Consider the following 72089-nt stretch of genomic DNA (forward strand, 5'->3'; position numbering starts at 1 on the left):
GCCGCTGTAGCAATCCGAACCTTCCTATGCTGTAAAACGCCTAGCCCTCAGCAATCCCCCAATTCAAGTTTTGGAAAACTTCCTTCCCCAGCCCCTGGTAATCCTCAGTTTGTATATTTAAAAGTCCCCCCCACCCCCATTTATTTTAAAGTAGATATTGCCACATTCTTAAATTCATGCATTGCTGCATTGCTATTGCACATGGGTATAGAGGATTGCTTTCTCCCCTCTCATCCCGTTTGGCTTTCCTCTCCGGGCGGCCCTGCTCACTGGTTGTGCACGTCCTCCCTGCGGACGATCTTGTAGATAATCCAGTAGAAAATGTTGAAGATGAGGAAAGCCATGGGGAAGCCGATGCGCGAGATCTTGTCGATCTTCTTGGCTCGCTGGATGAAGAGCTTGCGCATCTCGTCGGGAGACCTGCAGGCGGCCGGGGCCGTGTTGGCCGTGTTGTTGTTGTTGGCTCCTTTGACCGAGATGCCGTCCTTGGCTTGCAGGCAGGCAGGGCCCATCCCATAGGCAGAGAAGTTGAATCTGCCTTCTCCGGCTTCGTCCTCCTGAAACAGATTCATCATAGGGCTCTACTTAAAATAAGATGGAGACAATGCACCCTTGCTATAAGGCTCTCCACTGATGGCCTTCAACTCCACTGGTGGACACAGCTTCCTTGATGTATTGGACAAGCCCTTTGTCTTAGGAGACCAGCCTTATAGAGGGGTGCTCTCTGTATTATGCACAGATGCAAATCAGGGGATCCAGCTGCAGTTGGAAAATGGGATTGACTTCTCTTTCCTTAAGGCTAGTCATTGGGTTTTTTGTGAGTTTTTTCCCCCAACACATCCCCTGTTTTGCTTCTGCCCTCCTCCCCCCATACCTTCTTTTTCGGCTTGCCCAGAAGGAGCGGGCTCCATGTAACTCGTATAGTAAGAGCCGCAACATGAGAATTCCTATGGAGTTACATGGACTTGGCAGTGTCAAGGGCCGTCCATGAAAAGATCTCTGCAGGTGTTCTGGAATTAGCAACGAGCCCACCTTCCATTTCTTTATCTGTTCCTCTAAGTCTCATTGTGGCCCTGATTCCCCTCTTTCTCGGGAAAGATGTCGACATGGTTTCATCTCCTCCCCATTTAAGGAAATAGTCATCCCACCTGCAATTCAGTAGTGTGCTGACATTTAGTGCTAGGCGACTTGCTCGCTCAAGAGTCTGCGCTGCACAATCCAATGCCTAAATAACAATACTGTGTCCTTAGGTGTCACTCCTTTTATCTGCACCGCAAAGTGCTTTACAAAGGAAGGTGTTGGCCCCATTTCCCAGATGGGGAAAGTGAGCCGTGCAGTGACTTGCCGAAGGTAATACAGCGAATCAGTTGCTGAGTCAGGAATAGAAATCAAGGTCTCTTGACTCCTGGTTATGTGTACTATCCACTAGGCCATGCTACTAATGATGCTCAAAATCCAACAGTCAGCCGGCAAGTCCATGTAACTTCTGCCCTAATCTCTGAAGAAATGCATCCTCTCCCGGTAGTGCTTTAAAGGGACTGAATCTATAAAAGTGCAGTGATGTGGCACCAGCCAATTCCAAGTCCTCCCTGATCTTTCTAAACATGTGCCCCCTCCCCTCCCCCGTCAGTCCTTCTTTGCAGAGTGTCTTTTATGGATGGCCCCTACCTTGGGCGTGTAGCTGCACGGCATGGGTGAATTACACACTCACAGCTGGGTAACTACAAAGTGGAGCCAAGAGCACGTCAGCACAGCTGAGCAAAAAATAAAATAAAGCCTTGCTTTTATTTTTTAGACAAGCTTAGCAAGCTGGGGAGGGGTCCGACTTACTGACATGATGTACCTAGTCCCCGTCCCTCACTGGGTTCCTTCTGTAGGCCCTCACCAACATCCCCTCCCCTCCCCTCCTCCTGGGGGTGTCTATTTGTATGGCTCCCCTTGCTATAGTATCTGAATGCCTACTTATCGCCTCCATTTTACAGATGGGGAACTGAGACACACAATAGCTTGCCCCAAGTTGGGAATTCAGCCCATCTCCACCAAGTCCCAGGCTAGCACTCTAATCACAGGCCCATCCTTCCTCTTTTGTCTCAGGGCTGGGTTCTCTGCAGCCGCATTCCCTTCCTCGATACTCCACTTCCTGCCATACCAGTGAGCCCCTCTCCATCACTGTACTGCTTTCTGCAGTGGTCCTAGATATCTCCTATAGGGCCCAAAGCTCCTGAATGTCCAGCTCTGAGAGGAGATGAGAAACCTCCTCGGTACCATGCACGTTGTTCCCAGACGGAAGTAATCCGAGATGAAGGAAACTTTCCCATTGCCTGCCCCCTGATGTCGATTCCAAGGAGCCTCCACCCACATGGCTCTGTGCTGGGGTCAGGAAGATGAGCAGAGGGCAAGGCACCTTGAATCAGAGAAATGTCAGGCTGGAAGGGCTCGAGAGGTCATCTAGTCCAGCCTCTGGCACTGAGGCAGGACCCAGTAAACCTAGAGCATCTCTGACAGGTGTTTCTCCAACCAATGATGGGGATTCCACAACCTCCCTTGGACGCCTGCTTTAACTCTTAAGTTTTTCCTCACATCTAACCCATATCGCCCTTGCTGCAGATTAAGCCCTGGTCAGTTGATGCTGAAATCCATCGGAGTTAGGGTTGCCAACCCTCCAGGATTGTCCTGGAGTCTCCAGGAATGAAAGATTAATCTTTAATGAAAGATTGTCATGTGATGAATCCTCCAGGAGTACGTCCAACCCAAATTGGCAACTATAGTGGGAGTGAACAGGCCTGCGTGATAGGGGCCTAGCAATGCAGGTTTTCAGGGCCAAATCCTTCTGTTTCCAGTGGGGTAAACTTCTTCCTGAAGTCAATGGGAGTAACAAGGGACTGAATAAGGATCGACCTTAATGAGAATCAACTCAGGTATGCTGAGGCCAAATGCTCTGTTCTAAATCAGCCTTTGATTTCAGTTGGGAGGGTTTGCTGAAGTGCTGGGAGTTTTGCCAGTGTAAAGGCCGAATTCTCCTCTCACTTACCCTGGTGTATATCAGGAGGAGCCCCACCGGAGTGGGTGGCGGTACACTAGTGCGACACTGCGGTGGGATCTGAATTGGGCATTGAGTCAGAACATCAGGGTCTGGCTCACCGTCATTTATATTAAAGCCTAGAGGCCCCAGCTGATATCAGGGCTGCGTTATGCTAGTTGCTGTATGTACACCTTGCGAGATACTCTGCCCGAAGCACAAGCATTCTCCATGTTTGCTTTGGGAAGTTCTGTTGATACTTTTGAAGACCGGGATTCCTGAATCGTGGTGGTGCCTCCCCTTGTCCCTATCTGTCCCTCCATCAGGCAGGGGGAGAGACGGAGGGAGGAAGTGAAGAGCTGAGCCAACATCACACACAAACCAGGAACACGCGGAATGAGTGAATCTGGGAGACAGTGAGCAGCAGAAACCCGCCCGAGGCTGAGCTTGTCGCAGGGATAACCCTTCATGAAACACATCCCGACTCTCTGCAGAGCCCATTAAAATCTCTGTGTGCCACCCCCTTGGGCATTTCTGTGCCTGGGTAACATTGGCCTTAATTAGAACCAAGAGAAAAGGAAGTGACTAGTTCATAGAATTATTATTTCTACCATTTTAGTACCCCCCCCCCCCCAATCCAATTTGTTTACTAGGCAGATTTAAATTATGGAGACCCTGGGAAACGTGGTTTATCAGCCAGCAAGTGGATTTTGCTATTTTAATCTACGTGGTAGATGAGGCATCAGCAATTAGCATTGAGTAGAAACTGGAGCGACTGATTTCTGAAGTGTGGGGGCCACTTTTAACCTCCACATGACCCGGTGCCTCTCTCAAGTCATGGAGCTTCTCTGAGCCAGCACCGTCATGTTCTCCTTTGCAGCAGATAGGCGACTACTTCCTACTGTTGCCAGCAGGTGGCAGGGAACCAAAGCAAGAAACCCATGGCTGCCAGTTAGCACAGCTAGGGATGTGCTCCAAGAGCAGGTGAGGCAGCTATCAAGCCGGGACGGCTTTAGGAACTGCGGGGCCTGATTCGAATACCCGGCGGTGGTCCGGGTCTTCGGTGGCACTTCGGCAGGGGGGGGGGGGTCCTTCACTCACTTATTGAAGGACCCCCCCGCTGCCGAAATGCCGCCGAAGACCTGGAGCGAGTGAAGGACCCCCCGCCGCCGAAGTGCTGCCGAAGACCCGGAGTGCCACCGGGTGAGTAAAAAAAATTAGAAAGGCACCTAAGGCACGGGGCCCTCTTAGGCGCGGGGCCCGATTCCAGGAAATCGGGGGAATTGGCCTAAAGCCGGCCCTGATATCAAGTACCTGATGAGCCACAGGTGCAGGCCTACACCTACATCATCTCAATGAAGACTGAAGTAGAAATCTCAATGCAACTAGCATGCAGTACAAACACCATATGCCTGATTTTCAGAGGTGCTGAGAAACCAGACCCCTCCTCTAATAATCAGGTGCACGGTGCAAGACACATCTCAGTCTTAACTTTGGAGTCCTGACTACCATCTCCACTACAGGTGTGTCAGGCAGGGACACACACACACAAACACACACATATATCAAATAATTGTGAATAATATTCACTGCAAATTTAGCCCTTTTTGTTCTTTATGAATCATTCATGGGCCAGTCTTGATTTTCTGCGAATTTATTCTTTATTGGGGAGCGCCATGTCTCCAGGGCCAAATCAGCCAATCGGGCCTTTTAATGAACTAAAATGACTTTAACTGAATGAGGATGGCAGCAACAAGAATAAAACCCACAAAGGGATCAAGCTGGCATTACCCTGTTCAGTCTCCAACTCCAGCAAATGATGAAAAGTCAATAGTGCTCTGTGAGACCAGAATGTTCTAGACCTTGAAGGGGCAGTAACCGCATTGTCACCACAGTTTTTAAAGCTGCACACACCATAGTACGTAGTTGCCAAAGGGGGCTTGGACAGTCAGTCTATGGCAGTGGTCCCCAAATTTTCAGGGTCGTGCCCCCCCTTACCCCTGTCTGCCCCCCATCCCCCTAGGGCTGGGAGCAGGGACAGGGGTAAGGGGCCCAAGGCTGGGGCCGCAGCTGGAGTGGGTCTGGGTCTGGGAATGGAGTTGCAGCCAGGGGCTGACGACGGGGCTGGGAGCAGGGCCAGGTGCACAGCTGGGCCATGGTCGGGGGCTGAGGCTCGGGGCAGAGCTGGGAGCACAGTGGGGCTGGCTGGCGCTCCCTGCTGCGCCCCCCAAAACATTCCTCCATGTCCCCCTAGTGGGGTGTGCCCCCCAGTTTGGGGACCTCTGGTGTATGGGGTGTTCACAACTTGTTGCCTTTGGCTGTTTGCTGTTCATTATTTGTGGTGTGTAACTGGTCATATGATATTGCTTCTGCTCCCTGATTGGCCAGCTTTCTCTCTCTCTCTCTCTCTCTTACACACACACGCTCGCTGAATTTCACAAAGTGCCTCCCTATATAAATTGTGAAATTGCAAATAGTAATGGAATGAAAATGTCCCTCTTACATTGATTGAGCCAACTTCTCTATCTGCTGCTGGCCTTGATTTACACTTGTGGAAATGCATAGCCAAGTTTTTACACCATTAGAAATGTGCCTCCATCCGAGTTGCACGTGCTCTTTGGGTAGTGGGGAGCTCAGCAACCTGACTGGCATGCAGAGATGCTTTTTCGCAGGTACAAAACATGACTGAAAACGTGGCTCGTTTAATCACTAACTGCATATTTTATGGGCTAGATATTCGACCCTTTGTGAGGTCAGTTGTACCTTCTAGTTCCTATGGAAGGACTCTAACATGGAAGGTATCGGGGGGTATAAGTCTGCAGGCAGCTTTACAGGATAGTTGAGTCTCTCACACTTGTGCGTGCTGGGGGGAGGGGGTTATGAATTTAGGAGCACAACGTGGTGAAAGTAACTTAAAGGACTTACTGGTACGCAGAGCGGCCAGGCTCCTGGGCAAGGGGGGGACTCTGGGCCCCCAGAAGGGGCGGGGCCTTGGAGGAAAGGGGCAGGGCTGGGGCCAGACTCCCCCTGTCAGCCCTTCAGCGCTGCCTGGCCCACGCCGCCTGGGGCTCCGGCAGTGATTTAAAGGGCCCGGGGCTCCCAGCCACTGCCGGGAGCCTCGGGCCCTTTTAAATCGCCAGGCCCTGGGGCAACTGCCCCTTTTGCTCCCCACCCCCTGTCAGCGGCCCTGCTGGTACGTGGCAGCGCTTTAATGTCAGCTATGTACCACCCTGTACCGGTGGCCACTTTCTTACCAGTACACCGTACTGGCCCATACTGGCTAACTTTCACCTCTGGATTACAATTGAAATCCGGAAAGAAATTTTTTGTGGGCAAGTGCCATTGCAGACAGGGAAGTCTAGCCCACTTACATCGGCCACTAAGTAAAATGAAAATCAAAATGAATAGAATATAGCCGGTGAGTCTAGATTCACCTATGAGAATACATCACTGAAGCACCTTGGAGCATGTTGGTCACATGATATGAAGGGGAGGCAAGGGGGCTAGCCAGGGCCGTCCCTACCCATACGCAAAGTACGCAGCTGCGTAGGGCACCAAGGAATTTGGGGCACCACATTTCCTGGTGCCCTGCCCAGCTGCGTGCTGCTCCAGCCCCTGCACCGCCTCTTCCCCATGGCCCCGCCCCTGCTCCGGCCAAGCCCCGCCCCCACTCCAACCCTTCCCCAAAGCCCCTGCCCCACCCCAGCCCCAGCCCCACTCCCCTGAGGACTGCAGCAGGGCTGGGCCTGCACTCACCGGTGGGAAGTGCAGCGACCCGGCACCAGCTGCGCTGCCGGTGAGTGCTGGGGGGCAGTTCCCCCCTGCCCTGCAAGCCAGCCCCCCGCCCCCCCCCCCACAGAAGCCTGGGGCCAGCCCCTCCCTGTGTGGAGGCCTGCCCACCCTCCCTCACCCCCCCCCCCCCCCGAGTAGCTAGGGACGGCCCTGGGGCTAGGAAGTTTTGACCTGTACAGCCATAGTGGGCTGAAGTCCCCGTCAGCCAATCTGATCGCTCCTTCAGTGCTGCCCATTTTAATACATTATTTCATTCAGTGTGACATGTCAGTGCGTAGAAGAAAGAGATCAGAACCTGTCAGGGCACCGGGATAGAGCCATCAGGTTCTCCAGCAGCTGTACAATGTGCTTTGAATATACGCAATCAACCGCAAGTTTTGATGAGCGTGCAACCCTCGCTTACTGGGGATGTTTTTATTTATGCTTTGTTCCCATTAAAATTACTCTGAGATTAGGCAGGGATTGTAATAGCAGCCTTGCGTTTGGTTGAATACCTCTGGCCAACAGATCTTTTGAAATGACCTAACTAGAGTTTTTATTATTATTTTGTCAACAGTACGGCAGAGCGAGCTGCATGCAGCAGCGCGGCTCAGTAAAAGGGATGCTTGAATCTGCACTAGGAGATAAAAGCACAATGAGGCACCCGTGCTGGATGGCTGCAGCTCAGACTGCTTTAAGCAGGCAGTTCTCACTCCCTCAGAACCAGGATGTGCTAGTTTTGTCTAAATGACATGGCTTGATTGTGCACAACTGAAGTTAATGGGAGCTTTGCTGTTGGTTCCCATGGCCCATCGAGCACTTGTCTTTGTGCATTTATATGACATTCTTCATCCAGAGCTCTGAAAATGCTTTACAAAAGTGAGCAAGCATTATCACCCATTTCGCAGATGGGGAAACCAAAGCACAGGGCGGGAAGTTGGTTGTCTAGATGTTAGAGAGCTGTGAACAAAACCCAGGTCTCCTGGCATCTTATCCACTAGACTATGCTGCCTCCTGAAATTGTGACAATTTCTCCGGCATGTGCGGAACCATTGTGCAGCTAGAAGTCCAGTTTCTCCGTGGTTTGACCTATTTTTCTAGAGTTCTGGGGTGATTCTTCATAACAAATTAACTCTTGCTATAGGCCAGTGATTTAGGTATGGTGCTGAAAATCCACTGCTTCTTAGTTGATTGTCCTAGTTAATTAAGTTTGCAGTTGTAGCCATGTTGGTCCCAGGATATAAGAGATACAAGGTGTGAGGTAGTATCTTTTATTGGACCAACTTCTGTTGGTGAGAGAGACAAGCTTTGCAGAGCCAGACCCGAGGAAGAGTTCCGTGTAGCTCAAAAGCTTGTCCCTCTCACCAACAGAAGTTGGTCTAATAAAAGCTATTACCTCGCCCACCTTGTCTCTCTAGTTAATTGAGGGCACTTTTACAAGGGCATCTTAGTCCTCTGCCGAGCTCTGCGCTGAAGTTGTGGCATTCCATTACATTCATGCCACTGCTCTTTGGAGCCCCCTACAGGACAGTGCCTGGCTCAGTGTAACGGGATGGGTCCTACATTCTTGTCTATGCCTTGTAAATGTTTACAATTCTTGGGAGAGTCCCATGGCACTTCGTCTAATAGGCTGTCTTCCTCTGCTGTAAGGGACGGGCGAGCTGGAGAGGGGGGTGTGCTGTAAGACAACCTCCTGGAGAGAACAGACTGGCAGAGGTGTGGTTCAGCCAAGTGCTAAATCTTCCGGTCTATGCATAGCAAGTCCCCTGGGCTAAAGCCAGGGATCCCTGAGCAAGGCTGGCACTCCCAGTCTGAAGCAGTGGTCAGCACCACTAGCAAGTCAGGCTGATAAAGCAGAAAACAAATAAATCCCATTCTTTAGAGGGTCAGATCCCTGGGCTCTGCGACTGCTCCCTTCCACTTTGCACAGTGGGAAAGCCGTAAGGGGCAGCTGGGAATTCCCCTTATAGAGGGGAATCCCTGGGTGATGTCAACCCGGCAGAGCCAGCTGCATGCTATGCTGTCCTCCTCCCTGCCTCAAGCTGTACAGTGAGTGCTGAGCGGGTGGGTGCAGAGAATGCTGCACGCTGCAGATCCTGGGCTGGCTGAGTGGCCCCTAGGGAACTTGTTCCAGGCAAAACAAATTAAAGCAGCCCTGAGCCAAATCATCCCCCAGCACTGGGGAGATGGAAGGCAGCTTTGCCTTACCCTTTCCTAGCAGGTATGCAGCTGTTCAAAATCCCAGCTGGTTATAGGCTAGGGATTAGTGCACATGCAATGTAATTGCTGTAATGCAGTTACAAACCCTTAGTAAGCTGCTGTACACTGACCCCTAGAGCAGTCCTGGGGCACTGAAACAGCCGCCCTTCCCAGAATGTTCATAGCAAAAATGGAAGGTGAACACGGTTGTGCTAACTGCTGGGGATGATGCGTGGAACTGGGATGAAGGTAAAGTGCCCTGATTTATTTCCTGAATGAGATGGTGCACCAATGGCAGAACGGCCTCTGTTCTTTTCTCGTACACTTATGAAGTTCACTGCCATGAAATCATACAGTTACACGAATACGCTGATCTGGACAGGTATTGGTGCTAACACAAATTGTGGAAGCTGGCTCCGATGGGCACTGCTTGCTTATTAATGACCATAGCGAGTCAACCAACCGTTTATCAGAGTCCATGCTGTTCCATTCTCTTTCAGTGGAGACTTCTGTTCTAGACACTGACATACACTTGGTTGAGTTACATAGGTGAGATCTGGTTTGATTTTGACTCTTCTGTTTGCACACCTGTAATCAAGGTGGGATCTCCTCCAGAAATAATTACTCACTTCCTCTCTAGGACCTTATCACCTACTGTTGAGTTGTTCTCTCTCAAGAGAGGCCAGGCACCTGCCATGGAGGAGATGACTTTTATCTGCTTATTAAGCTTAGCTTCTTTAGTATCTATTCATCTCTGCATTTAGAGCCAGCCTGAGACAACTATTCATATTTCTTTGCCTCTAATTGTATCTACTGTTCTATTTCTCTCTCTAGTTCATTCTGTGGCGTAGCATCTCTGCTGTGGGCACATTCCGAAAGGTTCCAAAGCTTCCAATGTGCAGGCTGTAGATTTCTACCTAACACAGGCATGTTCTGATTGATTTCAGTCATGGGGAACGTGCATGGAGCTTGGCTAAGGACATTTTAAAGGTTTTTTTTTTTTTTTTTAAAGAGTATTTTAGAGAGGAACATCACAGTAAATCCGAGCAGCAGATGCTTCTGAACGTAGCGCTATTCGGCAAGGTGGCAGATACAATGAATGTGTCACTTACCTTCACGCTATGGTAAGCTGCCTCACTAGGTTATGCCATTCCATGATAGACCCCTTCCCACTGCCCCCAAACATCAAAACAAGCAGCACTTCCAAATCAGTCCCTGTGGAAGTCACTCTTGGGAGAACTGTCTTTTTAGACATAAATCCCTGAACAGGCATCGTAAACAAAATAAAGGAGTTTGGTACACCCCGGGAGCAAGCTGAATATTGGAGGAGAAACCAGAAGCAGTAGAGCTGGCCATATGCTCTGATACTTGCCCCTCCTCACTATCTCACTGTATGTAAAGGACTTCCCTGAGCGCCACTTGCTAGATCCAGCTGGCCATGTGAGTGACCCTCTGAGGTTCTAGAGGGTGGGGACTCCTTGGGACCAGCTGTGCTCTGCATGACTTGTGTATTACCTTGTGGTGCCTCCTCTTCCTTCTGAATCTGAGCAGCTCTTTGTGCTGCCGGGACACAAAGTTGACCGCGGCATACTCCAGAAGAGCTGAGAACACGAACAGCAAGCACACCGCCATCCAGATGTCTATGGCCTTAACGTAGGACACCTGTGGGTTAGAGAGGGAGACTGAGACACCTTGTTCCAGCATCTGCCTTTCTTCTCGCTATTCCCCCAAGCTCTTTGGAAAGTGATAATGAAACAATTGAGGCACCCATGACATGCTCAGCAAGAGCTCATAGACATTAAAACCTGTCTTACCGAGCGAGAGAATGTTGTCCAGGACCCGATGTTAATCCTTGTTTCCCCTTAAAAACAATCCCACATCTGAAATTATCTAGTGTATAGATGCAATGGGTTGTGCAAGGGAAAAATAGTAGCACATGCAGAATAGGAAGAAACCCGAGTTTCAGTTATTCTTCATGTCCACTGAAGGCAGGACAAGAAGTAATGGGCTTAATTTTCAGCAAGGGAGATTTAGGTTAAATATTAGGAAAAACTTTCTAACTATACGGGTAGTTAGGCTCTGGAATGGGTTTCTAAGGGAGGTTGTGGAATCCCCATCACTGGAGGTTTTTTAAGAACAGGTTGGACAAACACCTGTCAGGGATGGTCTAGGTTTACTTGGTCCTGCCTCAGCGCTGGGGGCCAGACTTGATGACCTCTTAGGTCACTTCCAGCCCTACATTTCTGTGATTCTGTGATTGTATCTTAGTGGGCCAGATTCAGTATTAATATTGAATGTAGGAGATACACTGAGTATATGAACTAATATAATATGCATGTTAAGAGTTTGTAGGCACTTGGGGCATGGCCTGAGAGCGCAGTTCTCTGGCTTAGAATGCTGCCCCCTAGGGGGCAGTTACTGCTAGTGTAACTTAGCGCAGCTCAGCTTTAACTTACATTGAGGCTGGCCTGGCCACTGGTGGCCCACAAATTTGGGAGCATACGAAGGTAGTGGAAAGCCCATGCGCAAGTTTGTTGACTGGAATTCTGGACATATTTGAAGATCTGGCCCTAACTGTTCAATACATTGGTTTGAAGGAATTTCTTCCAAGTGTCAGAGGTGCTCCGTACCTTGGGCAATGATGCTCGGGAACCAGAGCTCTGGGTGGTCATAGTGAGCACAGTGGTGATGCCCAGGCCAACACGGGCAGGCGCAGCATCCATGTTGATCCAGAAGGAGATCCAAGACAGGATGACTATCAGAAGGCTGGGGATATACATCTGGATCAGGTAGTAGCCCATCTGTCGCTCCAGGTGGAAACGTGCTTCTATGCAGGTGAACTTGCCTGAGAATGACAGGAGTTAAATTAGAGGGTTTCTGGTAGGAGGCATGATAATCTCATGGCATCCAACCTCAGCAAAAAATGGCTGCCTGCAATTTTCACTCCCTGGCTAAGAAACAGCTCTAGTGAAAGGCGCCAGATTAACAGGCGTGTAGACTGAAGTTCCCCATTGAGTTTTAGAGCAGACACAGCATGAAGGTGAGCTTGGGGATAGGGTCCGAATGAAATACCCCGGCAGACGCAGAGACCTCTGATGGGCACAAGAAGGGTACATAGGAGACATAAGTTTTGGGTCTGTTAGCTTCTTACTGTCAATACATTTGTGTGAAGATTGTATCTTCAGCAAGTCTTTAGACAGGTTGTTCTCCAGGATATAATTGTTAGATAAATGCCACGAGCATGCAACAGATGATGTGTGGCAAATATACAGGGCCAAATTCTTACTGCAAGGAGCTTAGCGAGTAAAGGTAAATGGCCCGGAGGATGGGAGACGGGCGTTGATGCCCTGTTACTGACCTGTGTTGTAATGCTTGGTGCAGTATCGCAAATCTTTTTCTTCCTTCAGGATAAACTGAGGCAAGGTTAATCCATCAGCAACCTGCACAGCTCCTTTCTCTTGCCATTCAAATATCAGATCGTTCATTGTGTAGCCAACTGTTGAGAGTAGGGAACAAATAGGACACATGAGCAAGAAACCAAATGGTGGCGAAGACAGGTGCGAAGACAGGGATGGTATTGCGGAGAAGGAAGTCCGGCACGGATGCAGGGAGTTAGACATGATAGGATGGGTTTCGTGGTTCTCCATTGCGTCACACAACAGGTTTGCTGAGGCATACCTGGTGATGAAATCTTATATAAATGGTATAGGTGGGCAGTGGTGGTTATAGTGGTGCACTTCATGCGTCACAGTGGATTCCTGTCCAATAAATCAGATTTTCTGTGGGCTTGGGCTATTCTTTTAGCTTAGCTTAGCCTTTCAGCCCCAGCCTCTTCCTCTGCATTAAGTTAATCGTTGGCTTCCTTTCCTTTTAGTGAAGGAGGCATGTAGGGGTTCCTGTAGGTGCAAGCGGGGGGGAAGCCCCACTTGCAGCTTGGAGAACCTTCACCTTTCTCCTTCAAAGCAGGAGGCCAATGCAAATGCAGATAAACAAGAGCGCTCCCTTTAGGAGTTCAGCAATTGCTTGAACCTGGATCAAGCTAAGAGATGTCAGGTCGTTTCCTGGAAAACTGCTCCCTGAGTGAGTGCTAGTGGCAGGAATGAAACAATCCTGGCAAAACTAATAAACAAGATTGTAGGGACCACAGTGACAGACAGGCTTATGTCTGGGCACTTGGGGGAAGGATGCAAGGAGGGAGGAATGTGGACCCCTACTTTGGCCTCTGATCCCTGATTTAAGAGCCCTCCCCTATCCATCTCCGAATGCCCTTTGCCTTTGACAGGGGCTTTATTCCTCCATCACAGGCACAAGAAATAGTTGTTGGTAGAAACTAGTGCTAGGCGGGGCTGTGTGGGTGCTGGCAGGGAAAGGAGTGTGAGCAGAGGATCATGCCAACACACACATGCCAGGTAGTATGTCCTGGCTTTTATCCCCCTTTGTCTTTCATAATCGGAGAACCAGCTGAGAGTTGAAGAGGGACAGAGGAAACATGGTGGTTATCTTTAGAGGGGAAACCCCTCAGGACTCACAGCTCTCTAACTGCATGATGCACGTCTGCACGTCCATGGGGAAGTTCTTCAGATCCATGGGACAAGCCAGCGTTAGTGTAATCCTGGGAGGAGAAGACAGACAGGGGAATCCCAGACTCAGTTTGAACACTGACAAGTAGTTACATTACATCTGAACTATTTAGGTGCCCACTCTTGTATAGATAGGCTAGTCCGCTACCTGTGCAGGGCCACACCTACCTGTTTGGGGGCATTGCCTGGATTATCTGCGTCTTCCTTGAATGTAGTTTCAAGTGTGACAATTGCACTGTGTCAGAAATACCGAGCAGTTGGGCCTGTGATTTCATTCCCAGCTGCCTTTTGCCGGTGGCGTGTTGTGACAACACCACTTCTTGGATTGTGTAGAACAGAAGAGTCCCACACTGAACTGTCTTGCTGCTTCTATCTTTATTTCACGCCTCAGGCTCATAACAATCTGGACCAGTCTGATATCATGGATCCACCAAATAGGATATTTCTAAAGGCTAGCGCTGGTTGGAAAATTTCAAACAAAACATTTTCCTGTTGGAAAATGGGGCTTTGTCCAAATTGAAATTTGCGTGGGGGCGGGAGGAAATGATAGATTTCAACAAAATTTTCTGTTGGGAAAATTGAATCAAAATATTTTGGGTTAGGTCAGTGTCAAACTCTATATCTGCCTGAGCCGCCACAGTGCCTCGTGGGAGTTGTAGTTCCAGGTCCCTTGTGCCCCATTGTCTCCTCTAGCCGATTCCTCCTGGTCAGACTCCATGTCCCATGATGCACCACCGTGTCTCTCTGCATTATGCTCCATGCTCATAAGAACGGCCATACCGGGTCAGACCAAAGGTCCATCAAGCCCCATATCCTGCCTTCTGACAGTGGCCAATGCCAGGTGCCCCAGAGGAAATGAACAGAACAGGTAATCATCAAGTGATCCATCCCCTGTTGCCCATTCCCAGCTTCTTGTAAACAGAGGCTAAGGACACTTCAGAGCATGGTTTTGCATCCCTGCCCATCCTGCCTAATAGCCATTGATGGACCTGTCCTCCATGAATTTATCTAATTCTTTTTCTGAACCCTGTTATAGTCTTCACAACATCCTCTGGCAAGGAGTGCCACAGGTTGACTGTGTGTTGTGTGAAGAAATACTTCCTTTTGTTTGTTTTAAACCTGCTGCCTATTAAAACATCCTTCTGGCTGACACCCTGTCTGCTGAGCGCTGTGACAGGGTGTCAGAGCAATGCCTGGTTGCCAGTCAATTCAGGGCTGACTCTGGTTCAGATGGCCCTGGCTGTAGGGGAGCGAGAAGATACCTTTCAGAAAGTTGGACTCCACACCCAGTAGTTGTCAGACTGAGCTGATTGGGGATTTGCTGATTTACATTCCGGTTGTGTTCACATATTTTTCCTTCTTTGGTAAAGAGAAACCAGGGGTGACAACCTTGCTTGGATAGTGCTGGTTTTTCTTCTGCTGAGTCATCCCACCATCTTACAGAGTAACTCCAGCACTGCAGTGACTCAGCAGTCCACCTTTGGACCCCTCCCAGCCCCAGCCAGAGAGGGAACATAATGAGGACTCAAACATGTGTCTCCTGCCCATCAGCTCAGAACACTAACTACTAGGTCATCTGGCGCTGATGGCTGGTTTATTACATGCACATTGTTGGTGGAGAACGGTTTCAAACCACAGTGTGATTTAAAAAAATGGGGGGAGGCATCAGGTCTCCAAACTCTGCCTACACGATTGGCAGCTTTGATTACTGCTTTGGCTTGCTGTCTGGTAGCTGCTATCTGCACTGAAACCATCCCCCATTTCTGATGGTGGCGATCTGCATTACAGCACTGCCTGTTCATTGTCCATTCCACAGCACCACGCTGCCACCGGACACATGAGATAGCATAATAAGATGCAGCTGCCGCCTGCCTTTGGGGATTGTAATGTGAGGTTTGAGTGACCTGGAGTTCCCAATGTAACACAAATCCACACTACGAAGAAGGCAACATGTCTTTGGGACGTCTTTTTGGCTCCTTTCCCCCCTAGCATTTTTAATAAAAGTGCTTGTTCTTAAATTTATTGCTTTAAAAAAACGGGGAGAGTGGGGAAATGGATGTTTTCCAAAGGCGAATTAGTGCAAGTAGTACCAGTTCCACAGAAGTGTTCTGGATCCCTATGGCAAATGAGTGACCCTGCGGAGTAATGCTGGGAAAAGGTTGTGAGGTTCTGGGGTAGAAAAATACCCCCTTACTCGCCCTCCCAGCTCTCCTGAGTGAAAACCACACAGGAGAATGGAATAAAGAGGTTAGGAAACCAGGTGATCCCCAAAGCAATGTGAGTTTGGTGGTGGTGGTGGGGGGGAATTCAGTATAAACTCTTAACTCACACTGGGTTTCTTGCTGCAGTGCCCAAAGTTCGGTCGATTACCTGGACCAAGTTTGGAGCAAAATCTGGGTAGATTGATGGTTTTGGGCATCCAAACCATGCAAATTTGCAACTCCACTTGGTTTCAATGCAATGGCAGAGGAAAATGGTCCCATTTAGCCAAGGGTTTATCTATACCAGAAGTTTGCCTTAATTCAGCAATCAGTGGTCAGCCGCAAAGGTAATAAACCCCTAGTGGAGACAAGGAATTGAGGGCTGGGTTATTGTAGGTCTTGTTCATGTAACACTCCCATTGACCTCAGGGGGAATAGCATATATTTGAAGGCTGCAGGTTCTGGTTCGTATTTAATTTAAATCTAGGATAAGTGAAGTGCTTGAATTGGGGAAGAAAGGGATTATCTAGGAACCCCCTTTACCTGGCTTTCCCATCCCATCCCCATCCCTATTAGTGCAGCCCTAATAATAGGTCGAGATCACATAGCAGAAGCCCCTCCGATCCTCTGCTCGCTTCAGTTTGTCTATTGAGTAAGTGAGTGGCTCTCATCCACCTCCCTTGTGTTGATGTGATTTCCTTCTCCACCCCAAATGCAACCTTTTTTTCAGGAAGCACTAATCCCAGCTACAGCACCTTCAGTAGGACTGAGCCATCTGTGATTATGGAGGGACCATGCCATAACAAACAGAAGTGCTTTCTTTGCCTGCCACGGAGACTGTCCTGCACATGCTGTACATTCCCCGTCCATTTCAAACACAGCGCCCATGTCAGAGCTTCCAAACTGTCTGTGTGTCATATCTCGGTAGGAACTGGGTATATTTAAAACAGAATCACTTAGCATTATTATTAGTTCTGCCTGAATGTCTTTCTCTTTATTGCTGCAAGGAGTATTATTATGTGGCAATTTTAATTGTCAGGGTGCCTAGAGCTTTTGGATAGGTATCTAACTACATAAATCTAAAGAAAAATGATTTTATTCATATGCTTTTTTTAAAAGGGACTGTATTAATATGGCTAGGCCTTGAAGCTAATGTGTTCTGATAGTTTGCCCTATTTGGTTACATTTACCTTAAGGATTGCATTCATCTGTTAGTTTTCAGATGAATACTGCTTCAGCAAGCATATGTGTGCAGTTCTCCTGTGCCGGAGCGGGCGGTTCAGGTACTGGCTTGTTCATGGGTCACTGGAACATTCTTTTTTAAGTATGCAAGGCCTGCTCTTCAGATATGGACACCTAAATGACATATGCTCATGCAAAGTGTCAGATGTGCAAACTGGGAAGTTGTGTACCTAGAAGTCTATGTGCACATGTAAATGCAGGATTTGTGTGCTCAGGTTAGGTAGGTGCTTTTTGAAAACTGGGCTGATTGCAGTTGGAACTGTAGAAAGGATGGAACTATTAAAAAAAACCAACTATGGATAGGGCAGTCCTTAAGATAGAATCCATGTAATGAGACAAATGTCATGTTAGCTTAATGTCATGATTGAACAATCTTGGCAATACCCCTTTAAGTTTGTTTCATGTCACACAGTACGTGTATATAAGCATTTAGATGTATGTGTATGTAACATATATTACTGTGTGTATATCTAGAAGTGTAGATAAAATTGGACCAGTTTTGAGTATATTAGGTTACCTCTTTTTGCATGTAGACACACAGTTCATTTGCACACATACATATGAAATGGCTGTGACTTCCGGAAGCTTAGTGAACAGAGTTTCATTGAAAAAGGGCAGAACTCTGACCACCAAGGGAGATGTTAGTGTATGTAGGAGCAGGGAATGCAGAAGAGAACAATTTTATTCTCTGTATCTGTACAAATCCTTGGCAATTACTTCAGTGTGGCCTCTTAATTTCCTCTTTCCTTCAGACCTGGATAGCTGGGGTTTCTGAGGTTTCTTTGATATTCAAAACCATTTTGGTTTGTAGCGAAATATTGTAACGAATCTGTGTCCGTTTAGGAACATCACTACTGCAGACCATTGCAGCAGCAGTGAGGATTGAACCATCCACCTACTCCAAAAAGCACATATCTTGGCCTAATGGAGAATCTCCTTTTTCTGTTAGGGATGGAAGGCCTCTGACACACAGTTGAGAAGTTCTTATGTTCTCCAGTAGAAGGCCCATCCTAGCCATTTTGTTAGTGTCATGTGATTTTAAATTGAAACTTGTTTACAAGACCTGAGCTAAAGAGTGAAACACCAGTGTTTGCTGCTGCCTCCTTGCCAGCGCAGGGCTGCCATCTTGGATTTTACCTCAGAATTGTGAGGATGGAATCAAGTCAGTTTGCTGGGATTTGAACCCAGGGAGTTCAGTGGTTTGAAGGCCAACCCCTAATGCTCTGTTTATTTACCAGCTTCTCAACTCAGCCTCAAGCATGCTTAGGCCCACCGTCCCCCCACTGCCAACCATTCTCTTTATCCGTCTCACCTGATACTGTAGAGGACGTTGCCGTTTCTGGAAATGCGCAAAAGTTTGTTGTCTGTGGTGATCTCATGGAAATGGGCCCCCTTCTCATTGGCAAAGAACAAGTCAGGCTTCCAGATGGAATCCAGCATGGAGGGGTCCAAATCCAGGGAGTCATCAGGGTACTCGTTGTACGCCAGCCGCGGGTCGTTCCACTGCTGCCGCAAGAAGATGTTCACCCTGTAGTCCTGCAGTAAGGGCACAAGAGTTAGTGGCGGGCACAAAGTTAACGGTGCCCAAAAGACACTAGCAGTGGCCAGAAACTGCTAAGTGCAGAAGAAAGGGACACTGAAGGCAGCTGGATTGAAACAAGCAAACAAACAATGTCTTCGGCATGACTAGGATCTCACGCTTACTCTGTGACATTCCCTACTGGCATTATTTCTCAAGGAATAACTGCCTTGTATTTTTAGCTCTGTAGCCAAAAGAGACAATGATGGGCAAACAGCTGCTCTCCACGACACCTGCTCTGTTGCAGTGATCCCCAAATCCATAGCATGTGAGGCTACAGCCTCACCAGTGCTATAGGGCAGTGGTTTTCAATCTTTTTTTCATTTGAGGACCCCTACAAAATTTCAAATCGAGGTGCGGATTCCTTTGGAAATCACATAGTCTGTGGACCCCCAGGGGCCTGTGGACCCCAGATTGAAAACCACTGCTATTGTGCATTTAGCTTGAAGAGAAAAATTCCATTCAAGGGTCTGCTACTGAACCTACACTCTCACTAAGTCTCCAGGACTACTAAAATATTGTTCATTTACTGAGTGTGTCGAGGGCTGGAATTATATTTGCAAGATGCATCTTGTCGAGGGCACAGAAAGCAATTGTATTCAGTATTCCACCTGCTTGTTATTTGTAGGCATGCTACCTCCTTGCTGAGAGGGAATCCACCAGGACCCCACATTTCTCTCCTTTTTACTTCATCATCCTCAAAGCTTCTGCTCCTTGACAACCCTTCCTTTGTCCAGAGTTTATTACCATCTTTAGCATTGATTGTGAATGGAGGAAAGGATCACTTAAGAACACAAGGTGTCCACCCCTGCAATGTCTGTCGGGATGGGACTCTATCTATAGTCCCACTTTTACATAGGTTCTTTGTAGATATTATCCATTTTATTATGAATCAACTTGGCTCTATCAAGTTACTTGTGTTGAGGCCGGGCTAATCATGACCGGAACCCCACTGTACAGACACGTGGTAAGAGACAGCTCTTCAGGGCAGAGACGTTCAATCAAAATCGGCAAGATGGACAAAGGAAATAGCATTGAGGAAGAGTGAGATGAGTGACTGCCCAAGATCCCACAGGAAATCTGTGTGACAGAGCTAGGAATTGAACTCTCATCTTCTGAAGCCTAGACTAATTCCTTAGCCATAAGACCATCCTTCCTTTCGCTGCTAAAGCTCTTTAATTGTGGAGGGCAGATAGGTCTCAACACCCAGGGTTCCAGGATTTGGGCCACGCAGGGCGAAAACCTGCCACTCTTTCTGACTAGGATGGTGGTGGTGACACAGGGCTGTCTGTAGCTATGGCAGCAATTGGCAATGGGATGACAGAGGCCGCAAATTCCATCTCCAGAAGGACATTTAAAAGAGAAAAAAGCCCAACCAAGGTGTTAGCGAGAGCGAGCACTAAAGGGGATGATCCATATTACATGTTCATAAACATTAAAACTCTGGCACCAGACAGTCTCAACCGATCTCCCTCCAAGCCTTTTGCTCTGAGACTTTCTCCTGTGGGGTGGGTGGAGGGGAAGCATGGGGGTGATGTCATTTGAGACACCTCTCTAGCTCCTAAGCTAGTACATTTGGTTCTCCTCTCCAACCATAACTCATAACGAATGGTATTGATTTTATAGGCTTGGTCTGTGATTTCGTTGCACTGTGTCCCTTTAGCAATATAATTTGTCCCATAACGTCATGTTTTACAGCTCTCCTGGGTTCTCCAGACTAAACTGGTTGTTGATCTCTAGCTCACATTCATGACCCGTTCTCCTGGACAATAATGGGGCAACTTTTGTTCTCTGTGTCTGACCCAATGGCTTCCCAAGGCCATCTGTCCCGTTCCCTGCCTTTTGCATGAGAAAGGTAGCAGACCGATTGAAATGAGAGAGAGAGAACCGACTCTCAGGTGGGCGATAAAAGCTCCAAGTACCTTGGCAGACAGTGCCCGAGGAGTGGCATGTCAAAAACCAATTTCACTGCCCTTGGCCAAACTAATTGTTAGTATCAGGGCCATGGTTTTATTTAGTGCCTTTCTTACTTGAAGTAGCCTGAAGCATTTTACAAAGCTGGGAGTCAGATACTGGCAATGAATTAACTGTGTGCACACCAACCATTATGGGCTCATCAGTGTCTAATGCTCAACTTGAACATTTGAACCAATTTGTTTGTATTTTTTCCTGGGAGGCAGTGTTTGCCAGGACTGTGGGGTTATTCCATGAGTCTGCCATCTGTTCTTTAAAGCCCACCTGTAGAACACAAGGATCCTCCCTTAAAGATTCAGAGGGGTAGCCGTGTTAGTCTGAATCTGTAAAAAGCAACAGAGGGTCCTTTGGATGCATCTGAAGAAGTGAGGTTCTTACCCACGAAAGCTTATGCTCCCAATACTTCTGTTAGTCTTAAAGGTGCCACAGGACCCTCTGTCCCTTAAAGATTGCATCTCTGACAATGCAACAGCCCCACTTGCAGTGTTGTGCCTAAGATGGAGTTCTGATCAGAAATCTGAACCGATATAATCTCTTGTCCCAGGGATAAGAATGCTACCAAATGAGCCGGCTCAGCATGAGGGATCAGCTGCTATTATTGTGTAAACATGACTTGCAGTCTGATTACCCTGGGGCAAGATTAGAAGATGACACAGTGGGTGTGTCCTATAGTTTTGATTAGGGCAGTCAATTACCAAAGCTCTTCTAGAAATCAGTTTTAAGACTCTGCCCCATACACACCCTTTGTGCATAGAAACTACTAATGACCTTGTAATTTTGCCAACAGCACACAGGCCAATGTCTTGATTAAGTTAAAGGGAATAGATTTCTGAACATGAATACAATTCGATTCTTTCCCCTTCTGCTGAGAGCCAAGATGTCACCTTTACAAGTTCTGGTGGGTCTTTCTCACTTCATTATCCATCTCCTTCTCCCCAAGATAATGTGTCTCTAGAAAAATGGCAAATAGCGGTGGCCAGCTAATAATGAGCGGCCTTGTGCAGAACTAACAATCATATAAATCTGAAAGAAGGAAAGAGAGACAGAGAGGAAAAGGAGAAGCGGATAGAAAATAGCCCTGAATTCATTGCACACAGTAGCAATCTGAACAAGTTGCATACATTGATTTCCCCCCTTTCTGTTTGTAAAGATCAGTGGTGGTTGCAGTCAGGGAAAATCAATGTAATTGGTCGAATAGGCAGAAAGCAAAAGGCTGTTTTGCTTATTCAGCTGCAAACCAGCGGAACGCTAGCAGGTCAGCTCCATCGTGGCGTCTATTTCATGTACGACATGAGTCAAATCCATGTTTGGAAGGAACTTCAGCAGCAGCTGCCCAGAGTGTGCTCAGCCTTGTGGAAAATGAACCAAGCCTCCCCCCACACAAGGGCTTGTGTTACTCAGAGTTTGTGCTACTGGGCTAAATTCATAGCTGCAGCTCCAAAAGTCGCCAGGAAGAAAGGAAATTGAGCCAGGAACGGCTTCAGACTAATTGTCCAACGGATGCTACAGGGTGGGAGGAGGCTGGAAGTAGAAGGATCTACTATTCCCCGGATGACAGGTGAGATGGTTTTGTAGGCAAACTTGACCACGAGCCAAATGAAAATGAATGTCCTTTTCTGGAACGTAGTTTGGATATGACAGGACTTGGCAGTGTGATGGAGAAGCCTCACCCGAGAACAAAACATTCCATGATGCCCTAGTTCTATTCTATATAGGTTCTTATACCACACTCATCACTGTCCTTCTCGTAGTGAATTAAGTGACATGACTGACATCTGTTTCCCATCGCTTCTCATTGGGTGCCCCCATCCAGGAAAGACTCAGACTGTTTCTGCTCCCTGATGTGGGTCCGGGCCACCTCTCTCATATGAGAGCAGTATCTCAGCAGTGCTGAATGCTGCAGAGAGGTCCAGGAGCACGAGAATGGATGTCTGCCCCTCTGTCTATTGAAAGCAGGAGATCACCTATCAGTGCCACTAAAGCTGTTGCCTTCCCATGTCCTGGCCTGAATCCAGATTATGTTGAGTCTAGGTACTGGCTTAAATTAGATAAACTGGTAGTGGGCCTTTGGCTAGCTTTTCTCTGAGCTTGCTCAGGAATGGGAGGTTTGACACTGGCTGGAACGGATGTATCTAGGGTGGGAAATAACCAATAGCAACCAGTTAGCTTCTTGCAAGGGAGTTGGCTAAAGCTTCCAAGCAATGACTGTGGGTCTGCAGCTTCAAATAGCCTTATTTAAATACCATGGTCTGGATTCTGCCCTCAATTAAACCTGTGCAGAGTGACTGGCTCTCTTGTCATTTCTGGGTTCCTGCTGGAGTTTGGAACCAGACAGGAAAGGGTTCCATGACTGAGGAGAAGGCTCAGCTGGGGCTCATTAAACTTTTTAGCGCTCCTGACATGTATCCGTGGAGGGAGAGGAAAGGTGTGGCCAGCATGGAAGAAGGCTGGACGCAACTCAGGGAGACGTGTTGCTGTCCTGCTTGGACTGTAGAGGAATTGGGGGGAGGGCTTTTTATTTTGGGCCATGCTTATATCCCCCAAAGGGAATGGGCTCCTGGCACCACTAGGCAGGGGTTACGGCACTCCCCAAAGGCAGTGCGTTACCCACTTCTCTCTTACTAGGTAGTGTGACTGGGGAGGGTTTATTTTTAATTCTGTACATTCATTACAGGCTGCAAAATTCAGTCCAAGAAAGTGATGAAGGCCGGTGGCGAAGGAATGCTCAACAGGGCTTATAAAATTATGGATACTAGAAAGGAATAGTAACCAGATAAAGATGCTGAGCACAAGAGTGCACCTGGTTATAGTGTCTCACACCCACCTCCTTACTGCTAAATGGAAGGACTGTTTTCCAGAGCTTAGATTACGAGCATGGGAGTTCGGGACTTTCTATCCCAAGGCTGGATGAGAGAGACAGACAGACAGAGCCACAGCTCAGAATAGCCAATAGCCCAGGGATTGGGGCCTTCACCTGTAATGTAGGTGACCTAGGTTCGGGTTACTGCTCTGCAAGGTGAGTGCCCTATTCACCAGGCTGTAGAATCAGTCTCTCTCTGGCCCAGTGGCTATTTATACATAGTGGAACAACTCCTACAGAGGAGGGAGGGAGAGTGCCTTATTGGCCAGTTGTGAGCACGCTCACCAAGGCTTCCTAGGTTCAAGTCCCAGCTCTGAACCCAGCACAGCTAAGTCTCCTATGTCCCAGGTGAGCACTCCATTGTGTCTCTAACTCAGAAAGCTTTTAGATGAAAATTTCATATGGAAGCTGGTCCATTGCCAGCCACAAACCACTTTGGTTTTGTCGAAACAGCATTTTTCAGTGGAAACATTTTGTTGATTTTTTTTTTTTCACCAGTTCTACTCTCTAGCCAGATCTGCCACTAGTTTGCTGTGTGAGTGTGGACAAATCTCTATATGTACTTCTCCATTTGTAGCATGGCTAAATAATACCTTCCTCCCAGGGCTAATCTGAGGTTTAATATTTGCAAATAGCATGGGGATCTTCAGATGAACGACCCCATCTGCACAATCAGCTGGATGCATCACTCCAAGTAACCCCATCTGAAACAATGTGTATGTAACACAGTAACTATATACCTTTGGTCTCTTTCTTTAAATATCTGTGCTGTGTCAGTATTATTTACTGCCACTAGTTACATCAAATAGAATCATAGAAGTGTAGGATTGGAAGGGATCTCAGTAGGTTATCCAAGACTAAATAATAACTAGACCATTCCCAACAGGGGTTTGTCTAACCTGTTCTTAAAAACCTCCAATGACGGAGATTCCACATGGAGCAACAGCAGTTCATTCAGCGTGATACAATAAAATGCTGTAGCCCCCGTCCCCCCAAAAGGTGCACAGACAAGCGAGAATCCTGCATTGCATCAACCATTTCCTGCAGAAGTGGAAGGAAAAATAAAACACCAGGCTGGCTGGTATTATTTGGATTTCATAAAAGGGAGTCCAGTGGTGACACATTTATCTGACTTCAAGTACAATGGGACCTATTAGAGTGAAGTAATCTAAAGAAACCCACAAATCTGCTTCACTCTATGAGACAAGGCTGCCTATACTTGGAATGCAGTGTTGTTATAGCTTTGTCGGTCCCAACATATTAGAGAGACGGGCTTTTGAGCTTACACAGCGCTCCTCCCACACCTGAAGTAGAGCTTTTTCGAAAGTGTGTCTCTCTCACCAACAGAAGTTGGTCCAGGAAAAGAGATCACCTCGATAATTGGAATGGCATTTTACACTGAAGCAGCTCAGGACTTTCATTATAATTTGGCTGCAAAGAGAGCGTTACTGTATCTAAATTCGCCAGCTTCTAGACCATTGAGCCTGGATCCCTTTCCTGTGAATTTCAAAAAATGTGACACCCCCCCCCAAATTAAAAATATTCCCCAAACCCACCACCACTGCATTGCTCTCTATTAATGGGGGACAGGGATAGCTCAGTGGTTTGAGCATTGGCCTGCTAAATCCAGGGTTGTGAGCTCAATCCTTGAGTGGGGGCCATTTAGGGATCTGGGGCAAAAATCTTTCAGGGACAGTACTTGGTCCTGCTGTGAAGGCAGGGGACTGGACTCCATGACCTTTCAAGTTCTCTTCTAGTTCTATGAGATAGGTATATCTCCATCTAATAAAAAAATAACCACCCCAGCACTACTACTGTAAGCTATTGTGGTTTCATGCATAGCTGTAGAATACAGCAGTGGTTTCTTTTTTGATATACGTAAGAGAAGGGCAGCCTGACACGGCCTAAAGGGCACTGACAGAGTGGCAAACCCGATCCCTACTTCCAGTGGGCATGGTCAAATCTGTGCCTGCAGTGGAACAGGTATGAGAGGGAAAAGGATGGCGAGGAGGGGAAGAATGTCTGGAGCACACAAAAGGCATGAGAGCTGCATGTTACAAAGTGTAGCTCCGACCAGTCTCATTCAGTGGCAATGCAGGGGTGGGGGGAGTGTTGGAGCTTGTGGATTCACAACTAGGTAGGCCCACAGAATATTCCCGATGCAGAGTATGTGTGTGGGGGGAGCCCCAGGAGTGGCCTGGAAAGATTCCTCCCCTGGTTACTCAGGCTGTGAGCTAGGGGCAGGATGTATACTTTAAAGCATCTCACTCAAAAGAGGCTCTTCCTAACCTTGGCTTTTACATTAGTAAATATTTTTTTCTAGTAAAATCAGAGGTGCAAATCAGTATGATATCTTGCTATAAAGAAACTGTAAATACAGAGCTGAAGAGAGATTACTGATATGAAAAATTAACCTAAACTCCTGGTGTAAAATGCAGAGGCATATTTGAAAGATCTCTCTGTACTGGTAATTCACTGAGCTGGTAACGCCAAACGATTACACTCGCTGGGCAAAATATTCACAGCAAAACTGGGGGGCCCTCCGCATTGGTGGTTTTTGCATTTGTTTGTGATTTTCATACAAATAAACTGATTTACTGGGGGAAAAAAAACCTTTTGAGAGTTCACCATTCCCCTCCCTGGTTAGTCAGAAATGATCGCCTCAGCATTTTTGATATTTTGAATTTCAAAATTAGAAATCTTGGTTTGGGAGGGACTAATATTTTGGAATTTTTGAATATCTGCACGTTTTGAGTAAAAAGTTCCAGTTCTGGACATGTTTTGAAAAATAAAAATGTTGCATGTATGAAATTGAAATTGAAAAAAAGAGAGCGAAACGTCACAAAACGCTCTTCACTGTTTTTTCGCTGCCCTGCTCGTTACATGTGCAGCTGAGCCCAGTTCTGTCTGCAGACACTCATAACTCCTGTTGATCTCAGAGGCTATGGATCTGAGGTCCGAACGTGGCCCCTGGGTCGATAGTTTCTCCCGGTGTTTCATCAACAGTGTATGCTGGATTGAGGCTGGTGAAGTTGTGGTGGCTTGTTTAAACCCATTTACAGAAATGATTCATTATCTGATTGGAGACATCTGTGCAAGAACTATCCAAACAACTATATTACAGCTGGATGGTTGCACCCTCCAGGTTCTTGTGCCCTTATTAGATACTTGCTTAGTGGATATAGTTTTGCTGCAGTTGGCTATAAGGTTACGTTTAGTTTGCCCTTTTCAAATGGGATGAATCCTGTGTGCAATTCCTTTAAACAGCTGAAAAATATATATATGCAAAGGGCACTGCGGAGAATCAGAATCCCAAATGTCAGAGCATGATCTTTCCCTTAAACTCTCATTTATAACTCGTTCCTAAACTCAGCCCACTCAGCTGGGACACTCAATTCATGAGGTGTTTGGTTTCTATTTCCGTTTTGAATGAGATATTTGCTGTTGTGTTTAGATTCCTCGGTCTGCAAATACCGCAACATTCAGTAATAAAAATGAGCTGGAGGAAAGGTGCATCTCCTAGCTTGTTAAATGCAGAATTCTATTGCAATGTTTCCGGACAGAAGGGGGCCATCTAGACCCATCCACCCATCTGTCTGTACCCTTTAATGTTTTTCTCCTCAAAGTGCTTGTTTAATTCTATGTTGAATATGTTCCCAATTGCTGCTTCTCTTATCCTTGGGCTGGATTCAGAGCAGGGCGGATGGAGCTGTGATACAAACCTCAAGCTGCAAGAGCACCCAACCTCTCACACCAGAGGCGTAGCGAGCGCCCTCCGTACCCTCCGACCGGAAGGGGCCCCGCAAGGAAGGGGGCCCCTAAAAGTGGCAAAATAAATACCGCATTCCAGTTTCTGCATTGTAAGGGGCCCCGCCTGGACATATGTTCGGAGGGGGCCACCGTTCGGAGGGGGCCACGTTCTTTGTTGCTACGGCCCTGTCTCACACTATAACAGTGTCCCATCAATCACAGGGCATTGTGTATGCATACTTACGGTTCCTGTGTCTATGTCTATATTTCATTGGGTTCCTGTTCTGCAAGGTGCTGAGAGCCCTCATCTACTACTGACCTTGAAGGATCATGCCCTTAATCTGGTTCTGCCTTTGGGAGTCCATTCCACACATTAATTTCCCTCTATGCGTTCTCCTAACCTCCTGGAACATTTCACCTCTTCACTTCTTGCCCTTTGAGCCCCCATTAGAGAGTTCATAGAAGGCTGATTGTTCTTCAAATGCTCTGCACCTTTATTACCTTCCTTCTTGCCACTTACTTTTCTAATCAATGGAAACCGGAGTTTCACAACTTCTTCATGTAGCTAAACCCTGCTCCTATATCTTCTCTTCCTTGTTGCCCTTTTCCATACTTCTCTGATTCTTCTCACTCTGCTATGGTGCCTTCAACTGTGAACTGGTGATCTCATTAGCGGTATGCATGTTGACAGTAATGATCCCCACTGATTTGTGGGCTATGGAGCTTGTCGCTAGAGTCTTTAAATGTCAACAGTAATGGCTTATGTGTGAACGAAAAGTCCCAAAACATATTTTAAAGATCTCTCTAATTAAATGAATTGATAGATCTCTGTGGTTATGCTTCCCTGGGTACCAGCGATGTGGTTACTTCTTACAGCATGCTAGAGTGATCCAGCCATCCAGGAGACTTTAGCTGTAGCATCTCTTGAACATTGAGCTTTCTTGTTTTGTTTGGCCAGTGATTCTACAATGCTACCATAACCAGTCCAATTTGGGTCAACAGTGGGATTTGAACCTGTGACCATCAGGGCTAAAAGCTTGAGACTGCACTACTCCAGCAAAAGAATTAAGTCCCTTAGCTGGGAGCTGGAGTCAAGGCTGGTTGACTTGTTTTCTTTGAAAAATGGGGTTAAGTCAAAAATGGAATTTTTTTTTTCATGAAAAAAGTTTACCAATTTTTTGGTTTTGGAAAAACATTTAAAAATGAAAAATGTTGAATTTTTAAAAAATATTTTGTTTCAACTCAGTGGACAGAGGGAATTCTTTTCTCATTTATTTAATTTTTTCCATTGGAAAAGTGTTTTTTTTTTAAAGCTAATAGTTGATACTTTCTCTCACTTTTGAAACCCCCCCTCCCCCGACACCTTTGCCCAACTTCACACTTTTCTAGTGTGAAAAAAGGGAGTAAAAAGAAATGACAAAAAAAAGGGGAACAATTTGTGTTTTCTTTCCAAAATTTTTGTTGTTAATTCTCTGTTTCTGTTGGGGGAAAAAATGAAAAAATTAAAAAATTTGAATGCAATTACAGTGATTTTCTTTTCCAGTTTTTCATGGAAATTTTTTTCCCCACCAGCTCTAGCGGTAGCGGACTCCAGCCTCCATGTGGACCAGCCTCTGGACTGGTGACAAGGAGCCATGCTATCCTCATGTCAGCTACACTGTTACTTGAGAAGGGTGCTAGGACTTGAGCTGCAGGTGTGGCAAAACCCCTCCCTCATTCATGTGGCAGCCCCCTTAGACTTAGGGCTTGTCTACATCAGTGGTTCTCAAACTAGGGCCGCCGCTTGCTCAGGGAAAGCCCCTAGCGGGCCGGGCTGGTTTGTTTACCTGCCGCATCCGCAGGTTCGGCTGATCGCAGCTCCCAGTGGCTGCGGTTCGCCGCTCCAGGCCAATGGAAGCTGCAGGAAGCGGCGTGGGCCGAGGGACGTATTGGCTGCCAGTTATGTACTGAAGTTGCGTAACTTAGATTGATCCCTCCCCCTAGTGTAGACAGGAGCGGCGCCAGGGTTTTTGGCGCCCTAGGCGGGGGTCCTTCCGCACTCCCGGTCGTCGTCGGCAATTCTGCGGCGGGGGGGTCCTTCCGCTCTCCCAGTCTTCGGGGCACTTCGGCGGCGGGTCCCGGAGCGAGTGAAGGACCCGCCGCAGAATTGCCGCCGAAGACCCGGAGCGCGGGAGGACCCCCCCGCCGCCGAACTGCCGCTCCCACAAATCCTGGTGTCCTAGGCGACCACCTAGGTCACCTAAATGGAAGCGCCGGTCCTCAGTGTAGACCAGACCTTACCCAGTCACAAGCAGGTTTCTATGGTTGTTTTCAGTAGAGCTGGTTGGAGAAATTTTGACAGAACCATACTCTGTTGGAATACACAGTTCTGTCAACACTGAAATGCTTCACGTAATCGGGTCGATTTTGCCAGAATATAGTTTCAGAAGAAAACTAGGGACCGGGGGGGGGGGGGAGGGGGGGAGGTGCACTGTTCAGATACCATCAAAATGTCCCGTTTCAACATTATCAGACCAAAACATTTTGATTTTTCGTTTTGAAGCTACTTTCCATTTCAAAGGGTTATTTTGTTGTAATGGATCATATTGCACACAGTACAAAAGCTGAAATCAAAACATTTTGGTCGGTTTGAAATGAAACGTTCTGGCTGACCAGAACCAAGTTTTTGATTGGCATTTTCCTGTGTGAAGAACTGTGGAATTTTCTGGTTTTGTACTGATTCAGAATAAGCTACATTTTGAAATCTCAAAATCCTCTGTGAAATGGAACTTTCATCCTCCCAGCCCGAGTTTGGAGACAATGCCATTCATGCAATCTAGCTAATCTGCTACATTTAAAAAAACAGCTGTAGGGGTGGGGGCCAGCTTATTAGCAGGGTGATGGAGAGTTCTAACAGCTGCTCTCCGGTACTACACGTCTGTTTTTTGATGCCTGCTTGAGAAGAATCAGCATCTGTTGCCTTGAGTTCTCAGAGGCACTCAAACCTACGCTTTCCAAGTGGTAGTGGGGATTTTTTCTTCAGAGGAATGGATTCCAAAATGGTGGACCCTGCAGAACAGAGCAGATCCCCACAGTGTGTTCAATAGGTCTGCATCAGGGCCGGCTCCAGGCATCAACTTAACAAGCAGGTGCTTGGGGCGGCCAAGGGAGAGGGGCGGCACCTGCGGCAATTCGGGGGCGGCAAGTCCCTCACTCCCGGCTTTTTTTTTTTTTTTCCAATTGCCGCCGCCGATTGTGATCGCGGCTTTTTTTTTTTTGGCTTGGGGCGGCAGAAATGCTGGAGCCGGCCCTGGTCTGCATTGTGTTTCTCTTTGCTGGGCTAGGCTTAAGACGCACTCGTTTTATGGCATATCCAGTTCACCAGGGTGCCTCGGGATTGTTTCAGTGGATTGTGAAATGCCTTGGGGAGCAATATATAACAGGTACGTTATGAGAGCAGGCTGTTCTGCATGATGTCTTTCTGTATATTGTACAGGGAGGGCTATTGGGGGCTTACCCCATCTCCTCTGCCATTCAATGGGATGGCTCCACTGAATTTTATGGAGACAGGGTCCACATCATGATTTGCTTATTGCACCTCACGCCCAATGAAGTTATCCAATAAAATAACACGTTAGTAATAGTTCCATTCTCCAATTCATGGACAAATAGAAATGTCTAGGGAATGGTAATTTATTCTGCAAACGAATGTGGTGAGTTTAGGCACACTACAATATAATGTGTGCTTCTAGGATTTGAGATGTTATTGACAAGTGCTGCCCTCCAGCTAAGGATTGTATTTCCTTAAGAATTTAGACCAAATATAATCAATGCCAACTCGTGTCTAGTAATAGGACTAAATGTACATTGCATTAGAAAGAATACTAAGCTACACATTCTGCTGTACTGTAACTAAGCATAGATAGTGCCCGATGCTCCTCTGATTTCTGCTGTAAATCTAGAGTAACTCCACTGAAGTCAATGAAAGTGACACCAGTGTAAAATGGTGTCTGTAAGACCTATAAAATCCTCTTCTAAATGCACAGGACAATTGGAGTTGGGGCATTTTACATACTTCAATCAACATCCTTCTCTAGAGAGACTTACAAAAAGAGTAACTGAACATCATATTTCTGAATTATCTTTAATTAATACAGAGGGATGGCATTGTACCTCCAGAGCTTGGGTTTGCTGTTCACTGATTATGTCGCAACTGATCTTTAATTGCTCCATCTGAAGACTATTATCTCCTTTCCTCATGATTGTCTCCTTCTAGCTCCTTACAAATTGGATACAGCTATTGCAATGTTGGTTAATTTCCCCCAAAGATGGTCTGAGCTTGCAAAACCTTGCAAATGTTGATTCTGATTAAATGCATTTTAAGTTTTTTGTGTGCAGACAGTGGCTCCAAAGAAAATCCAGATGTGAAAACCCTCTCCAATTCTGGGGAATTTGAGGATTGGTTCAGATTGGATCTGGATTGAGCTGCTGCCCCTTAACTCTACAATGGGCTAATTCAAAATCCCAGATCTAAATGCTCTTGAATTTTTAGAAATCTTGGGTGCATCTCTGAACTATGTGGCTTGGTGAAGCCTTTTGCAAGTGGTACTAGGAACAATTTTTTCTCGTTTCCTTACTTCTATATACTCTTCTGAGAACGTCAGCCTCTTATTGTTGCCTGTTCAAATGCCTATATTTGTGTGCAGATGCATACAGATAGTACAAGATCTTAGTCTTTGAACAATGAAAATCTTGTACACTAAAGCCTTTAATTTAATCACCCTTCCAATACAATCCAGGAACAGAGGAGCAACTGTCTCCTTTAGCAGAATAAGAGCAGTTTGGAAACTTGCCACATGCACTGGAAGTAGAACGTGACCGAACAAGTTGAACAGCTATACTTAATTTTACTTACCATCGTCGTTTCTGCAATAGAACCAAAGCTGTTGATGAAAATGTTGCAGCTGACGTTTACTGCAGGGCCTGTGCAACAAATTAAGAGCAGATCAGGAATCCACCATATGATCACTGGCAAACATACTTCCACACTGCAGTGCTAAATCCTATTGGCCTGGAAGTTTAGCTTTCTATATGGCACCATAACCTCTACACTGCCCTGCGGCTGTTTGAAAATCTGAGTGGGTCATATGTATATCCCCTGGGTCATATTCCACCCTCTTCCATGTTCTGTAGGGCCAAATCCTGCAGTCCTTCTTCGTATTTTATTCAGTCAATACTCGAGAAAACTCTGCTTGTGCTGGCCGGAATTTGCCTGAGTAAAGATCCAATATGCTGGTTTTAAACAATAAAGCTCCAAATGGCATGAGACTATGAGGGACCGTCTCATGGAATCTAGTCATACTGCCATACAGAGACACGCGTGAGTGTAAGCAGTTGGCACGGGTGGCCTGTGAGGGGTCCTGAATTCTGGAATGCTTTCTGTTTGGTCCACCAGAGCATGCATCTGTTAACCTTCCGTGCAGGCTGTGAAGTGTATTTTAACTTACAAGCAGGAGGGAGGTTGGGGAGAAGTAGGTGGAGGGGACTGGAGATGAAGGATGAACTGATAGGATCTCATGATATGGTTGGATAGAAGGTCTTTGGGGATTTTTATGTAGTATGAGCTACAAACGACAACTGGTGCATCTGGAAATGTGAATCAAAATATTGCACTGATCAGCTTGAGATCGTGTGATGTGGTGTTTGGAATTTGGGAGCTACCAAAACCTGCAGATTGGACCCAGGTAAATAGAAAATAAAATAAAATATAAACCATGAGTAAGAACAGAGTTTGAACCACACACGTAAGCCTTGAATTTTCTTGCACCTTCTGCTTTCACCACCACATGAAAATTCCTGACCTTTGAGTGTACTCAGGGGGATAAACTGGATTTTGGTTCCTTTAGCTCAGATGTGGTGTTGGCTAGATGGTGAGTAGGGCTGGATGGGAAATGTTTTTCAAATCTCTAAAAGCTTTGTGCGACAGGAAACCTTTTCCCATTCTGCCTTGGGACAGAACTTGGGAGGCTACTGAAGCCAAACTGGGAGATTTTAGCCCGCTTAAAGTCCGGCAGCGCAGGGGGGCTAAGGCAGGCTCCCTGCCTGCCCTGGCCCTGCACCGCTCGTGGAAGCAGCCGGCATGTCCCTGTGGGGGTAGGAGACGGAGTCTCCACACACTGCCCCTGCCTGCATGCACCACCCCTGCAGTTCCCATTGGCCGGGAACTGAGGCCAGTGGGAACTGGTGGGGGGCGGTGCTTGCAGGCAGGGGCAGCGTGCAGAGCCCCCTATCCCCCCATCCGCTGCAGGGACATGCTGGCTGCTTCCACGAGCGGCGCAGGGCCAGGGCAGGCAGGGAGCCTGCCTTATCCCTGCTGCACTGCTGACCAGGAGCCGCTCGAGGTAAGCACCGCCCGGAGGGAGCCCGCACCCCTCACCCCCTCCTGCACCTCAACCCCAGCCTGGAGCCCCCTCCTACACCCAAACTCCCTCCCAGAGCCCACACCTCCTGCCCCAGCCCTGAGCCCGCTCCTGGAGCCAGCACCCCAAACCCCCTCCCACACCCCAACCCCCTGCCCCAACCCTGAGCCCCGTCCCAAACCCAAACTCCCTCCCAGAGCCTGCACCCCTCACCTCGCCCCAGGCTCAGCCTGGAGCCCCCTCCCACACTCCAAACCCCTCAGCCCCATCCCAGAGCCTGCACTCCCTCCCGCAACCCAACCCCCTGCCCCAGCCTGGTTAAAGTGAGTGAGGGTGGGGGAGAGCGAGCGAGGGAGGGGGGATGGAGTGAGCAGGGCGGGGCCTCAGAGAAGGGGCAGGGCCTCGGGGAAGGGGCGGGGCAAGGGTGTTTGGGTTTGTGTGTTTAGACAGCTGGCAACCCTAAGTGGCGGGCATATCCAGGTCTTGTTGGCACGCATCATCCAACTCTGTACCCCCACATAATACATTGAGGAGGGAAAAATCCCTTCCTGACCCTCCTGCTGGTTGGCCAGGGGAAACTCTGAAGCATGAACTTTTAGTAACATAAGACAAACTGGAAGTGAGCCACAGGGCTTTTGAGCCCTGCCCCCCACCATCGCAAACAACCCTGTCATTGAAGCAGGAGTCGCAGGTACTTCTCTGTGCCCTGACAGCTCTCCCTACATAAGTCGTTCACAGACATCTAACGTATGCATTTCTGGTTTCTTTAAACTGGGCTTATTTTCAGTCTCAGCTGTAACTGCTTCATGTGGGGCAGTCTTCGGGGGGGAAAAAAGGAAAATGGCATATGGTGGTTGTGGGTTTTTTAAAATCCCTATTGGCTACCAGGATGATGTATTAGCACTGCTGATGGTGTCAGATGGCTTATACTTGATGATAAGGGGAGGAGAAGTGAAGCATCAGAGGCCACATCTGCGATCCAACAGCTGCTAAAAGATGAAATGCTCCTTTTTGGCCCAATGATTTTAACAAGAAGCTTGTGGTCTGTAATCAATGTAAACTCCCTCCTGTGTAGAAATTAATGGAATTTCCTGATCGCAGAGCCTGTTGTTTTCTGTCCTGTCCCCTTCTAAAGCTTTATACCTCTTACTGAGCAAGGGCAGCTTTGCAGAGACACAGCCACCTCGCTTTGCATAAGTGCTAGGCAGCGTCATTAGGAGTTTCTTTGTAAAGATTCCCAGAAATCCAAACGGTTGTCTTCTTGCCAGCTTCTGGACAGCTCTCTGCCAACTCAACAGCAGCTCTCAATCTGCACTGCTCCCTCTCCAGACTAGTTAACGCAGGTACAGGCTAGAACAGCACATGCACAAATGTATCTTTTCCCTGTTACCAGCCCCTCTCAACCAAGAGAAACATAGCTGACATCCCAGTGTTTGAAGGAGCCCATGTGAAATGGACATGGAGCTAATCAACCCTTTAGTGGCTGGGTGAACTCACTATGCAAAGCACATGTCTAGGATATTCCTCTTGCCGTTTGGTGGTGCTCAGTTTGCTCCTTCTGTAATGCTCTGATTGGGTTGGGAAGTGAGTGACTGGTTTCCCAGAATCAAACTCAAGGGCATCTGTAAAAGAACAAAGTGTGTGTGTGTGTGTGTGTGTGTGTAACTGCTGCTAAAACACCAGGCTCAAAAGTGTAGGTGATGACACTAGCAAATAATCCATAATCTCTGGCGTGTGTGTGGAGCCTTTCACCCCAAAGGGGACTGCGCGCGAAATGCTAAACTAACATGATAAACGACTGCATGGGCAACGTTCTCCTCTGATGTACATGAAGGATTTCTGCTCTGCTCTTTGACTCTCGCCAGTCCACGTGGAACTCCTCACTGACACGTATGTTAGTGTAGCCGAATGTGAAGCAACATCTACCCTCTGGATCTAAGAGAAAAATTTTGCTTTCTTGATTTTCAGAGGTGCTCAGCACCTGCAGCTCCAATTGAAGCGAATGAGAACTGTGAGTACTCAGCACCTCTGACAACCAAAACCTATATGGATAGCTGGGAATCTCTTCACTAAAATGCAGCCACCTCTGGGGTGGAACACAGCTGTGCAGGAATCCAGGCCTGGAACAGCAGGGAAAGGTACTGCAGTTCATGACAGAGGCAAGGCTGTGGGGGAAAGGGGGCGATGGATGGATGGATGGAAAGGATGCGGTGGATCTAACTAGCACTATCAGACTCTAACCTTCCTGGGTACTAACTTTATTCCCCCAAATTCAAACAAAACGCAGATGCTGCTTCCTATTCTCAAGATGGAAGTGTGACTTCAAGGAGATGTCCAAACTGTATGTGGCTCCTCCATAATCTTCCCCCTTTTTTACTCTTAACCTCCCCAACGATCGATCCAGCACAGTCTTGGTATTATTTTCAATCGAAACCATTAAAGTGCCTTTATGAGTTACTGCCAGTTAATTTAAATGACGTGCTCAGAGAGCTACAACCCCAAGCTCTGCAAAGCTGCGGCTGTGACTTCCATATAAATTGGATACTGATTTATGTGTGGGAGACTAAGCAAGTAAACTGCCCCCATGGGGAAGGTGTAGTTCATTGAAATAAATCTGAAATTAAATTATCCCGAATAAAATTACAATACAGCAGCCTTCAGCAGAAGGATAATATATATATTTCATTAAATATTAAAGTTTAATTTCTTTTGTGTGTGCAACATGGTGGTAAGAAGTTCCAGTGAAGCATTTTTTAACCCTGTGTTGTTTCACTGGTATTACGGAAGGTGTTGCCTTTTGCTGGTCACCCCGGGGATGTTCTTAATGCAAGCATCTGAATGTGAAAACCTGGGATAGAGCTAGTGCTTGCAACTGGACTGCAGGAGTTGTTGCAATGATTAATTGCTTGTAGGAGTTTTGCATTATCACAGACCAATTATTCCTGGAGAGAAAAAAAGACCTGATGGTAAGGGACAAAAATAAGCAACAGAAATTAAAATCTAACAGACAGTGGCTTTGCGATTGCAGGTCCTGGTTTGTCTGGGGGAACAGTCAAGGACAAAGAACCTGGAAAGGAGAGTTTAGAAATGAACAATAGCCACTGTAAGAGCTATTCAGGAATATTTATTGTGATGAGTGAATAACTGATTTTTTCTGATTGGGGGCCAAACCAAAAAATCAGGAAAAATCTTTGGCTCCGTGGAAACAGAAACTGATTTTGGGTTTTTTTTCCCCCCAACCAAATTGAAAAAAATCAAAAATTTTATTGAGTTGAAGGAAATATTTTGCTCAGCCCAAAACAAAGGGTTTTATTATTTTTTTTTACGTGAAATGACTTTTTTTTTTCAATTACTTTTTGTGGTTTTCTTTTTCCACTTTTTATGTGATTTTTTTTGGTGATTTAAACCCCCCCCCACATTTTGAAACATAATGTCTTTTAAAATGAAAAGCTAACTATTTGCTGAAATTTCCCCCCATCTCTAAGAATGCCTTACTTCAGAATGAGAGCATCCACACAGGGCATTAAGTAGGAATAACTATTCTTCTTTAAATTCAAACACCCTCCCTTAATCCGAATGAACTTTCATGTGTAGACAAGCCCTTAGAAAAGATGTTTAGAAAAAAAAATCTAACAAATCCCATAATTTATGGACCAATTCACCATTTCCCAGGACCTTGGGGAATACGTGCACCAGTGCAAAGTCAGTGTAAAATGCTACAATTTGGAATTGGTGGCATTTTGCTCTGGTATAAATGACTATACAATGCCCAGGGCAGTGGTGAAGTGGGCCTCTTAAGTATCTAACACTGTTTCTCCTTAAGTCTATGAGCAAAGCTCCCATTGGCTTCAATGGGGGCAGGAAAGCGACCCTTCCTGAGCTTATGAAAATGTAGCCAGTAGATTGGAACCAGGGAGTCAGCTGAGTGGCCCTGCTTTTATCATACAGGAGGCTACGGTCCCAGGCTGTCACCCACTGGGCTGGTGGCATCCATCTGTCTAGCCATTTATCCCACATTCCCCACCTTTGTATCTGAGCACCGGGCTCAGCTGAATTATTCGTGAGAGTTCACTGGGCCCTTGTAATGAAGATTTGCGGAACCTGCTGCTGGGAGACCATTCTGGTCCCGAATCCTATTTTCATACTTTATTACCCGGGTGTCGTTCTTACTAGGTTCATTCAGGGGAAGAGGGTGATTATTTATTGTTTGCTGAGCATCAGTAGTGTGCATGGTGCTGCATGCAACGAAGAGGAGACAAAATCCTACTCTCGAGGAACATAACTGAAGAGCAATGGCAGTGCTCCTTTCCCGCACTTCTCAGATTGAGGCAGGGTCCCTGGGATTCAGGCCCTGCAGTCGATGAGGGCTCCAGCACAGCAGGGAGCAGAAGATGCTACAGTACAGGACAGTTTGCTTTTGAATAGCCACTTGTGTTGCCACAGGACGCACAGAACAGATCATTCCCCTAGGTCATGATGTCCCCTCACAATCCCTCAAGTCATGTTACAAATTGGCTTCACGGAAGCAGCAGCTGCAAATTCATAGGGACCATTGCGATCATCTAGTCTGATCTCCTTTATAACACCTGCTATAGACCTTCCCCAAAATAATCCCCAGAGCAGAGCGGTTAGAAAAACATCCAATCTTGATTTAAAAATGGTCAGTGATGGAGAATCCACCAGGACCCTTGGTAAATTGTTTCAATGGTTAATTACTCACATCATTAAAAATGGACATCTTATTTCTAGTCCGAATTTGTCTAGCTTCAACTTTCAGCCATTGGATCAGGCCATCCCTTTCTCTGCTAGATTGAAGAGCCCGTTATTACATATTTGTTCCCCATGTAGATAATTATAGATTGTAACCAAGTCACCCCTTAACCTTCTCTTTGTTAAGCTAAATTGATTGAGCTCCTCGAGTCTATCCCTATCAGACATGTTTTCTGATCTTTTAATCATTCTCATGGCTCTTCTCTGAACCCTCTCCAATTTATCAACATCCTTCTTGAATTGTGGACACCGGAACTGGACACAGGATTCCAGCATTTGCACCAGTGCCCAATACAGAGGTAAAATAAACTCTCTATTCCTACTGGAGATTCCCCCGTTAATGCATCCAAGGATTGCATTAACTCTTTTTTGGCCACTGCATCACACTGGGAGCTCATGTTCAGCTGATTATCCACCAAGAGCCCAAAATCTTTTTCAGAGTCACTGCTTCCCAGGATAGAGTCCCTCATCCTGCAAGCGTGGCTGACATTCTTTGTTCCTAGATGTATACATTTACATTTAGCTGTATTAAAATGCATATTGTTTGCTTGTGCCCCATTCACCAAGCGATCCAGATCACTCTGAATCAATGACCTGTTCTCTTCATCATTTACCACTCCCCCAATTTTTCTTCCACTAGTCTTCTGGAACTTCCCCAGTGCTCCAAGATTTGTTGAATATCAACATTAAGAGTCTAGCCTGCTCCTCAGCCAGCTCTTTTAAAAGTCTTCGATGTAAGTTGTGTGGACCAGCTAATTTAAAAATATTTAATTTTAGTAGCTTCTGTTTAACAACCTCCAGAGATATTAAGTGGAACGGAAAGAATGTTATCACCATGTGATGAGGCTATATTATCTGTTTTTGTCCCCAAATACAGAACAGAAATACTTACTGAACACTTCTGCCTTTTCTGCATTATTATTGGTAATTCTAACATTTCCATCTAGTAATGGACCAATACCATTGTCAGGATTCTTTTTGTTCCTGATACATTTTAAAAAAACTCCTCATTGTCCTTAACTCTGCTGGCCATAGACTTCTCCATGTGTCCCTTGGCTTCCTCTATCAATTTTCTACAATTCCCATTTCTGATTTATATTCATGACTAACAATTTCCCCTTTCTTCCATTTGTTATCTATTATTTTTTATTTTTTATAGCTGCCTTCACTTCCCTTCTAAGCCAAGTTGTTTTTTTAATCAGTACAGCCTTCTTCCTCGAATGTGGCTTTTTGGGCAACTAATAAGGTGTTCTTAAATTATTCCCAATTGTCATTCTTTTTTTTTTTTTCTGATTAAATTCTTCCTCCCAGCTCATTTGACTCATAATTGGCTTTGTGAAATTGGCCCTATTAAAGCACCAAGTGCATATATATTACTGGTCGGGACTTTATTCTGCTTGCACATTATAAATCTGATCAAGTCACGTTCACTTGTACCTAAGCTACCATTAATTTTTAGTTCTATGATCAGTTCCTCTTTATCGGTTAGGACAAAGCCTAATAAAGACTTCCCTTGTGTTGGCTGCCACACTTTTTGAGAGCCCAACCCAGCTGGCATCTGGGGAACCATAGTTTGCATGGGTGGATGCTCAAAGGTTTGATGGGACAGGGTTCGCTATAACACTGACCCACTCTATAAGGTTTTGAGGTTGTCTGGAAACAAGATCTTTCCTGTTTAACAGTTAGGGCCTGATTCTTATTTGCATTAAGGTCTTTTTACGCTCTTCGCACAGTGTAAATTTCATTTCCACTCGCACGGCCAGCGTAAATGGGCCCTTGTTTAAATGAGAATCAGGCCCTTAATCTACTCCAGCGCCTGCTTCTCCACTTGAAATCACAGCGCTCTGCCAGGGCATTTCCACAGCTATAATGCTACAGCCAGAGCAGGGTGACTGCAGGTGAGCTGTAAAAGACTGGAACCGATGAAATCTTAAGCTGCAAAGAACCTGTTTGTGTCTGAATATCCCAAATAACAAAGAAGGACGGGAATAAATGAAATCAACCAACCACACAGGCGGATGTGGCATTAAATCAAATGCAACGACAGGCCTGTGTGATTACTCCAGCCTCTCAGAGGGAATGTTCTGTCCTGCATTTACCTGCTCTAAACCTCAGTGCTTATCACAAGCAGTAGGTGGCGCTCCTCCCTGTGGTTCAGCACTGAACTAATAGCTGAGTATAGACTGGTGGCTTAGGAGGATGAGATGGCTACATTGCTGGTGCCGTCTTTTAGATAAGCCGAGTGACCAAGGTCCTGACCATTCTGAGCCTTTGGGAAGTCCAGGACACCGTTCACAGAAGTGTGTGTATACCTCACAATACCTCTAATACCGCCCCCCTTCCTGCCAGCCCCCCACTGCACATAGGGAGCTATGGCCATCCATGCGATAAAGGGGAGTCTTGTGATCAAGCTACATTTCCCTGCTCTTTTCACTGCCTCACTTCTCCGCCCACTCACCCAGCTGCCCTGGGATTTAATCTAATTTGCCAAGCCGCTCTGCATCTTCAAATAGCTCCCTTTCAAAAAACCATCCTGCCACAAGAAAGCTTTTCTTATTTCCCCTGATGTGGAATTGCTCCTTCCTCACCATAACAATAAAAAACCTTGCGCCAAGACAGGAGGGATGAGGTCTTGCATCACGGATGACTTTTCTCTTCATAAAAACATCATGACTTTAATGGCTGCAATCTTGTATCCTACAGAGCTAGAAGCAGGACTTTATCCCCTTGGAAAGGGAGATTTCCAGCTTCCCAATGGGCCCAGCTGTCATTCCTAGCCCCGGAAAACCCCAGGCTATTGGGCTTACAAACTGCAACATTGAAGTTGTTTTTAGAGGTAGTTAAGGCTCCCTTTGAGCCTTGTTCAGACAGACTGTCTGGGTTTGTCTACACTGCAAAAAACACCTGTAGCAGCCTCAGTCTGGCAGAGCTTGTGCTATGGGGCTAAAACTCGGAGCATAGACATTCCCGTTCAGGCTAGAGCCCTGACTCTGAGACCTGCCCTCTTTGCTGGGTTTCGGAGCCTAGGCTCCATACCAAGCCTGAACGTCAGCACTGCTGCTGTTAGCCCTGTAGCGTGAGCCCCGCGAGCCTGTTGACCCAAGCTCTGAGATTTGTGGCCGTGGGGTGTTTTCGTAGCATAGTCGTACCCTCTGTAACCAAGGCACCTGGCTTTCCAAGAGGTGGAATATGAAAAAGAATCCCAATGATTTTTTTTAAACTCTAAAATAATAATTATGTAATGTGGCAGATATGACATATATGATACTTGACATGCATGACGGGGAAGCGTGGGCTAAAGGCTTCCATCAGCACTCATTTAGGACAACCCATGTAACTCTCTTATGGCTTCACCGCTTTTGAAATAACATGGTCATTTCATACCCATTCACCATATATATTCCAACACCCTGGTTCATAGCCCTTTCTATAAAGAGACCCTGTTTCCATTCCTGGGCCCTCTGCTCCAATCTAGCTGGCATCTAGACAGGCCCTCTTTCTTGTTCAGTAATATGGGGATGGGTAGCTTGGTTATGACCCCATGATCTAGGGAGTTATATTCTGCCCACCTAGATGTCCTCTGCAGTTTCAATTGGGTGTAATTTTCATCTTTGTGCTCTACCTTTACCTGGTGTTCAGTGTTGCTGAGTGTACCGCTTGAAAGCCATTACATTCCACTCCAGAGGTAGCTGCACTTCAGTTGGAAACAAACTGATTCCTTTATATACGGTGCTATAACAAGTTAGTAAAAGGCTTTTGGGGGTCCCAAAGCATGGAAGATGTACATAGGAAGTATTTGTACTTCATTTTCAACTGGGAAGACATTCATGGGGTTGCATGTAAACTTTGTCCTGAAACAAACAAAATAAAATAGCTGGGTTGTGCCTACCTTTAAAATTTGGTCTGATTCTGGCATCGTATCCTGAGGTTCTGCCCATCAACTTATCCAGGAAATCCGAGGGGGACATGGGTTTGGAAGTAGACCGTGCTGCTGCTTCGGCTTCTTTGGAAGCTGCCAGGCTGAGTGATTGAAAAGAAAGGAAAGGTTTAGTTTGTAGCATTTATAGAGACTGTGTCCCATGTTGTGCAGGGCTGGGGATCTGTAGGCAGAGCAGTCAGTGCCTCGTTCCCACTGCAAGATAGGCCAGATATCTCTGTGGATTCTTAATGAGGCTGGTCTCTGCTAATTTGTTTGCCAAGCCCAAACATCTCTGAATATAGAATCCCAAGTACCGTTGAGATGACGAATGAACAAAATCCTGTTGCTAATGTAGGTACGGACCCTTGGCGTCTGACTAAATCAGAAGTGTGACCTCCAGCACCGAACCCCAGTGGGAAAAGACACTTGGAGATTAGCCTAGTTTTATTACAGGCCACCATATTACCATGTAATTACATAGCAAATAGCATAGGAGCACGTACAGTGCTCTGACATTCTCAGGGGAGATTTCAGCTGCACGACTCTCATTGGCTTGAATAGGTGTTGAATGGCTTCATAGTTCATGAAGAACTCTGGGATGGTAGGGGAAGGGACTTTGTTATCTTCCACACTTTCTGGCCAATGCAGATGAAGTTCTCTGCAATGCAGGGATCTGAGTTTGAGATACCCCCATGGTCTTTCACTGCCAGGGGCCTGGAGCATGGCAGAGTCTAACACTGGAATGATACGCCTCGTCAGATAGGACTTTGAGGGTGGGGAAGGCAAGGACCACAGTCTTATTGAGATTTAAGTGGTGTGCAGGTCTGGAAGGCTGAAGTGGCGTTAACTGGTGCATAGGCCTTGGATGAGGCCACTTATGGACAACTTGGTGACTTGCTAGGATGGAATAAGTGAAGTCATCAGTTGTCCCATAAGGGGTGAAATTCACCCCCGAGAAGAGGCCTAGCCCAAGGCCTATGCACCAGTTAACTCCATTTAAACCTTCAAGAGCTGTATACCACTGAAATCCTACTGAAGTCCTCGGGGTAGGGCTTAAGTGGGGCCTACCCCTTGTTACTGCTATCCACGCAGGGATGAATTTCACCCAGAGGGAATAAACCTTAGAATCTATACTTTCAAGTTTGCAATAAGATTTAATTTCCAAGATAGAAATGAGCTAATATTTCATCCTAGATGCTGCCGTAATGTGCCCTGTATTCCTGTGCACAGTAAATCCTTGAGTTCTGTATTTTGACATTGGTGGGTGTCTGTTTTCATGGCAGTGGGGAGGGAATGTAGTGCACCTGGCTGGTCCTGATGCGGGAAGAGTTGCGTGTTCATCAGAGAATCCTGCTTTCCAAATGAGGACACAGGTTGGGACTCTGAGAGCAATGAATGAAATTTACCCCCATGCAGATGGCCAGTACCAGACCAACGTGCCCCTTAAATGCCCCAAGTAGAGCTCAATGGGTGTCTGGGTTTTGTGCTGACCCTCTGCGCAGGGCTGAATTTGACCCCATAGTAAGATAAATGTGGCAGTAAGGCACCTCCTACTGGATTATTAGTGAGAGGGGCACACTGATGGGAGGTAGTTGTCACTTGTCTGGTGAAGGGAAAGGACTGTGGTAGTAGTTGTGTCCTGTGCAAATCTGACTGTTTTCCAGGATCAGGATGTCGACAGGGGTTGGGAGTTACTGTTATTTTATGATATATTTATAGAGGGAGCATGATTTTTCTCTACGCTCAGGGGACTCCTCAACATTTACTCAAACTGAGTGAGGGTAATTCACCAATGGAACAATTGACCAAGGGTCATGGTGGGTTCTCCATCACAGGCAATTTTGAAATCAAGTTGGGATGTTTTTCTGAAAGGGCTGCTCTAGTTCAAAGAGAATTAATTCGGGGATGTCCTAGGGCCTATGTCCTGCAAGAGGTCACACTAGATGATCACCATGGTCCCTCCTGGCCCTCGACTCTATGAAGTATTAGATTGGGCTCTTCATCTGATGTTTGAACGCCCCTTGGAATGGTGCTTGGAAGTCTCTGTGAACATCGTCTCCATTTCCTCCTGCTCGGTAATTGACGTTACCAGATGCTAATATTGATGGCATGGTGGCTGCCATCTTGGTTGTTACACTGGGGATTAGACCTGGGACCTCCAGAGCTAAAAGTGTGAGTCTCTGCAGCCTGAGTTAATGAGCCAGTTCTGGCTCTGTGGGCTGTCACAGATGCAAATCCTCTGAGGACGGGGCATGGTGGGGCGGCACCAAGCCCACACTGACCAGGGGTTAAATGGTTACAGCACAAACCATCTTTGGACTGCTCTCTCCAAAACCAAAACTCCTAGATTGGCATGGCGTGAGGTTAATTTACTATCATTACCCAGAACAAAATGGAGGTTTACTAACATCTAAAACAACATGCTATATATCCTGATGGGTCAGGGGACACTGGTGATTTAAGGTGCATATAATATGCCTGTGTATAAGGGGAGATAGCATTGCATTGACTCTTGTCTCTAATGGCTGGCAAATAATTAAGAGCAGGGTTTCAGTTTCTAGGCCTTTAACCTTCATGAACACAACGTTTGATCTCCAGAAGATTATTAATGGAATAATTTTCTGCAGATTGCGATGGCTGGGTTTTTTTTGCCTTAAATTTGTTTTTGTTCTATTTCAGCAGTAAAGATGTTGGTCTGCTGACGGGGGAGAAAATTTATGACCAGAAGTGATCTGGAATATGAAATTAGGAGGTTGTTTATCTACTCGGCTCCTTTACAACCTCTATGCTTTAATCCTCTCTCAATCTAAATCTAACCTGAGCTATAGGTTATACAATAGAGTATATCTAGTTTTCATATACACCTCTACCTCGATATAACGCTGTCTTCAGGAGCCAAAAAATCTTACCGCGTTATAGATGAAACCGCGTTATATTGAACTTGCTTTGATCCGCCGGAGCACCAGCCCCGCCCCCCCCGGAGCGCTGCTTTACCGCCTTATATCCGAATTCATGTTATATCGGGTCGCGTTATATCGGGGTAGAGGTGTATTTCAGACTAAATTGTCTGACCCTGATTCCCATGTCTGATCTAGCAAATAGCCCCACCCCAAACCAAGGTTTCAGATGAGATTGGACAACGGGATGGGTTGCTTTAAAAAAAATTGTATCCTTAATTTGCAAACTCAGGAGAAAAAGTGTGTATGGAGGGGGGTGATCAATCCTGGACTATACATCTGCATTCAAAAAGAGCCTCTGCATGGAAATTAGTCTGGAGAAAAAATTTCAATTAAGCAGCAAATGGCTCGGTAACCAAAGAATCCTGCCATTTCAGCACAGAGGTGCCAGCTAGTGCAATAAACTGATTTCTTCTCATTAACCGTGGGCTTTGGGGAGAATACAGGGAGAAAAATGCAATACGAGTCTAATAGGTTTTTTTTAAGTATAAAAAGATTATTAAAAAAAACCCTTCTAGTTCCATTGGAATTTACTGTACTTTAAAAATGAGATGACGGAACAGAGAGATTGAACATACAGGAAAACTGATAGCTAATAAAGCAGCCTTGGTTGTGTATATATACAGAAGGAGGCTTTAATCTATTGCAAATGAATGACTACACTAGCTTTGAATGGATGCCGTTATTCAGATCCTTTTCAGCTTTAAGCCACAAATGACACAAGTTGCCTGGCCTCAGCTCACATGCAAAAATATCTTTTCTAATAGGCTTGCTGCAATCATTCACGTGCAAAATCCAACAATAGTTTGCCTAATCTAATAATAATACTTAGAAATAATTGAATTTAGCTAGATTCCTTTATGGCTCCGATCCCCCTAGTATCTGAGCACCTTCCTCCCGGCACACTTTGCAAACATTAATTCTCACAGCAGCTCTGTGAAGGGAGGGTATGTGCAAATGGACATGTTATAGGTGAGACAAGGTGGGGGAGGTAATATCTTTTATTGGATCAACTTCTGTGGGTGAAAGAGACACGCTTTTGAGCTCCCCAGAGGTGGTCTTTAATTCTTTCACCAACAGATATTACCTGTATTTGGAAACAATATCATGGCTGGTATTTCAAAGGGAATTTAAGGGAGTTAGGCTCATTGAATTTCAACGGGATTTGGGCATCTAGCTTCATTAGGCTCCTTTAAATACCCTCCTCTGTCCCCCGCCCCGCTCTTAGGATAAGGAAACTCAAGCAGAGGGAACTTTAATGATCTGACTAAGGTCAAAGAGTGAGTCACTGGCAGAGATGTGAAGAGAACCCAGAAACTTAATTCTCAATCCCTTGCTCTAGCCACTGGGAAATGGTCTTTCATGTTTAAAACATGTCGAAACTGACCACTTTGCATAAAATTTAAAATATACGCCATGGCCTAATCAATTTGAAATGCATTTACAGATCCATGTCAGGGAACGAAATTATTTGCTTCTGCATGAGAGTAAGGCATTAGGGCGAAAGTGATGAAAAATGTACACCACATTCTTCTGCATTGTAGCCAGGGACGGTGCATTGTGGTGAAGAGGATCAAGAGAGAAGTCTAGATAAGATCTCAGGGCTGGGCTCGGACAGCAGAGGATAAATCGTGCGTGGCATCCAGCTGCCTGAACAGTAAACAAAACTGTGTGACTTGGCGTGTAGCTAGATAAGTCTGGAGCAGTCGGGTAGGTGGAGGCAGGTGCTGCTAAATGAGAGAGCTTCTACACAGCTAAACACGCATCCCGATAATGGACATGAAAATAGAGAGAAAGTGTATGTGGCAAGATCCTCAGCTGCTGTAAATTGGGATAGTGCCATTGACTTCGGGTGAGGCGCCAGCCCTGTCTTTTTAAAGTTTGCTAGACCTGGAAGGCAGGTGGGGGAGAGAGAGAGAGCCCTTTACCTGTTTCCCTGCCCTCTGGAGCTTTAGTGTGCATCTCAAAAAGTAGCTTCTCTCTCTCCCTTTGGACACACGTCAAAATTGCCAGTGGCATTTTGTGCAGGCTGTTAGGCACCTGAGGAAACCTCATAGCCCCTCTGTGTTTGCTGCATGTAATATTCAGGAAGTTAAGGAGCACTTGAGTGGGCTACTAAGTGTTGCCATGTAGCCAATGGGCTGGTGTGTGCTGCAGGAGCTCACCATTGCCAGCACGGGCTATGCCAACAGCTGCTCCCTATAGGGTTGCTCTGGGCAAACGTTGCGTTGGGGGCTCAGATAAGACAAGCCCCCGCAAGTCTGGTGGTTTTCTAAACTCTGCCTGAGCCTCTTGCGGCTAGAGATGGAAACTCTCGAGGAGAGGCTTTCTTGTGCGATATCTGGGATTTCCGCCTTCCAAGTGGGCTTGGAAATGCGACCCTAAGTGACCCTTTCATGGCTTGTTTCAGAACTTCCCCTTGGACAGCACTGGGTCCTCCAGATACAAGTCAGGGGAAATCGTCCAGTTAGTCTAAAGTTATTGATGATAAAAAGAAGTGAACTTCGGGGCTAGTGTTGGTTGTTGGGTTATCCAAACCAGCTCGACTTACCCCTAGTAAATAGAACCATGACACTGCTTCAGTTTCATCGGCACCATAACACAGAACGTATTCATATTAGTTACTCGTATTACATTAATGCCCGGAGGCCCTACCGACATTGGAGCCATATTGTGCTAGGTGCTTCAGTACACCTCGTGAGACTGGCATTGTCCCAAAGAGTTGACAATCCAAACAGACCAAGGGTCGAAGAGAAATCATAAAGAATGCAGTGTCTCTAATCACAGTGCGGTTTGCAGGAAGATGGAAGCCTGCTATGTTTTAGTACCGGCCCAGGGACAAGAGGACAAAGGAATGCTCCTTTCATTTACACGGTTGTAATCCCAGGTGAATCTGGCCCAGAACGGCTGTTAAACAATCCTAACGACAAAAAGGGTCAGTGAACCAGCGTTATCATTTGTGAGATTAAATGCTAGTGCACAGGGAAGACGCGGGCTCTGAGCTTTACGAGTTCCAAGCAGCAGAACACATCTGAAGGTGAAAATCACTGGAAGATGAACTGGGCTGGTTGGGAATTTGAAGCATCCCATTTCCTAAAATGCACTACCCAGGCTTTCTGAGGCTTCAGTTTTCGGAACCCGTCGGCATAGGCTGGCATCTACACTGACCCGGCGGCTGTGTTACTCGATTGTTTTCTTTTGCTAACAAACAGAGGGAAGATTCTTATAACCAGGGGTCTGAGGTAGGAAGCAGCTGTCTCCCAAAGTCTAGACATGTCCCCAATCCAGCTGCTTTCTGTCCTTTTCATTTATGTGGCCACAATGACGTATTTTGATGCTTGTTTGTGGCTGGGGCTGTCCCCTGATTAAATCCGACATCCCAAAATCTCCAGCTATGGTGGAATGCTTGTGCAGAGAACTATCAATTCTCTCCCCACAAAGAGGAAAAGCCTAGGAATGTAATCAGCACCCCGCTCCTCTTCCCCCATTAAATAGCAGGAAGGTAATTGTTAATCCTTAAAACCAAGAGCAACAATAACAGTTGGCGGCAGCAGCAGCACAAACTGGTGCAAAGCAAGTGTTTGTGGAGGGAAATGCACAACAAGTAGTACATGTTAGACAAATCAGCATGGCTCCATTAACTTCACTAGAGCAACCTTTGATTTACACCAGCTAGAACTTGGCCCCAGGATATCTGGACAATTCAGAGACGTGGTACAATGTGCATCTAATATGTGCTACATGATCATTTCCTACAGGTCAGTGCTGCGCGGGAACAATGTCTTGGATTTTGTTAAACAAGAAACAGCCATGCAGAGGGGGTGTGTGAGTGAGTGTGAATGTGTGAAAGAGAGAGACACACTTGGGGGTTGCTTTCAACTGAGGCAACTCACATTCCTCTTTTTCTTTAGTCTCTGTTTATAGCAGAGAGAAACAGAAGACCAGGTCCTCGGGACTGGCCATTTGGTGACCTGCACACAGCTTAGGGGAGGGTGTTAGTCCAGGCCTGAGAAGTAGCATAATGCAGATGCCTAGCAGCTGAGGGACAATGGAGCAGAAGGACTCTCCAGTCATACCTGTGCCCCAGGGTCTCTGAGAGGGGAAGTTATGCAGAGCAATACCAGCTCTATCCTTTGCTAGCCACTCAAGCTGACTTTGAGGCTATGTGCCACTGGAGCTGCACAAACCAGACACAATGGGGGCAAGGTTTTGGCTCCTAATATTTATTTGCAATAAAATCTGCACTGTGAAGCAAATCTTTTCCCTCCTACTTGCATGGATGCGAGAGGTCTGGGATGCAGGAAAACCAGCGTGGGCCTGCTGGTGACTGGCAGTGAGAGTTAGGCTCCTAAGGCGGGATTACATAGCGTGATCATAAACACAGTATGCATCAATATAATGGCTTGTAAGAACTAGATTTTTATCGGCAAATGTCAATTTCACCCTACCGCACACAAGTGCATGAAAAAATATTTCCATCAGTGATAATCGAAATTTACAGACAGGCAAAGTAAGAAAAATGCTGCTTCAGAACTTACTCGAGTTTGATTTGAGGGTATTTACTCTGTGTATTTTGACATGTGATGTTGACAATTTGTGTTTTAACGGTTATAAAGCTTTAAAGTTTTGAATCTCAATGTTGACTTTCATTACATAATTGTTGTCTGATGCCCCATAATTTCCCGCAATTGTGAAAATTTAAAATGGATAAAAATAGAAAAAAAGATAAGCATCAATATTATCCGTCAAAATTACAAAAACATTAAAATCAAATTCTGCCAAGCCTAGCCAACAGTGAAAGGAAAGTTATCCTCCGAGGCTTATTTCTATTTAATATGAATCTGCTGTGTTATGTGTATTCCTCCTAGGGTAAATGCCTGCTTTCAGTCACACATGTGCAACCTCAGTACTGCAATGCGTGAGCATTAACCGAGAGCAGAATTTGCCCAATTATCTGTAAGTGAGAAGATGAATAGAGTTCCTATATAAAACACCCAACTAAGGCTGTCACCCGTTTTAAAGTGAGGAAGACAGGAGGGTGCAAATGATGGGGAAGTCCCTAGAGAAATCAGGAGGAGTTCTTTGGGATCAGAATGATGACAATACTGCTATCACGGCACTACTCAGAAGACATCACACGCTCTCCCAGTGTGAAAGCATAGGTTATAGATGGATTTCACTGGAACTCGGCCTTAATGAATATGTAATTTTAAAAAAAAGTGCAATTTCAGCCCAAGCTAACTGAACGTACAACAGTGGGATGTTTAGTCCCATGGGTAATTTATTTTTCTGCTTGCTGCAATCCAGACTTGTCCGGCTGCTAATTTTCTGAAGCTCCAGAGAGTGAGTTTGTTACCCTCTCCACCTTCCCGCATGAGGTGTGTGGTGGGGAGGAGGGAATCTTTGTACTTCCTGATTCTGCTTTTGACCGGGAGACTGGGAAACGGACCGAGATGCTAAACTCATTTCATGCAGGCTGGTGACTAGTTACAGAAAGAACTTTCAGGCACTCTGGCCCTCAGCTGGATTTCAACCAGTGATGCAGAAATGCAAAAGTTTTAGCCCACTATTAAGCCCTTGAGTCATCTACTAGCACCTCTTGCAATATCCTCTGTGTAGCGAGTTATAAACAGTTTAAAAAAAATCTGTATTTGCTGTTGTGTTATGTGTGATAAATAACGTATGAGCCCATTAGCCAGGAGGACCTCGGCTGTGTTTCCCAGTGGGTGTCTGAACACCAGGGCCGGCTCTGGCTTTTTGGCCGCCCCAAGCAAAAAAAAACAAAAAAAAAAAACGGGGCGGCCAGAACGGCAAAGCAAAAAAAAAACCTGCGGTGCGGCCGGAGCGCGGGTGCAGGGGGACCGGCTGGGGGGGGGAGGGGAAGGGAGCGGGCGGGAATGAGAGAGAGAAGGGGGTGGCCAGGGTTACAGCAGGGGCGCTGCCACGCGGCCCCTCCCGCTGCACCGCCTCCTGCCGCCTGCCGCGAGGGCTCCGCTCCGGTCGGCGGGGAGGGAAGGAAGAGGACTGCCCTGGTTCTCCGCGCCGCCGCCCCCTACAGGGTGGCCGGAGCGGAACAAAAAAAAGGAAAAATAAAAGCGGCCGTGCCGCCCTAGGATTGGGCAGAATGCCGCCTCCAACAATCTGCCGCCCCAAGCACCAGCTTGCTCAGCTGGTGCCTGGAGCCGGCCCTGCTGAACACTAGAGCAGACATACCCGATTAACTGAGCTCCTAGCTCCCGGTCCCATGACTAGATCTGCCATGTATGTGTGTCCTTCACATGACAGCACAGGAGCCTGATCCATAGACAGCAGCTCTCCCCAGTGTGCCAGTGCCGAGCTACCCATCTAGCTTTAGGTCTCTCTCATGTAGCCTTCACAACAGAAGCAACAATTCCATTGCAGGGGATTTCTCTGAGTGCCCAGTCTGCGCCTTTGCTGCTGAAGGCAATGCCAAGCTGGGTCCCCTTTGATTGACTCACAAGCCACGACAGCTACGCTGGGCCGCGGCACTGTCCTGGAGTTAATGTGGAACTGAACAGGAATTACTCTGTAGTTCTGAGCTAAATGATACACTGTCACTGGAAGTTTAGTGTGCCAGACTCCTGTCACATGCTGTGCCATACATGTTTGCCCGAAGCCCCTACCACATCCAGAACCTGGAGAGCAGTCGTTTAAATGTGGCAGGTTGAATTTATTTCCCTGCGGGCTGAATAGGGTTTCAGATCACTCAGGCATGCGAGATGTTCTATAGTGGCAGATTAATCAGGTATATTTTTCTTGGCTAACATCTCTGGGCTGGACAAGGAAGCCACCAGTGCCTTTTGGAGTGTCAGCCTGGGGATGGTTACTCAAGATCAGCCCGAGTTTGCCTTCATTGTCCTAACACATACACACAAAAGCATCCGTGAAACAGTTTAGACAGACCTCCGCACCTCATCTTCACACAGTCTCCTTTAACTGTCAGCTATTTTCTTTCTTTCCATCATTGCTGATTATCATCATATTTGGGGCTTAAAAGCTTCCTCCTGTCTAATCAGCCTGTTCTGGTGGATTAATTTAGAAATGTCACAACAACAGAGCGCTGTATCTAAGACTTTACGTTCTATGTAGTGCTCTGTTCTGGGGTGGTGAGGGAAGAAGTCCGCTTGGATTTCCCCATTTCCTCCATGTTATTCCCCCTTCAGCACTCTTAAATGCCCCATGTCACAGTGACCCTCCCTGGGACCCAAGGAAGGCTGGGCAAGGAAGCCACCAATGCTTTTAGGAGCATCAGCCAGGGGATAGTTACTCAAGATTGGCTTGAGTTTGTCTCCAAAGTCCTGGGGGACCAAACTCCGACCTCCACATGGCAGTGCACAGTGTCGCCAACAGACTGCTGGGCGGGGCAAACACAGCGAGCGGTGGTGTCATGATGACCCCGCTGAAGGATTCAAGGCAGAGGAGCAGGCAGTTTCTGAAGGAGGAGGCTTCTATTTGCATGCTGCTGTCTTGATGGGGAAAAGAAGCACCGGAAATGACAGGGTGGTTTCATGAGTGGGCAGGTTGGTTTTGTATTTACTCAGAAGAGGGCCCTTCAAGGGTCGCTAGGCTTATTCTTGGACCACTGTAAGATAAGAAACACTGACTCCTGTTAAGTGACAGGGCTATTAACCTTTATAGCCTGGAGCTGGGTCAGGAAATAAATACAGTCTCTTACCAGCACCCCTGGGTGTCACACCCTTATTGAACTGTACCTTTCTAGGAGGTATAAATATAAACAGAGCATTGGCATCCATTGGTGACAGAAATACATCCTAGGGGCCTGATATTAGCTATAGAGATTAGGACTAACAGACGCCATCTGCCACTAAAGTGGCACTTGGACTCGAACAACAGGAATGGGCCGAATAAAAGAGGCCGGATTCAGCCTCGCCATGGGCCCTTCCGTCAGCCACCATTTTGTGCTCCCTTCCTGCCTGTCCCTTCCACACAAAGAGGGCATTTGATTATTTCTAGACTAGGTGAGTTTGCCACCTCGGCCCCGACATGGCACTTTTCGGGGACCTCGGCTTCTGATTAGGAACTTGAATCTGGCAGGTTGGCACCCCCTTCCCCTCAAGATAAAGAAAAGTCAGCCAAGAGTTGCTAACAATCTCCCTGGAGCCTTCTGAGCGGCTTTGCATGGCCAGTTTCTTTCCCTTTCACCACTGCTTGCCTTCCCGCCTGCTTCCCCCTTGTCTTTCTCTCTGGTCCCATCCTCTCCTGCTGCCAATCTCACACCTGACCCCTCCTTGAAATATCTGGTCTCCTCTCCCATTTCTGCCTTCCCAGCTGCTCCTCATCCCTTATCTCCCCCGGCTGGCAGTCTGGTCACATTTCCTCCCACCCCTACCTTCTCAACCCTCTCTCTCCAGTTAATTTCTCATCTTCTTCCCTCATGTCTGCTGCCACTGCTCTCCTCCGCCTCAGCAGCTGGAAAGAGGGAGGCTAGAGTCTGAAAGAGGGTGAGGGATCTTAATTGCTGCATCAGGTCGTCCCTGATTTTTGCAGCACGTCAGCACTGGATCCTGTGGCAAACCGTCAGACAGACAGTGGCCTGGAATGCCTGGAAAAACCCTCCACAAATGGAGGTTTTTATTAGATTAAATATTGAAATGAAGAGCTCAATCAATATTTATATGTAATTCAATTAAAAAGAGCCACACTCATTTGCTGAACATTTGTCTCTGCAACTCGCATTGCAGGAATCGGGGGACTGTGATGCTGAATTCTTGGGCAGGTGGCTGCAGAGTGAACAGAGCTCTGAGTATCTCTCTCTCGCTTCATGCAAAGTGTTAGATAATGCTGCACAGCTGATTGTAGCCCATGCAATGCAGTTAATGGGTGGTGGTTACAATATAGCATGCCGGTAGCAGCTGTGGAGGTGATGGGGTAAGGGAATGGACTTGCAAAGCCAAGTTTCAAGGAGCATCTGGATTTAGTATTTTCATTAAACAGCTGGGTAAGAATCATAGGCCTTGGTCTTGAGATAGGATGGCAAGGAGGATGTTGCCGGCATGAGGACTGCAAAAGAGAGGGACGCATTAGATGCTGCCAGGGGTTCTGCATGCATCTCTTAGTCATGCAAAAAAATTTCACACGTGAGTCTTATCTTCGTCCTAAGATGTTGTGCAGTGTTGCTATGAGCTGTATAAGCAGTGTCTGTTTCACCCCAGAAGTGGCTGCATTGCACTAGTGGCAGAGTTTTTAAATCACGTTAGGATTCTTTAAGATGCAAGACGATATATAAACGTAAATTATTACTACATACTTGCATGGGCATATAACAAAGATGGAGAAAGTTTTCCACTTGGCACCAGTAAATTAACCCTCCAGGGAACGTTAATATCCACTGGGAAACCAAAGACCCTCTAGAAAAGGTCGAGGAAAATCATTTTCAGGCTGCAGCATGCAGGTGTCTACGTCCTTCAACAGCACATCCCTGCAGCCACATCTCTTACTTCTTCCTGCAAAGGATCTCATCCAGACCTGTAAAGTATCCCAATAAAACTGATTGAAAACCAAGCAGAGCCACCAGTGGCTGGAACAATCTCTCACCCTGGATGGACAGAGCAACTTGAGAGCAGGTCCAGGTGGCCAGAACAGAAGAAAAAAGCAACCCCGGGGCAAAAAAGAAATCCCTGGGCTATATACAACTTCAAAAGGAAAGGCACAAGGAAAGGGGCAGACAGATTGTATGGGACAGGTCCTTTGTTGCTCTCACAATCCCCACTCTCGTGATTAATGACATTGTCCAAGCCGCTTTATATTTACCGTTTTAATTCAGTGTTGCCCGTCATAGTTTTTCTCTGACTAATGAACATGTATTGTCATAGTGCAAAAACAATGCAACCTTCCGGGGGAGAAGGGGGTCCCAGACACACCACAACAAACCAGGAGCTACCTCTCCATTCCTAATTATTTGTATGACAGATATATCTTTTTAATTGTTGCCCTTGTATTGATAATGCTATTATTTTCATTTTAATTTGGGTTTATTCTCCCTATTTGAGACTCACTTAAATATACGGTTGTGAAGCTACAAACTCTCATTACAGCCTGTCTGATGACATTCAGACTTCTCGATTGTCAGGACAGGGATAAAGGTCTTTGTGTCTTGTGCAGCACCGGAAACACTGTTATTGACTTTCAGTAGGATTTACAATCCTAATTCGCGTCTCTTAAAAATCCCTCTCTTAAAAAAATAATGAAGAATAATAATTCAGAACTTCATACAATATTGTTTTTAATTGGCCGTGAATTAGGAAACAAATCCAATAAATCCATGTGTGTGTGTGTGTGTATATATATATATATACACACACACACACACACACACACACACACACACACACACACACTTAAAAATGTTTATGATCACTTCTTCATATAGCAAAGCCTTTAAAATCAATGGGACTATTCACATGCTTAAAGTTAGGTATGTGCTTAAACACTTTGCTCAGATAGGGCTATGGTGAATACATTTAAGCATGTATGTAAGCCTTTGCAAGGCCAGGGTCTCAGACTCTAGGTAAGTATATTCTCATCATTTCTATGTGCTTTCTAGGCTTGGAATCTGTGAACCCATTTATTTCACAACTAGGAAATGTGGGGCCTTTCCTTTGACTTTGGATCCGGCCCTGGATTTCTAACAGCTCTCGAATACTCATCTGAACATAAGAACATAAGAATGGCCCTACTGGGTCAGACCAAAGGTCCATCTAGCCCAGTATCTTGTCTTCCGACAGTGGCCAGTGCCAGGTGCCCCAGAGGGAATGAACAGAACAGGTCATCATCAAGTGATCCATCCCCTGTCGCTCATTCCCAGCTTCTGGCAAACAGAGGCTAGGGACACCATCCCTGCCCGTCCTGGCTAATAGCCATTGATGGACCTATCCTCCATGAATTTACCTAGTTCTTTTTTGAACCCTGTTATGGTCTCGACCTTCACAACATCCTCTGGCAAGGAGTTCCACAGGTTGACAGTGCGTTGTGTGAAGAAATACTTCTTTTTATTTGTTTTAAACCTGCTGCCTATTAATTTCATTTGGTGACCCCTAGTTCTTGTGTTATGAGAAGTAGTAAACAACACTTCCTTATCTACTTTCTCTTCACTAGTCATGATTTTATAGACCTCAATCATATCTCCCCTTAGCCGTCTCTTTTCCAAGCTGAAAAGTCCCAGTCTTATTAATCTCTCCTCATATGGAAGCCGTTCCATACTCCTAATAATTTTTGTTGCCCTTTTCTGAACCTTTTCCAATTCCAATATATCTTTTTTGAGATGGGGTGACCACATCTGCATGCAGTATTCAAGATGTGGGTGTACCATGGATTTATAGAGAGGCAACATATTTTCTGTCCTATTATCTATCCCTTTCTGAATTATTCCCAGCATTCTGTTAGCTTTTTTGACTGCTGCTGCACACTGAGTGGATGTTTTCAGAGAACTATCCATAATGACTCCAATATCTCTTTCTTGAGTGGTAACAGCTAATTTAGACCCCATCATTTTATATGTATAGTTGGGATTATGCTTTCCAATGTGCCTTACTTTGCATTTATCAACATTAAATTTCATCTGCCATTTTGTTGCTATCCTGCCTGTGTTCCTACAGTTCTAGTATCACTTGCATTTACATCAGAACAGCATACATAGAGAGTTCACTACAGATGCTTTTTAAAAATAAAGCCACTTTCAGTTTAGGGATGGTTAATATTTCTTAAGACTGGATAACGCTATTACAGTTGCTGTTTGTGATGAATCATAGATTAAATAGAGTTCCTTTTCATTAATAGAAATGTAACATCCAACACAAAGAGTCGTTTATTCTGTGAAATTACACCACAAACATTATGAAAAGGCACCCTGATACCAGACACAATCCATTGCTTATCTGTGAAATTACGCAGTCACTACTGGAACATGGGCACTCCATCTGAAAATTACATTGTATTGAGGTAAAATGAATTTACTGAGCAATAAATTCAATTCTATCAAAAATAATCCTAGTCATTTAGGGCCCTTTGGGCCCATGGAAAGCCTAGGTGAATTAAAATAGGTTTGGAAAGCTAGATGAGAGAGAATACCTTGCTCTGAAAAGGGGAACTGACGGTAAATGTTTCCTCTGCTGTTTCTGACTCCTGGTGTAATTAACCAGCTCATTCATGATCTCTAAGGAAATGTAACTTTTTAAATGAACGGTGAGGCTTTGAGGCACAACTGTGAGAGCTCCCCACACTGGTTCCTTGTGCACCCTCCAACTTAGATCTGTGCAGTTTCCTGACAAAATCAGGTTTTCACTCCTGCCAGCACTGCAGGGCCAATGCTGCTATGGAAGAACAAGCTGTATTTGACTCAGATGCACACTTCAACAGTGCAATTGCCGGCTAATTTCTAATCCCAGAATCTTAATGGCAGGGGGCGATGGAGGGAGCAGAAAGCATGGGAATGGCTTTGATTTTTGGATGGCAGGCATGTGAGGATCATGGTGGAGGGTGGGGGAAGGCCTTGTGTTGATTCATACACTGAATAGATCTGAGCTAGGAGTCACTGAAAGGGAGCCTATGGGCTTGCTTTAGTGGAGTAAATCAAAAGGAATTGCAGTGAGATTGGCAGAGTTACCCTAGTATCGAAGTGGTGGAATTGACTGGAGAATTGAGCCGTGTGTATAGAGGCCAGAAGATGTCATTTTAAGAGTCACTATCCTGGCCACAGGTTTCAGAGTAGCAGCCGTGTTAGTCTGTATCCGCAAAAATAACAGGAGTACTTGTGGCACCTTAGATTTAAATTTGTTAGTCTCTAAGGTGCCACAAGTACTCCTGTTATTTATCCTGGCCACAGTCCTTTCAAGTGCTTCAAAGTAGACTTCATATTGCAGGAAAGGAACCTCATGCCAGGAATTTGACATTTGTGTCCCACTCCTTCTGCCTCTGCTGCAGTCATAAGTGTCTCCCATGGGTACCTCTTTGTCTTTGACTTTTATAAATCTCGCACACTGTTTTGTTTTTTTAATATGTATTAGGCCTGATCTTGTGAGGAACCGAGCACCCTGTCAGAGCTGCTGGATGCAATCAGCTGCCTTTCTCTTTTATTGTCTCCAAGGTTCTTCTACTTTTCCCACCCCTGAAGAGTGTGGGTGCTCGGCACTTTTCAGGGGGTTGCTTTGTACCGTCTCACTCAAGACCACAGCCAGAAAAATAAAAAAGCAAGGGTGGCTGAGAGGCGATGGAGGGGAATTTTCTATCTGGTGCGGGTTTCTAGCTATGCTGCGCTTCACTGCTGACATGGGCCAATGTTATAGGCATCCAGACTGCCATTGATTTTTGCTCCAGTCCTGCTCGGTATTTTCGGATCTGCGTTGTTAATGAGAACAAGTACCGTGGGCCATTGTCTAGGGAGAAAAAATGTCTTTGATTTTGGTGTATCTCGGGTTGCTGCTGCCAGCTTGAGTCTGAAGGCAACGTATGCAGTGATTGATTGCACTGCAAGAACCACTGTTCCACACATGTCATTCTTCGTTTTGGCAACCCCATGGTTATTTCCCCCCCCTGCCCACAATGAGGCACTGATAAATACAACAGAGCCCACTGTAGGCTGTCCGATAAGGCATTTTATTTATGGGCTCTCCTTTTTCTAGCGGGCAGTGAGCCAGAGAGGAATTGGAGGGGGGAGGAGGAAAAAAGGTGCAAGAATATGGGAGGGTTTCTTGTTTTATTGTTTTTGCTTTTAAATCAAAATTCCATGTTGGTAAATGAAGGTTTCTCAGGCTTTTCTCAGTTGGAATTGGCTCTGATCAAGACATATTTATATGATGCCGGCTATGCCTACGGACCAACCAGATGTGCTGCAGTACTGAAATCGGCAGCTTACCGTGGCGCAATATATGGAATGAATAATAGTCTGCATCATGGGTTGTGCTCCGTCCGTATAACTGAAGACTGCATCTCTCTAGATCTGTCTCTGTTCTCTGCAGGGTATTTCTGTGCGTGCTTTGTAAAAAGGCTGTTTCTCAGAATCGGTGTGTCGGTCCATTGGAGCATCAGGAGAGTTTCAGAAGCTGTTTGTGTGTGGATGTGTAATCTGTAGCATGTGGCTCTACGGGACCAGAACATCAGCTCGAGTAAATCAGCATAGCTCCACTGAAGTCAACAGTGAAGCTATTGAAAACCTATTCAAACCTAGGCCAATTTGCACCAGCCGAGGAGCTGGTCCGTGAGCTCTAAGAATGAAATCCTGGTGTAAATCTGTGCAAGCCTTTCTCTGTCGTGAAAATGACCTTTCTACCCTAGGGGTATCTAGGCACCAGTATATTTTTTAAGGTTTCATTTGTTAGGGGAAGTGAACCACTGATCTCAGCAACACAACCTTTTACTATGCAAGGTTTGATGAAATGGATGCTTTTCTTTCTCTCTCTTTGAAGACCAGTACAGCAGGCATGGGAGGCTAGCTCGTAGACAATATGGTGACAGGGTCTCTGCAAACATGATAGTGATTTCTGTCGCATATAGCAGGACGCAGCTGGCCATTTCTTTCTAGTAGAATCGCCTCTTCCGAAAGCCCTAGCTTTTTGCTAAACCGCCGTGGAATGATGGTATTAGCAGCTTTTTATAAAGCTAATTTCCCCAAATCACTTGAGGTGAGTCATTACAGTCACAGCTGGTGACTGAAGTCATTGTGGGAAGGGGAGAGTGGCTTAGAAAAAAAAAATAAGAAAAGCCACGCATGCTTAGATATGGGGAGAGCACATGTAACCTTAATATCTAAGGGGAAGAATAGAAATGATTATGCCTACACCCTCAGCCAAAGGCTCTCAGTCAGTGGAGGGTATGTAAGTCAAGCTGTCTAAGGTAACAATAGCAAATTAAAAGGGTTACTACTGCAAATAATGAAAAAAAGGTGATTTAATGTGCCTTCCTGCAGTCTATGAGAGCTGATGCAAACAAAACAAAGAAAAATCAAAGCTCCTTAGCGACCTAGCTATCCCTTTAGTATCAGTCACATGGGGTTTTTAAAGTAAGTTAAAAATGTCCATGAATGAATAACTGAGACCTGGTATGTGGATATGCTCTGACATGGTCTGATACGGCGAGGGTGATTTTTGTAAGTATTTAAATACCAGTTATATTAATGAGAAGGTTTGGGTTTATGCTCTCAAGTGACTATTAACAATGGAGTTTGCAGAGCCCTGTTAACCTGCACTCCGGGTAGAAATGAGATCAGACTTCTCAGCTGGTTTTACATCTCAGATTAATGGCCATCAGTCAGCGTTAGTCAATGATTGGACTGAAATTACCTTATCATCCTAACATCTAGTTCAGATGCTGAGAACATTCATTTTATTCTACCAAATTCACCCTGTGAGAGTCTGGCAATATGAATTTCACGAGGTAACACAGGAGTATGGGAATGGCAACATGCTGCTTCTTACAAGTGCTTCCATTCTGGAGTTGAATAGCTTTGTGGCTAAAGTAACAAACCCCTCAGTCTCCAGGATGGTGGTTCAAATCCTGTATGCTTCTAGAAATGAATTGGAGGCTGTTCTCCTCTTACATCTCAGTTGCAACGTTAACTCAAATGCAAGGCCTTCTCCAATAGAGACACCTTTTCCTACATGCGTCTGACGAAGTGGGTATTCACCCACGAAAGCTTATGCTCCAATACATCTGTTAGTCTATAAGGTGCCACAGGACTCCCTGTTGCTTTTTACAGATCCAGACTAACACTGCTACCCCTCTGATACTTTCCCCCTGGGGAGTGGAATTGGGAACATCCTGGACACTGACTCAGATGTTGACCTTGAAGAAGGTCTTGTTTTCAGCTAATCCCTGGGACCACAAAAGATCTTACATGCTCATCATATGTAACGGTCAGATTCTGCCATCTGGACTCTCAGTGAGCGCTGCCTTATTCTGCAGGTAGCCCCGTTGAGGCATCTGAACTTAGTGATGCCAGTTGAACTGCTTTCAGAATGAGGAGAATAAGGGTGGCAAAAACTGGCCTTTAGTAACTCAACAGTGGTCTGTGACCATGCTGTAGAAACAAGGCTTTTTTTTGGGGGGGGGGGGACTGGCTTTTCTGCAGCATTCTTTTCAACTGGAACAGTTACATTTTCCCTCTCCCCCATTTAGACTCTTAAGAAAACATGGTTTCTATTTGGACACCTATCGATCCTTTGATTTTTGTTTGCTTTATCATGGGGTTTCCTTTGGATTTCACGGCTAATCAAGGAGAGACCCAATAATCCACACAGTTGCCATCCTAAGGAAGTGATGCTGGTGATTAGTTGAGAGGCATCAGGATGCAGCCTGTTACATATTATAAAGCCTTCTGTGTATTTTTAAAAATGACCTTTTCTTTCCCCCATCAAAATGAATATTACAAATATAATTTAAAAAATCTCTATCAGACAACATAGAAAAGTGCCTCCTGCTTCTAGTAGGGGTGATTCCAAATCGATCTGTTCTAGTGGAATGATTTGAAAGGTTTCTTTTGGAGGAGCTGTCCACCTCATCACATTTTTAAGCTCTGAAGATGTAACCTTTTTAATGGTCTTTAATGGAGCTATTATAGGTCCTAGACTAAGTAAGTTAAAGATCCTCTTTACAACCAGTTATTTTAAGGCTTTGCTCATTATTCTTCTTCAGTGATAAAATGAATAATCTCAGAACACAGGCACAACAGGTCTTGATGCAAAATTCTCAGTATGTTGTTTTCTTTAGTGTGTGGAAATTGCTCCTTAACTTAAGGAAACAGCAGCTCATCTGTTCAGCCTATGACTCTAGAAGCCTTTTAGTGCCCTGCTCACAGATTTCACTGCAATGCTATTCAGCTTTGCAGAGGTGAGGTGGAAGTTTGGACGTATACCCCCCCCCCCCCCCGCTGTATTTTCATGAAACAGAAGTGAGTGGCTCAAAGTGCATATTGCTTGTTAAAGTCCATAGAGACAGAGCTGGAAGAAAATTTGTGGGTGCCTTGGTCTCTGCGAGGTTAACGGGGATTTCATATTCAATCTGGGAACTTCTCATTGTTTACAAATACATTCGTTAAAGGAATTTTGATACTTTGAGATGAGTAGGGGGTGCAGGTAGGAAAATATTGGATAAAGCAGTCCAACAGGTTTTTCACAGGGGCAGCAACTTTCAGCATGCAGATTACTCAGAACAGTAATCTAGTATCATTCCTGTTAGCGCAAAGAACTCTCTGTTCAGGCAGGGCCTGCATCTGATTTTGTTTACACTGGTATAATTCTGTTGACTTCACTGGAATTACTCCTGATTTACTGCAATATAAGCGAGATAAGAATTGGGCCCATGTTATTTTAGTGGATCATTTCAAAGCAATGTCCATCTCAGTAAAAATATATTCCAGGTTCCCCTTATTTTCTATCCCATCCCAATACAGCCTAGGTGCATGGACACTCTCTGTTGACATCTGGAGTGATCTTTCTGCATCACTAGGTTTAGTGCAGTGGTACAACAGGCAGGAAATACAGGCAAGACCATTACGGGTCACATTTGAAAATACAGCCTCTAAATTTGTGTTTTGCATGATGGAATTTGCAGGATTTATTCATGCAAATTAGACAGTTTGACTCCTAGACACATTATTTTAATATGTCTGCATAAAGGTATGCACAGATTAGAGGGTGTATTTGAAAATGTGGCCCTATCCATTATCAACTCAAGAAATATTATTCCCCCTTACGGAGTTCAGTTTAGAGAAATGTTAGAAAACAAACCCAACAATTTGTCTGATATAAACACCACTCCATTCTGTCTTCCCTAGAGACTCCGTAATTGTCTTAGTCACAGTAAAGTGACTGCACTCTGTGAAGGCAGGTAGAAAAATAAAACACCTTCTTCCATAAAAAAACATTTTGGATCAAGCTGCTTATGGCAAATCTTACTAAAACACCCCAACTGTAACAGAAACAAATATTATATTGGCAATATCTTAATGTTTGCAATCAGATACCAGATGTTATTTTTTCCCACAGGATTTTTTTTTGTAAGGCTGGCAGAGGCCTTATGGCTAAACAGCAGATCTAATTTTATTTTCTGTATCTGCTGTGTTGATTTCCCCCCCATCTGTCTTTATTGGTTTTTTCTTTATTATTTTACAGTTGGCGTGCTGACACATCACAGATCCTCTTTCCACAATATTTTTGACAGACTGACAATAAAGTGGGCACACCATATAATTTAATGTAATGCATTCTTCTGTTTTGGATTATTGGATTACCAGATTGGTTTTCTTGGATTACACTATGCATGACTTCTGCGTGGGTAGTTGGCATATTAACTTTGTAAACGGCGGTTAATGGAAGTTATCTTATTAAATCTATTAATCTTAAATTACCTTATTAAAGCTGAAATAGCAAAGCTATTCCTGCCTTGAAGGGCTGGTGGATTTTAGCCTGTAATAAATAAAGTGTGTGTGTGTGTGTGTGGGGTGGGGGGGAATATGCAGAACCTACTCTGTACAGGAATTGTTGATTTGCTTCTTATTTAGAGAATAATTGCAGGTGATAGTTTAGTTCAATTCAAATAACTTCTGTTGTTAAGGATAATTGTCATGAATATTTTAAAATATTTTATATTACACCTAAAACTAAAGTACCCTTTTTGTATGAGTGACACAGGCACAATTATGTATGTAATACACAGCATTATATATTCATATATATTAACACAGGAGCCTGGTTTTCAAAGGTACTGCATACCCAGAAGTCCAGTTGTAGTCAACAGGATCTGCAGATGTTCAGTACCTCTGAATATCAATTCCTCCCCACTCACGCACACTGTGTGATACATATCAAATGCAGAGTGTGCAGAATTTGTTTTAGAACAAGATAGGCAAGAGGTAAAATGGGTATACACAAATATGACTCTTCTTAGAGGAGATCAAGGAAGTAGGACTTTGGAAACTTATAGGAGAAGCTGTCATTGTCTATGATATTAGGACCACATCAAACTTTGGTTTAGGTATTTTCTTCTGTTCTTACCATCTAGGTGTTTTTGTTGTTGTTGTTGTTTTTCCAGAAGAGGGTAGCCAGCATTCCAGAAAGTTTAGGGCAAAGTGGGAAGATGTGTTTATGTTTAAGTAATCTTCTCTTTCATCTCTCTGGTTCACTGTTGCCTACTGCTGGCCAAATGAAGGATTTAATTTGCATACAAATGTTACCTATTTGCCCACCTCCACCATGCTTTTCAGTGTCGCCACATGGGAGTTGAAGAGACACATTTTAAAGTACTGAAGGTTGGGTTGTTTTAGAGTCCCTGGGAAGTTGTTTCCAAAGTCCTGCTTCCTTGATCTACGTTCTAAATACCCCATTATGAAGCACTCTGCGCTTATGCTGCAAAATTGCTGTCCATTTTCTGCATAGTATTAGCAGGTGAACTGTGGTTTCTTATCAGGGGTTCCTTCTCTTTAATTCTGATTGTGGAGGAATTGGAAAAGGTTTCAAGTTTTATGTTTGGGAAGACCTTGGCATTCATAGGGAAAAGCCAGTTAGCAAAATCTGGTAGATAATAATTGTCCTACTACTATTGTGAAAATAACATAATTAACAATGACCCTGGCAATATACATTATACCTGTAGAGAATACTATTCACGGTCCCTTATTAAAATACAAGACTGGGCATTAATATGTTTAAAACACACAGAGGTTGCCACATGAGAGCCATGCAATTTCAATGAAGTGTAAGATTGATGAGCCCTGCAAGTCATAAAAGAAGAATGATTTTCCAAATGCATGTATGTGACATCTATCATTATCATCACAGCCGATTGCATTATTCATTCAGATACAGCAGTGCTGTTATGTGCCAATATTTCTCTTGATGGGTTTAATAAAAGCATTCGTAAGAGGTGAAACAGAGTCCCTTCAGAGAGTTAGAGTGCTCATTCTCCTATCTTATTCTATAAACAAGATATAGCTTCAAAATAGAGCTGATCAAAATCAAGATTTAAAGTGCATCATGTTGCAAAATGACCTTATTCATCACTTGGGTATTTTTTCCCCTAATTTTAGGATTTTTTTTAAAAAAGTGGTTTGTAGAAAGTTTAGGAAAAGAAATGATTTTACTCCTGTGTGTCCAGGTGATGTATACATTACAGGCTGAAAAACAGGAGGTTGAGTATTCCATAATCAGCAAGTCAATTATTTCTAAAGATACCATGAGAACTGACCATGGAAACAGATCCCCCTCAAGCCTACAATTTTAAGAAGAAAATAAACTATTTAATCGTGCAAGTTGAAATGCAATATTCTCAGCCACCACTAGTTGTCACTTTCCTACCAGTCTGAGGACCTGGTGTTTTCAGCACTGCGGTTAGAGAGAGAGAGAGAACGCAGTGCTAATTAAACGGAGTAACTCATAAAGCCACCTAAAGTCTCTAGCCTTGGAATGTTAAATAGTCAGACCCAGGGAATCATCAGAAAGGAAAAGGGAGGGAGGCGGGGGGCGGGCAACTGATGGCTGGAGAATATCAAGCCCAGGTATTAACCCCAAGGAAACATCAGCACATCCATCCATGCAAACTCCGACGCACACATCCTAGCCCAGTGGGCAGTAGAAAACAGCCTACCTGAAGAATACTAGAGTTTCCCAAACGTAGACTCCAAGTGCATTGACGTTAAACATTGTTTACGATCTGGTGATTTGTAGTCCACGAGTTTAAAAATAAAATAAAATAAGCCAATGATTAAATTTCCACTTAAAAAAATAACAACAACGGCGGTAATAAAAACCAAACCCCCAAACCAGGCGGAATAAAGTGCTGGAACTTCCTACGTGGTGATTTTCAGACAATCTTCCTATGAGCGAGTTGCGGGGGGGAGCAGGAGGCTGTGAATTCAGGACCCTGGACAGAGACCCCCGTGTCAGCACCTTGGAGAGAGACTTGGTGTTTAAACTCCACCGCGGATTTTTTTCCGCCCCCCCACACTGCAGTGTGGTTTGGTTGGACGAGCAGATTCCTACACAGAAATCTCCTTTCCCTTCAGTGGGATCCCAGTCCTGGCATCGAGTTGCTGGAACAGGCAATATGCAACCAGAGTATATTTGCCATGGGGGAGGGGGGATAGGGGGAAAAACCAAAAAAACCCCAACCCCCCCAAAAACACACCCCACCAGCCCAACGCTTTTAATTTCCTCCTCTAGCTGGGGTGTCTTCTCCAGTTAAATCCAAGGGAATTTGTCAGTGCTGGGCATTTGCTGTATTGTCCCGGAAATCTTGTTCTCCTGCTGGACCGTTTGGCTGCTGCTGATTCCTGCCTTCTGGGATGTTCCCCCCCGGAGTAAGTTGTTGTTGCTGCAGGGAAGGTGTCCCATTGCTTGGGGGCTCAAGTGGAGAGGAAGCCGAGGGCAAGTTTCATGGGTCTGGGACTCCCCTGGTGATCAGAAATAAAGAAAGAAAAGTACCTCAGTGGCCTCTTAATCCATTACATTATCCTCCTTGCCCCATCTCAGCCGGATAGAGCTCGCCAGATCTTGGGACTTTCTTGCTGCATTAATTTACTAAACAAAACAAACAAAAAAATGGGGGAAGGAGGGGGTGAGAAAGGGGAGGGGGGGGGACCCAACCTACCCAGCATCCTAAGCCCTTCCCACTGGCTGCACTCATTGGTCAGTGTGCTGGAAAAGCGACTCTGGGATGTGGTTGGATAAAACGCATGTTGTTCAGCAGAGGATGTTAACCTTTAAAGCGCTGGACGATTTCCCCCCCCCCCCCCCCCAAGCACTGGCTTTTTAAGAAGTCTCTTAAATCCTTCTCATGTGTAACGCACCTGGCCTTAGGAGCTTTTAGAAAAGGAGCCGCCTTTTCCACCCCACCCCCCCTTTCGCATTTTTAACAGAGGGTTGGCAAACATCAGAGCTAAGGAACCCCAGACAGACAGGTAAGGAGCCCTCGTCAGTTTCAAATCACAGCATGATTGCTCGAAATCCGCCTGGGCGCTGGGCAGTGCAGCTGAGTTCTCCAGGAGGATGGCGGGAGGTGGGTTTTTTTTTTTTACTCTGTAGCCAGCACGGAGATCAGCAGAGCTGGAGGTTTGGTTCTGCTTGATTCTCTGAGTGAAACTGACAACTCGATAGAGTTAATAGAAAAAAAAATGAATGAAACCTGTTAGCTGCTGTCTAAGTGTAACAAGATTTGTCCTCGGGTTGTGCCTTGTTTTCCCCCTCCTCTGCTACATACAGCGGCAAAGACAGATACTTGCATCCAATTTCTGACCACTTGGTCAGGTTTCTTATAGCAGGAGTGGCTATGCCCCGCTACTACCCACAGAAACGAGGAAGAGAGATTCTGTTTATTCCATTGCTCCTTCTTTCCAGTCTATGAAAGAATCAAGCCTCTCTCAGTGGGGAAGATCCCTTTATGGAGCTCTCTCTTAGGAGGCGTCATTTCTAAAACAACCTCCACTGCAAGCTTTCAGTCCTTGTTTTCTAAAAAGTAATGTCCTTATTTAGACAAGCCCAGGTGCAAAATATCCCCTTGCTCGTGTCATTCAAAAATAGTAAAATCTGGTAGGGATTCCAGCAGCTGCTGGGGGAAGTAGGTTAGTCAGATATACTCTAGCTATTGGGTTTCAGTAGCTGGCCTTGATTAATAACCTGCTCTGATTTGAACTGGCAGTGACTCCTGGGGGTGTAACTATGTGCAAGGGCATCATGCATGCTGCTTGCTGACTCATGAATATACATTTACCTCTATTATCCTTCTGGGGTGGGTTAGCCAGTGTCATGAAGCAAACTTTCCTCTTTTATCCCCGAGTAATCTGAAGGCGCTAGGGTGGAGCTCCAGGCAGTGAATGTTAAATAGATCGCCAGTTAACAGTTAAATCATATTTATGTTGGTTTTTGGTGACTGCAAAGGAACAACAATAGCAGAGAAGGACACGGTGACTTTCGATTTATGGGCCAGCTCCAAGGACCAGCAAACCCCATTGACTCTAGCAGAGATCTGATTCCCCAGTAGGACTGAGTATCTCTTAGGATTTCTCTCAATATCCATAGATTCACAGAGGCCCCTTCTAGCCTCATAATCTATGCTCATCTAGTCTGACCTCCTATGTAAGGCAGGTCCTAGCACTTCACTGAATTAATTCCCCTTTGAACTTTTAGAAGAAAAAATCCAATCGTGATTTAAAATTAAAGATCAAGTTCAAGCAGCAAATCAGTGCTAGAGCTGGGAGTAGACTCAGGGGGACAAATTCAGTAGTGCTGTCTCAGAGTGGTGTAAATTACACCCCTGTTCATTAACAAGGCCCTCGGCAACCCAGAAAGGGAGGGCATTCACCCCAACAGAGTGCTGGTGGCAGGTGACTCCACTGTCCTCCCTCAGGTGTTCCACGTTGGGTGGGTGAGTAGGGAGGATGGCTTTAGTTTAGACTCCTTCGGAGCCCTGCCGGTGACGGTTATTGAGGGGTTGCCCTGGATCAGTGTTTTTCTTGCTTGCCCCTTAACTAGCCACAGCCACCCATGTTTTGGACTGTTTTATCTTCCTTCAGTGCCCTTGGTGCAAGGGAGATTTCTGCCTTTTTAGATCAGTGCAACCTTCTCCATCCTCCACTCTCCACTCGAAGGCTCTCCATTTCAAGGCCCTCTGCCAGAGTTTTCTCCAGTATAAGCTAGTGGAAGCATGGGTGAATTTGGCCCCAGGTCTCATGACTTCCAGTCCTGTGCTTCAACCCAGTTGCATCCCCAGTGATTCTGAAAATAGCTCCGGGGGAAAAGGGAAGTGCCCATAATGCAATTATCCAAATGGCTTTTGGACACTGTGTTTTGTTTTTGTTTTGCTCTCCCTGAAGGCGAGGGCAGTGAGACTGGAAACCTTCTTCAGTATTATGTAAGGGAACATGGTTGGGAGAAAATCTAATCCTGACTGCAAGCCAGCTCTTCTAACAATAGAGTAAGTAACCTTTGCCGTCAGGACTCCTTTCCCCAGGTTTGTCCTTTGTTACTCTTCAAAATGTGTTTAGAATTATATCCCATTTCTGTGTGATCACTTCACCATTTGGAGAGGTTCAGTTGTCCTAGTTTTCTAGTCGATTCAGTTGCTCAAAATGCTTTTGAAAGATATTTAAAAAAAATCTGTCATTGATGACACACGCGTGAAAACCCAGGGAAGTTGCAGAGGGCAAGAAATATACACAAGAACATAAAAACAGCCATATTGGGTCAGGTCAATGGTCCATCTAGCCCAGTATTCTGTCTTCTGACAGTCACCAGTGCCAGATGCTTCAGAGGGAATGAACAGAACAGGGCAATTTCAAGTGATTCATTGCTGTCTTCCAGTCCCAACTTCTGGTAGCTGAAGGTTTAGGGACACCCAGAGCATGGGGTTACCTCCCTAACCATCTTGGCTAGTAGCACTTGATGGATCTATTCTCCATAAACTTATCTGATTCTTTTTTTGAACCAAGTTATACTTTTGGCCTTCACAACATCCCCTGGCAATGAATTCCACAGGTTGACTGTGCATTGTGTGAAGAAATACTTCCATATGTTTGTTTTAAACATGTTAAAACTGAGCAATTTACATCAAAGGCAAGAGAAACAACATATATAGGGCAGACTTCTTAACTTTGTGGAGGTATGAAAAAATGATGTTGGGTAAAATTCACCCCCATGCATAGGGGAAATACAAGACCTCTAGCACCACTTTGGCCTGTTGGCAGGGCCGCCGAGAGCGGGTTCGGGCCCTGGTGAAAATTTTTTTTTGGGCCTCCCAGCAAGGCTAAACAGGGCAGACGAGGGGGGGGGGGAAGCTGGGCCCCGGGCCCCCTTCCAGACCACCGGGCCCCGGTAATTTGTACCGGCTTCCCCCCCACTCTCGTCGGCCCTGCCCATCGGAGACATCAGTACTATCTACTTTATGTGCTTTGGCTCTTTGTAGGGATGAATTTTTCACTCTTTGGGAATAAAACTAAAAATGATTTTGGATGAGGGGATTGCTATTTAATAACACTTTACACTTATCTAGGAACTTTCATGGAAGGATTTCAAAAAGCTTTACCAACTCCTCTGAGCTAAGTACTATTATCCCCATATTACTGATGAGCAAAATGGAAAGCAAAGTGATATGTCTAAGACTACAGAAAGCATCAGGGAAAGAGTCAGGAATAAAACCTAGAAGCCCCTGGTTGAGCTGGTTCTCAGTTCCCTGCTCAGCCAGGAACCCTCCCTTCCTACAGAATAACAGTGAGGTAAAAAGTGCATTGGAGAAAAAGACAGAGCTGAGAAGAGGAGTGCAACAAAAACACTATGCATCTGAAGAAGTGGGCTGTAGCCCACAAAAGCTTATGCTCAAATAAATTTGTTAGTCTCTAAGGTGCCACAAGTACTCCTGATCTTTTCGCGGATACAGACTAACACGGCTGCTACTCTGAAAAACAACACAAGCTTTCGGAAACCTGACATACGAGGACAGGTTAAAAAAAACTGGCATGTTTAGTCTTGAGAAAAGAAGACTGAAGGGGGACCTGGTAATAGTCTGTTATAAAGAGGATGGTGATCAGTTGTTCTCCATGCTCACTGCAGGCAGGACAAGAAGGAATGGGCTTAATCTCCAGGAAGGAAGACGTAGGTTAGATATTAGGGAAAACTAACTGGCACTGGAATAGGCTTCCTAGGGAGGTTGTGGAATCCCCCTCACTGGATGTTTTTTAGAACCAGTTGGACAAACACCTGTCAAGGATGGTCTAGGTTTACTTGGTCCTGTCTCAGTGCAGGGGGCTGGTCTTGATGACCTCTCAAAGTTCCTTCCAGCCTGACATTTCTATGATTTTATAGGAGCAGTGAGTGGGATTGGGGGTGCGGGTATACAGGAGAACAATGAAAAAGGCAAGTGGTTATAATGAGGGAATAGAGACAAAGTGAGAGGATGAAGAAGAAAGGGAGCGGAGGGGAGGACAGCGGTAAATGATTATATAGTACCAAGTCTCCTCTGTGCCACAATTACAGTGTGAAGCCACCTCTCCTGATGACATTCAGAGGGGGGAGAGAGGGAGTGCTAGGTACTGTGACAGACCCAGACCAGTGGGGTACAGGAGTCTGATAGAGGGCAAATATACTGGTCACTGGATGAGTAGTTTTCTGTTCCCTGAGTGACCAGAGAAGGGGCTGCACTAGAGTAATCAGGAACCTGCTAGAACCAGTTAAGGCAGGCAGGCTAATTAGGACACCTGGAGCCAATTAAGAAGAAGCTGCTAGAATCAATTAAGGCAGGCTAATCAGGGCACCTGGGTTTTAAAAGGAGCTCACTTCAGTTTGTGGTGTGAGTGTGAGGAGCTGGGAGCAAGAGGCGCATGGAGCTGAGAGGGAGAGGGTGTGCTGCTGGAGGACTGAGGCGCACAAGCGTTATCAGACACCAGGAGGAAGGTCCTGTGGTGAGAATAAGGAAGGTGTTTGGAGGAGGCCATGGGGAAGTAGCCCAGGGAGTTGTAGTTGTCATGCAGCTGTTACAGGAGGCACTATAGACAGCTGCAGTCCACAGGGCCCTGGGCTGGAACCCGGAGTAGAGGGCGGGCCCGGGTTCCCCCCAAACCTCCCAATTGACCTGGACTGTGGGTTCTTCCTGAGGGGAAGGTCTCTGGGCTGTTCCCCAACCCACATGGTGAATCTCTGAGGCAAGAAAATCCGCCAATAAGCGCAGGACCCACCAAGATAGAGGAGGAATTTTGTCACAGTAGCTAGATAGTGATTTGACAGGCTTCAGTGATTCTTTGTCAAGAGAGATGGATATCAGGAGCATCAGTTAAGGGTTGGTGTGACCAGCCTGGTTGTTATGAAGTGTTCTGATTAGTGTGAGGGTATATGACGGCTAGCCTGAGGGCACCTCTG

The 72089-nt window shown here is 45.8% G+C and overlaps 1 protein-coding gene across 1 annotated transcript; it reads right to left on the reverse strand.

Annotated features, from left to right (window-relative positions):
- Positions 1 to 266: 266 nt before the first annotated feature.
- GLRA1 (glycine receptor alpha 1) lies at positions 267 to 42404 on the reverse strand. The gene is made up of 8 exons (XM_065409996.1): positions 42233 to 42404; positions 32070 to 32137; positions 18325 to 18548; positions 13519 to 13601; positions 12348 to 12485; positions 11620 to 11834; positions 10505 to 10651; positions 267 to 557 (listed from the first exon to the last, which is right to left on the reverse strand). Exons 1-8 carry the CDS (start codon positions 42402 to 42404, stop codon positions 267 to 269), a joined length of 1338 nt encoding a protein of 445 aa, XP_065266068.1.
- Between the last annotated feature and the right edge of the window lie 29685 nt (positions 42405 to 72089).

The sequence above is a fragment of the Emys orbicularis genome, chromosome 8, assembly GCF_028017835.1.
Source record: "Emys orbicularis isolate rEmyOrb1 chromosome 8, rEmyOrb1.hap1, whole genome shotgun sequence".
Lineage (NCBI taxonomy): Eukaryota > Metazoa > Chordata > Testudines > Emydidae > Emys > Emys orbicularis.

Bases quoted from the DNA above. Each gene is read 5' to 3' on its own strand.
- GLRA1 (XM_065409996.1), bottom strand. From the start codon at position 42,404: ATGCTACAAACTAAACCTTTCCTTTCTTTTCAATCACTCAGCCTGGCA. The intron at 12,486-13,518 runs GTGAGTCCTGAG...TACTCTCAACAG, and splicing joins CATCATGCAGTTAGAGAGCT to TTGGCTACACAATGAACGAT. The intron at 11,835-12,347 runs GTCAGTAACAGG...TGTCATTCTCAG, and splicing joins CACCAAGCATTACAACACAG to GCAAGTTCACCTGCATAGAA.